Source organism: Gekko japonicus, unplaced genomic scaffold (genome assembly GCF_001447785.1).
Source record: "Gekko japonicus isolate JY-2015 unplaced genomic scaffold, Gekko_japonicus_V1.1 scaffold631, whole genome shotgun sequence".
Taxonomy (NCBI): domain Eukaryota; kingdom Metazoa; phylum Chordata; class Lepidosauria; order Squamata; family Gekkonidae; genus Gekko; species Gekko japonicus.
In genome coordinates, this window is record NW_015168670.1 from 236,059 (window position 1) to 308,147 (window position 72,089).

General features: G+C 45.9%; 2 protein-coding genes across 3 annotated transcripts in view; one reads left to right on the forward strand and one right to left on the reverse strand.

Annotated features, from left to right (window-relative positions):
• Positions 1-19,507: 19,507 nt before the first annotated feature.
• On the reverse strand, positions 19,508-29,061 carry VPS18 (VPS18 CORVET/HOPS core subunit). Its single transcript, XM_015415331.1, has 5 exons — positions 28,852-29,061; positions 28,065-28,206; positions 25,492-25,583; positions 22,980-24,850; positions 19,508-20,951 (listed from the first exon to the last, which is right to left on the reverse strand). Exons 1-5 carry the CDS (start codon positions 28,940-28,942, stop codon positions 20,223-20,225), a joined length of 2,925 nt encoding a protein of 974 aa, XP_015270817.1. The 5' UTR covers positions 28,943-29,061; the 3' UTR covers positions 19,508-20,222.
• Positions 29,062-49,751: 20,690 nt separating this feature from the next.
• RHOV (ras homolog family member V) overlaps positions 49,752-72,089 on the forward strand; it is a 23,671-nt gene continuing 1,333 nt past the window's right edge. Inside the window, exons 1-2 of one of the 2 annotated variants that reach the window (XM_015415329.1) lie at positions 49,752-50,119; positions 70,136-70,194. In XM_015415329.1, coding sequence (XP_015270815.1) covers positions 49,918-50,119; positions 70,136-70,194 — 261 coding nt within the window. In that variant the 5' untranslated portion in view covers positions 49,752-49,917. Of the gene's footprint in view, positions 50,120-55,099; positions 55,172-70,135; positions 70,195-72,089 lie in introns of those variants that run through there. The other variant, XM_015415330.1, reaches the window with a different exon arrangement.

Below are 72,089 nucleotides of genomic sequence, written 5' to 3' on the forward strand. Positions count from 1 at the left end.
AGCATTCCTTATTTTAGATACTTCTAGAACTGAGGAATTTTTCTTAGTAAAAATGAGGGGGATTTTTTGGAGACCATCTTCTGGGGTCTCTAAAGAGAATGCAGCCTGTGGAGGATGATTTTTTTTGTTTTGTTATAAAAATGCCATAAAATACCTACCAGAATCTACCATGGCTAGTAAATGTTCTACTTCCATCAGGCCTGATCCTGTGAGGTCCGAGGTAAGCAGCAAACAGCAAACTATTCAAGGGGAGCGGTGGCACAGGGGATTTATCCTCTGGTTAAACATCTGAGCTGAACAGGACTGCTGTCAGTTCGAGCCCCGCACTTGGTGTGAGCTACCAAGTCTTGTCCCCAGCTCGCCGTCCACCCAGCGGTTCGAAAGCTTCGGCGAGTAGATAAAATGGGTACCGCTCCTTAGAGAGGGCGGGCACACTAAATCCCCCTCATGGGTGAGGTGTTAGCCGATAACGGAAGGTCCGTGCGGAACATCATAAGCCGAGAAAAGATCTACGCAGCCGCAATGGGACATTCCGGCCATTCCGGCCAGACGGTGGCAGTGGTGTGCTGCAACCAAGAAAAATGCTGACGACATCAAAAAGCGACACCGATAGAGAAGAAGAGAGAAAGAGAGAGAGAGGCTGCCTGGACCATGCCTGATGTTCACCGCAGATCACCGCAGATCATAAATTCCTTGTCGGCTGTGGAATGTGTGTAATTTAAATGATATATGTTGTCCTCCCTTACCCCCCTCATTGTTAGTCCCGCGTCAAGAGTAACTGTAAATCGCTCAGAGCCGGCAGCTGCAAGGATTGAGCGATCAATAAATTGAAAGATTATTATTATTATTATTTGTGGTAGAAATCCCAAAGAGGAGAAGTCCAGGAGAAATGTGTGGCCTGTAATCAATCATTAAGTGTCAAGAGCTAGGAGCTTTATTAGTTTTTCCTACCCCACACATAGAATTTTCATTTACCATGGATCCATTTGCTGAATTTCCCCACCACCAAATCTAAAGTTTGCTTTGCCAAAATCTGCTTGGGGGAGAGTGACTGGTTCTCACACAGAAATGTAGTAACAACTTGAAACATGTTCACAAGCTGATTATTATGCAGAGCCGTCCATGTTATCCTTTCACTCATTACCTCAAATGCTTTCTGCCATCTGTTGGTAACAAACCTGCATCTGTCAGATTATCCATTGATCATGGCTCCCCTGCTAACTGGGATAGAAGCTTGTGGAGACAATCCTGGCAATATGTGGGAGAAAACTACAGGTATGAAAGAAATGGTCATTTCTTACAGCTGAACCCTGTAGAGGCAAGGGGTGAGCAGTATTAAAATACTGGTGGTGGAAAGTGCCATAAAATCACAGCTCACTTATGGTGATCCAATAGGGTTTTCAAGGCAAGAGGTGGCTTGCCATTGCCTGCCTTCACGTCACAGCCCTGGTATGCCTTGGAGGTCTCCCATCCAAATAGTAGCCAGGACCAACCCTGCTTAGTTTCTGAGTTCTGATGAGATCAGGCTAGCCTGGGGCTATCTAGGTCGGGGTAGCACCTGCAATTCCTTGCTGTGACTCCTGGTTGGAGAATTCAAGACCGAAACAACAGATATTCATTTTCCAAAAACAATATTACATCTTAAGGGTCTCCTGTTAATATATTCTTCACAAGAAACCATGTTTTTATAAACCCTGGGTCAATCAAGCCCCAATTAGCTGTCACACCTGAATATAGACTGTCCAGAAAAACGGGATTTGTTGGTCAGCACCAAAACAAGATTTCACACTAGGGCTGGAGCTGATTTGTCAAGCATAGTTTGTCCTAATTATAGTTGGTTGTGATCCCTGCATTCACAAAGTTTGGTGAGTAGCACTGAATGTCACAGCCACTGGACCACAGAGACGGCAATACAGGGAGACTTCTTGCCTACTGAAGCATGGAGAAAAGACAAGAAGAAAACCAAGTGGGATTTGTGTACAAACTGGCATTTATTACTTGCATCTGGTAAACGAACAGTTTGTTGCACAAATCATGGTTTAAACAAGCCACAGTTTATTGTGGTATCTGAAAGCAGCCAGAGTGTGTCTGTATTTACGATAATACACCAGACCAACACCCATTCAGATGACCAGAGAACTTTAGAGTGCAAATGTAACATTGCTAGTATGAATGTTCATCCAGCTCAAAAATTTCCATCCTGTTGAAGATGGCCAAGTCAGAGGCAACTATTCTACTCTAGCCTTTTTAAAAATATCCCAGCTTGTTATTTATAAGGACACTTTCTAAAATATCAGAATATTCAAAGCTGTGACCTCTCACTGAAATTTTGAAGGGGCATGATCCTAGGGGTAGTAAAGATTACCTCACTCTTTTTAAAAAGAAAGGGCAAAACTTTCAATTAAGAGGTCTATCTTTTAACACTCTTTTATAATATGCTTTTAGTCTGGACACTTATTTTCAGCTGCTCAATTTTTGTTTGGTCTGGCTGGATTATTTAATGCTGGATTTTAATTTGTAAATTTTAATTGGTATGTTTGATCTCTCGGTTCAGTGAAGAGTAAATCAAATCTCAATCCAGATCAAACAAAAGTTATTGAAAGCTGGTGATCTCAGGGAGGTGGCTGGCTGATGTAGTACGGGGTCACACTTGCCCAGAAGAACTGGGAGTTACAGCTTGAGGCAATGTATCTTCTGGATTCAGCTTTGCCACTTGGTTCTCAAGTAAACATCTGTGTCCAGGTTCTCTGGGTGACATTTTTTCCAGCTTCTTTGGGTGACTAAATCCCTAAACTGGCAAGGGATTCAGTTCTTGTGATATATGCCCCAGTAACACTAATTGAATTCAGGTGGGTAGCCATGTAGTTTTATTCTGGACACAAGGTTTTGTGTGCACACACACTTCTTCAGATATATTGAAACAGAAGTCACCAACTATTACATACAGGGAGAGGGTGAGGAGGATGTTGCCAGAAAGGGCCAATTAGAGTTAAGATGCAAGAGTAACTGAGCAGTAAATATAGCGAAGACTGAAGGTGATTGGTAAGACCTCTGAATAGCATCAAATTAGCATACAGCATAATAAAGTTTACAACAGATGTGAGAACTGAATGACATTAGCATGTGTAGTAAAATAAGAAACTAATATCTCTGTTAAGCCCTGGGGATTCCATTGTCCTGAGTGTTGTAATAACTTAACTAAGCAATCTCCCATTCTAGTCCACTTCTGAAGTTCCTTTGCAATAAAACAGCTATTCTGAGATCCCCCATTGAATGTCCTGGAAGGTTGAAGTGTTCCCCTACAAGTTTCTCAGTTTTGTGATTCTTGATGTCAGATTTGTGCCCATTTATTATTTGGTGTTTGCCCTATGTAGAAAACTGAAGGGCATTGTTGGCATTTAATGACATATATATAATGTTAGAAGATAAGCAAGTGAATAAGCCAGAAATGGTGTTGTTGATATTGTTAGGTCCAGTGATTGTGTTGTCTGGGTGTATGTGACAGCAAAGATGGCATTTGGGTTTATTGCAAGCCAGTCTCCATGTTCAAATTACATGTTGTATTATTGGGGTGAGTTGTTTTGGGGGGCCGTCTGTGAGCAAGAAAAGATTTGCCCACCAGTACTTGTGAAAAGGAACTGTCATTATCTAGTAGATGTTGTAAGTCCCTGCTGATGCATTGGACGGTTTTGAGTTCAGAGCTGTATGTGACCTGATCACTAGTGGTGGTCTGTTTATTGTCTCTTTTGGGCCTGTCTTGCAACAGGTTTTCTCTGCGTACCATTCTGGCTTTGTTAATCTGTTTCTTGACTTCATCAGGTGGATATTTTAGTTCCAACAATTATTGTGAAGGGTTGTTTGTGAGACTGTCCCTGAATAGGGTTCAGAAAGGGCAGCTGGTCAAGAATGCAGTGATGGTGTCCTCACAATGGAACTCCCTCTCTAAAGGAGATCTGGTTGGCTGGCTTCTTTTAATACTTCCTAAGGTCATTTCTCTCAGCCTATCATACTTCACAGGGTTGTTGTGAAGATCAAGTTTGTAGGGAAGAACCACATAAACCACCCAGAGATTATTATAGGAAGGAAGCTGAAACCTCACCTTGGCCTCCTTTACACTATCTGTCTGCCTGTCTCTGTTTTATATCCCCCCTCCCAATAACTGCAAAAAACAAGATACTACTACTACTACTGATCTCACAGATGGTTGTTATTTAGATAATCATACATGAAGGACTTTAGCAAAATTGCTTATTAGATGGGAACTTATGAAGCAAGCATTAGGGATGGCAAGGGAAATTTTTGAAAAATGTGGAGCAAGTGGGCACTGATAATAAATTAATATAGTATGTGTCAGCTAGGCCTTTCTTGAGCCCTGGCTGCCATGGGAGTGGGGGTGACTCTGAAATGTTTGGTTTCATTTCTGCTGTGTCTTCTGTGTTTCGATTATCTCTGTATGACCTTCAGTGCCTGGTTTATTTATTTATTTATTGTTTATATTTGTATCCCGCCTTGCCGAGCACGCTGGCTCAAGGCGGCTAACAAAGTTAAAATTACATAAACAATACAGGGATTAAAACAATGAAAAATACAGTACCAAGTTAAAAACAGCAACAATTCACAAATAAAACTGACAGATGATGGCGATAATCCAAATCACATCCAATGGTAGGAGTAGCATCCAGCGAAGTCTCAGGCCAGAAGATGTTCCAGGGCACATTCTTCAGTGGCAGCCCGTAATTGAAAGCCTGGCGGAAGAGCTCTGTTTTACAGGCCCTGCAGAATTGTAAAAGGTCCCGCAGGGCCCTGATGTTCTCCGGGAGCTCATTCCACCAGTATGGGGCTGCCATTGAAAAAGCCCTGGTTCTGGTGATGTTCAGCCTGACTTCTTTCGGACCAGGGAGGGTCAAATGATGTTGTGACCCTGACCTCAGTGCTCTCTGGGGCACATGTGGGGAAAGGCAGTCCTTCAAGTAGGCAGGCCCCTGACCATATAGGGCTTTAAAGGTTAAAAACAGCACCTTGAACCGAATCCAGTACGCTATAGGCAGCCAGTGCAGTGTCCTCAGCACAGGCTGGATGTGGTCCTGTATCGAGAGACCCATCAACAGCCTGGCTGCGGCATTCTGCACTAGCTGCAGCCTCCGGATCTGGGACAAGGGCAGCCCCATGTAGAGAGCGTTGCAGTAGTCTAATCTCAAGGTGACCATTACGTGGATCACTGTTGCTAGGAAATTGAGTCCGAGGAAGGGAACCAGCTGCCTAATCAGCCGTAGGTGGTAGAAGGCCACCTTGGCAGTGGCTGCTACCTGGGCCTCCATTGTTGAGAAGGAGAAGGAGGAGGAGAAGTAGGAGAAGAAGAAGAAGAAGAAGAAGAAGAAGAAGAAGAAGAAGAAGAAGAAGAAGAAGAAGAAGAAGAAGAAGAAGAAGAAGAAGAAGAAGAAGAAGAAGAAGAGATTTATACCCCGCCCTTCAGTACCCAAGGGAGTCTCAGAGCGGCTTACAAACTCCTTTCCCTTCCCTTCCCCACAACAGACAGCCTGTGAGGAGGCATCGAGGAGCACTCCCAGACTTCTAACCCTTGGCGCTGGCACCAGTGGCGCCCCACCAAAGGTTGGTAATGGGATCCCTACCCCCGACCCGCTCTGACTTGAGCACAGGACCTCTGTCTTCGTTGGATTCAATTTCAATCGACTCAATCTAAGCCAGCCTGCCACATCCTGAAGCGCCCACTCCAGGTCATCTGGGCTGGAGTCGGACTGGCCGTCCAACAACAGATACAGCTGGGTGTCATCAGCGTACTGATGACACCCCAGCCCGTGCCTCCGGGCAATATGGGCAAGGGGGCACATGTAGATGTTAACAACATCGGGGATAGCACCATCCCATGACCCGGCTGGAAGCCAGACTGGAATGGGTCCAGCATGGAAGTGTCATCCATGAAGCTCTGCAACTGAATCACCGCCGCTCTCTCCAATACTTTGCCCAAATAGGGCAAACTGGAAATCGGCCGATAGTTGGCCAATTCAGCCGGATGCAGTGATGGTTTTTTCAGGAGAGGGCAGACCATCACTTCCTTGAGTGCCCCCGGGAACAGCCCCTCATTGAAGGACTTGTTGATAACGTCCCTGAGGACACCTCGTAACCCTTCATGACCAGCTTTTATAAGCCATGAAGGGCACGGATCAAGGCTGCACATGGTTGGGCATACTATTGAGAGGAATCTGTTGACTTCCTCAAGACTGAGTAGACTGAAATAATCCAGAATGGAACTAGAAGACGTGCATGGAGCCTCAAGTTCGCTCACTGTCTCAACTGTGGCTGGGAGATTGCGGCGGAGCAGCAGGACTTTATCTGCGAAATAGCTTGCAAAAGCCTCACAGCCTATATCCAATTCCCTATTGGTTGGCCTGCCCTGTGGTAGCTCTGCTAATGACTGAATAGTCCTAAATAATTGTGCCGGGCATGAGCTAGCAGATGCAACCGCAGCCTCATAGAATTGTCCCTTCGTGGCTTTGATTGCCATCTCATAGGATCTCATAAACGTCCTATATGATGCTGTAACGATTTCATGTTTATTTGTGTGTGTGTCTTTAAAAGTTTGGTTGGTATGGCTGTGATGATACTCTAGAGTGCTGGAAACAGGCAAGTGATATGATTGGTGAGTGACAGAGAGGGGGAGGGGTTTTGGAATGGATGCTGTGTGGATGATTTGAATGTCTATCAGGAGTGTGTGCCATGACAGTGTGAGAGAGAAAGGAGCTTATATCTGTAAAGTGAATCTACAGTTCTTAAAAAGAGTCAAAGTTACAAAGAGTGTGATACAGTTGACCTAAAGTACTTACAAATACCTATTTCCAAAACAGTTACAGTTTAAACAACTTCTTACTCTGTTCTTCAAATAAATCCTTTTTATTTAAGTTTATCCCAGAAGCCTGATCCATTTTTCCTCAGGAAACACATAGTTCCTCGAAAGCCCAGACCCTGGGTCACAATACCAAAACCAGAAGAAGAAAGTATAAAGGTTTGGAAAGCCTAAAATTTCCTGGTGGCAGCCAGATTACCCAGTAGAGCAAAATATAAAGAACGGTTTTAAAGTAAAACCAGACCTCCCCAGAGAAGAGGTCACCACAGATGCCCTTGATGCTTCATCGTGGGCGCGCCGCCACCGTCTTTCTGGTTGTCTAAGCCCTCATTACATTTGCCACAGCTCCTCAGTGAACCAAGGAGCTCGCTTAGAGCGGGGGCACAGAGGGTGTCGGGGGCGATCTCATTGATGGCTGCCGAAAGCCGGCCATGCGAGTCCTCGACAAGCTCATCTAACAAGCTGCCGGGGGACATGGGATCCTGCAGAGCCATCTGGAATCGCTGAGAGTCCATTTGGCTCTGCGGGTGAGCCAAAATGTGCTCGCCGCCCAAACGGGGTCGGAGGGACACATTCACACAGGCCTTCAGGGCATGGTGGTCCAACCATGGCACCGCCGAGGCAGTAATCTGGTCCACTGTAACCCCTGTCACGAAGATCGTCGAGCGTATGCCCGGCCTGGTATGTGGGGGCCGTTACATATTGGGTAAGTCCTAGTGCTGCCATGGATGACACCAAGTCCATCACCGCTACAGAGGCTGCATCATCGACATGGACACTGAAGTCACCCAAGACTATCAGCCTAGGGAACTCCAATGCCCAGCCCGACCCGGCCTCAACCAGAGATGGCAGGCTATCGGCTGGTGCGTTAGTACACCAACCAGATAGCCAAACTCTCCCCGGCTTCCCACACCAAGCCCGAGCACTCAATGCCCGCAAGCAACAGTGGGAGTGCCCTGTAGGAGTAAGCCTCCCGAATGAACAGCGCCACTCCCCCCCCCGCCCCTCAGTCTGGGATTGGTGAAGGACCGCAAACCCGGGTGGAACCAATTGGGAGAGAGCTACTGTCTCCCCGTCTCGCACACAGGTTTCAGTCACATCACAAAGAGCTGAGGAGTATGGGATGTTTTGCAGGGAAGAGATTGAAGTAGGATTACCATATTTTGAAAAGACAAAAAAGAGGACATATTTCCCAACTGACTACTTCAAACAAGTGATCACTATGACAAATCTCATTTTAAATACCCCTACTATTTAAGCTGTGATAATTGCTACTAACTAGGAATATTTCTAACCTTCCAACCCAAAAGAGCATATTTTCATCAGTTTTTTTAAAAGAGCCCAAAGGAGGATGGACACAAAAAAAGAGAGGACATCTGGTAACCCTGGTGTAATTTTTCTCTTGGGAAAAGGAGCCCGTTACTTTGGCGGGCTTCTACCTGATCCCTGATTGGCCCTGGGCCATCAGGGGGCCTGCTTGAATAATGTAAATCTATTTGCTGCGTGCACTTTTCTTCAGTTCTAATACAAAATGGTTAAGATATCTGCATACTCTCAATGTCTCAATAAACTTTACTTCTTTGAATGAACGCTGTTGGGAACTTATTGCTGCAGGAGTCTGACAAAGTGTTAGAACTCCCCATAGTTCCCGGACTTGTACCCTACCATGGTTGACAACGATACCGGGGAAGTACCAGTAGACCACCGTAGTGACGAGTGGAGAGGGGAGATCCCTTGGGAGATCCTGGCAGTCATGGGCGAATCTCCCATCGTGGCCAGAGGAGAGCTGGGTGCTTACTCCCAACCCGAGACTGATCACCTACAGCCGGCGATATGGCAGTACCTATGCCAAGGATGTCACTTGAGCAGGGGTGACCAATGAAGTGCAACTGGAACATGTATGGTGCAAGCTCCAGGGCCAGACAAAGGAGCTGAGGTGCGAGATGCACGAAATGATGCTGGACTTCCCTTGACTCATCGCAACCGCGGTGCAGCACGAAATGTGGGGATACTGGACAGATGGAGGGGCCCAGGGATGTGACCAAGTGCAGGTGCCTGCACAAGACCAGGCAGGTCAGGTCCCTACAGAACCTCCTGCGATGCTGGGAAGGGTTCCAGGAGAGCAACCACCTGCTGTTCCCCCAAGACCACTGGTGCCCACCGCACCCGTGCCAGATCATCACCAAGAGCTGCTGGACGCCACCTTTGATGGCAAACTGGACAAGCTGGCCTTCTTTTTGCTGCAAGTGTGCAAATTCTTACATGACTGGGGACCAACATTCCCGACAGATGAGCACCGTGTGGATTATATTGGGGCACGGCTGAGAGACCGGGCTGCTGGTTTGTCAAGCTCCACAATATCAGAGGTCCTGAGCTGCGGGATGTGACGGCCTTCATGTGGGCACTGTGTTGTCAGTACAAGGACCCCATGGAGCTGGAGAAGGCCAGAACAAAGTTAAGGGCCCTGAAGCAAGGGAACAAGACAGTGCAGGAGTTCTCTGACGAGTTCAAGATGTATGCCACCAAGGTGCATGGGTGGCCAAAGGAGGTACTGATAGAGCAATACTAGTCAGGCCTCAATCATCAACTGCCTCAACATGATCAAGATGTATATGCCGAAATTGACCCCAAAGACGCTGGGGAGTGAGGTGAGAAGCCAGCGACCCAAACTAAAAGACACCATGAGAGAATGGTGGATGAAGCAAGGGGTGTGCCTATGCTGCAGGGAGCCGGGCCCCTACGCCGCCTTCTGCCCAGCTACTCTGCCTCCCACAGGGGGAAAAGCACCTGAGAGATGTGGTTCCGAGACACCAGCAAAGTCTGGCGGAGTGCGGCCCAAGCAGCCAAGGGCCCTCCAGCTGAACACAGTCCCAGACAGGGCTTCCTCCAGTAGTGATGATGCGGTCCAGCTGGCGGGAAAAGGATGGGACCTGCTGTAAGGGGATGTGACCAAGTGGGGAAAAGGATGGGACCTGCTGTAAGGGGCACCACCCAGCAGGTCCAAAAGCAGTTGGCGTCGTGTTCGGTGAGCAGTACCCCCCTTTGTTTTTCGTGACTGTGTCAGTAATTAACCCCGAAATGGGCACCCAAGTGAGGGTGAGGGCCTTAATAGACTCCGGGTGTGCTAGAGACTTAATAAGCCCGGCCATTGTGACGGGGTTGGGGGTTGCTGTACAAGCTCTACCAGAGCCACTTGTCTTTACCCAAATGGATGGCTCCCCTATGAAGGAGGCGTGTAAATACCAGACTGTGCCAGTGACTGTGGGAACGGGGCCTCACTGGGAACAATGGCCCTTTATTATTAACTAGGAGTAATGCTCGTTGTGGGAAGAAATACAACGAGATCTAGAAGGAAGCTCCAGATGACTGTCCCGACTGTGGCTGGTGGTGCGTGTTGGGGCGGCAGAAGGAAGCGAAAAATGGAGGGAGGCAAGCCATGTTTCTTTCCTTCTGCTTAGCTATAAGGCAGGGCTGTCTCAAGTCATTTTGCTGCCCCAAGGGGGTAGAATGGGAAGGCAGCCTCATGGTTACAGGAATGGTTCTCTCCACCTTTGACATATTTTTGAGGGGGAGGGGGGTGTTATGCAGTGGCAGCTAAGGTAGAAAAGCATATCCTCCAGTGCCATGTTTTCTGGGTTCAAAGGGTCTGGAAAGTGGTACCATAGCCGATTACATGGTTGACAACTCTGGGTTGGAACATACCTGTAGATTTGAGGGGTAGAGCCAGGGGAGGGGAGGGTTTGGGGTGGGGAGGAATCTCAGCAGGGTATAATGCCATAGAGTCCACTGCCCAAAGCCGCAATTGTCTCCAGGAGAACTGATCTGGGTCATCTGGACATCAGTTTTAATAGCTGAAGCCCTGACTGCTACGTCACATTGGCTGTCATACAGGGGCCATCTCAGCAGGATATAAGGACACAGAGTCCACCATTTTCTCCAGGGGAACTGATCTCTGCCATCTGGAAAGCAGTTGTAATTCTGAGTGATCTTTAGCCCTCACCTGGAGATTAGCAACAATGGTTTCCCTCAACAGGCACTAAGGGGAAATGTATTTTACCTCAGAACACATTTTATCTCAGAACAGCAACAGCAAACTGTTTAGAATGTTAGAGGGAAAGACCAATGAGGCCGCATATGCAAACGACCTCTGTGTTCCGAGGCAAAGGTGAATCAGGCCACATATGCAAATGACCTCTGTGTTCTGACTGGCTGTGGGGGGGAGAGGAACAGCAAACTGTTTAGAATGTTGGAGGCAGGACTCAGGCAAAGCAGCCAGTGGATAGGGAGACCCTCTGAATGACAGATCAGAGAGCAATCTGATTTTAAAGCATGTTGGAATGTTCAGGGGAGTCCATGACCCAAATAGAATTATATATATCGGAGGATCCCATGGCCAGGTTTTCAATGATGCTGGGAAGCCCCTGGTTGTGGGACCACGACCCCTACATACAGTGGAGTGTGGGTGCCCTTCATTTCCTGGATTCCAAATGCGAGGGACATGAATGGAAAAAGGAGTGGGGGAATCTGTCTGCTGCCCTCCCCGAACAGGCGTGCCTGGCCCAGGAGGAGCTTGATCTAATCCCAGAAGAGTATCAGGATTTAACCCGGGTGTCCGAGGAAAATGAGGCCAATGAACTTCCCCACCACCACACCGCTGATTGTGCTATAGAGATCTTAACGGGGCATAAAATGCCAAAAGGGAAACTGTATGCTATGAGCCCAGCCGAGAAAGAGGAGCGGAGGAAGTTCATTGATAAAAACCTGGCTCAGGGTTTCATCCGGCCAGCCTCTTCACCATATGTGGCTCCCGTTCTCTTCCGGAAAAAGAAGGATGGGGGACTGAGACTGTGTACAGATTACAGGCGCTCAAATGCAGTATCCACCATGAATGCATACCCCCTCCTATTAATCAAAGACCTCATGGCTGAGGCCTCAAGGGGCAAAGTGTTCACCAAACTGGATTTAAACATAAGAACATAAGAGATGCCAATGTTGGATCAGGCCAAAGGCCCATCCAGTCCAACACTCTGTATCCCACAGTGGCCAGAAATACCAGTGCCATCAGGAGGTCCACCAGTGGGGCCAGGACATTAGAAGCCCTCCCACTGTTGACCCCCCCCTATTAATCAAATTATAGACGGAGCTCTTCCACCAGGCTTTTATGTAGGGGCCGCCGCTTCCATCACCACCAATGAGGGAAAGACCATCAAGTTGGAGTGCCCTTGATAGCCCGGCGCTATCTATATGACAGCAAGATCAGCCATTTAGCTTGGACTACTATTACCAGGATGATTTATCATGCAGACCATCTTGGAATCTAAAGCACCTTATTATTACTATTAGTATGTTGGTTGTGATTTGTGATTTTATTGGATTTTATAAATTTTATGTATGTGCTTATGCCTTTGTAAGCCGCCCTGAGCCCGCTTGCGGGGTAGGGCGGGGTAGAAATACCTGAATAAATAAATAAATAAATAAATAAATAAATCATGGCTGAGGCCTCAAGGGGCAAAGTGTTCACCAAACTGGATTTGAGAGATGCTTATTTCCGTATGCGCACGAAACGGCATTCAACACACCATTGAGACAGTTTGAATACTTGGCCATGCCGTTTGGATTGGCGGGAGCCCCAGGGGTCTTTATGAACTTGATTAATGAAGTGTTGCACAAGCATCTGTTCCAAGGGGTCCTAGTTTATCTTGATGATACCCTAATTTATTCACCTGATAAGGCTTCTCACGTGACTTTGGTGCAGGAGGTATTAGAGACCCTATATGAACACCGGTTGTTCACCAAACTTTCAAACCGTGAGTTCCACAAAAGTGAGGTGGATTTTCTGGGCTACCGCATATCTGGAGAGGGTTTGGTGATAGACCTACACCAGGTTGCAGATGCGTTGGGCTGGGAGGCTCCTCACACCCGGAGACAACTCCCATCCTTCTTAGGATTTGCAGATTTTTACTGCCCCTTCATCCCCAATTTTGCTTAAGTGAGTCTACCCCTCACAGACTTGCTAAAGACTAAGGGGAAGGGGCAGGACAGCGCTGAGTCAGGGGCTAAGTTGAATTGGGCCCCGGAATGCTAACAAGCGTTTGATAAATTGTTTACCTCTGAGCCCATTTTACATCACCCCAATAAAAATAAAATGTTTGTGCTTCAAGTCAATGCCTCTGACATCGCCATGGGGGGCAATCTTGCAGAAGGGAGATGATGGTAAACTCCATCCCCTGGCGTATGTGTCAAAGAAATTTAATTATACTGAATGCAATTGGGTGGTTTGGGATAAAGAGGCGGCTGCAATCAAGCTTGGTGGCATTGGTTAGAGGGGGCCAGGGAGCCTTTTGAGGTATGGACAGATCATAAAAACTTGGAAGCATTGCACACACCCCGAAAGCTCAACACCAAGCAACTCCAGTGGGCGGAGTTTTTCTCCAAGTTTCATTTCACCCTCCAGCACCTCCCTGGAAAGTTGAACTTCATCACTGACGCCTTGTCACGCCTCCCCCAGCATGCCAGTCAAAGGGAGGAGGTGGTAGACTCTATGCTCACGCCCTCCCAGCTAGGTGGAGCAGTGGTGATGCAGAGTTGCGCTGCAGCTGAGAAGCGGGGGGGAGGAGGGTGCCATGGGTTGCTAACTTTAAAGAAGCACTTACAGAGGCAGACAGGGCAGAAATTGCTAAAGTCTCTTCCCTCCGGCAAAATCCAGATTGGGGGGGGGCAGACTCTGTACCACATGCTCTGCGGGATGAGGTGTTGTATTTTGGGCATGAATCCAAACTGGCTGGATATTATGGATATTTAAAGATGCCACACCTCCTTCAATGCCAGTTTTGGTGGCCACATATGCATGCTGATATTTCACAATACGTGGGCTCATGCCAGACTTGTTTGATGGGGGAAAGATGGCCTGGAAAGCCCCTGGGTACTTTGTGACCTTTGGAAACCCCTAGTCGCTCCTGGGAAGTCATTTCCATAGACTTTATTACTGATCTGCCACCCAGTAAACGGAATACTGTGATCTGGGTTGTGGTGGATTTTCTAAGCTGGCTCATTTCATCCCATGTAAACAACTGCCAAATGCCAACCACCAAAACCCTGGCTAAATTGTTCATGCACCATGTTGTGAGATTGCATTCAGTGCCTAGCAAAATAATATGCGACAGAGGAGCCCAGTTCGCTGCCAAATTTTGGAAGGAACTCGTACAGGTTTTGGATATTATGAGAGGGCAGAACAGTGCCCATCACCCAGAGACTGATGGATAAACTGAACGTATCAATCAGATAGTTGAGCAATTCTTGCACTGCTTTACCAACTACCAGCAGGATAATTGGACTGAATTGTTACCTTATGCGGAATACGGTTACAATAATTCAGTGCATAGCTCCACTGGACTGTCCCCTTTCAAAGCTATGCATGGATATGAGGGCGCCCCTTTGCCCACTATAGACACACCGGATCCCAGCCCTGGTGATCTCCAGACTTGGTGGCTAGGCTTAAAGGACCAATGGGCTGTCATCCAAAAGACTCTTGACAAAGCCAAAGTAGATTACAAAGCCCATGCCGATAAAGGGCGGGCCCGAGTGGGATTCGCAACCTGGGGACTCTGTGTATTTGTCTACTAAACACTTGAAAGGGTTCCAAGCCCAAACAGAAGTTGGGTTAGAAATATGTTGGTCCTTTTACAGTAATATGCAAAATGGGGGAGGTTGCTGTTGAACTTAAACTGCCTAAATCTCATAAAGATGTGCATCCTGTAGTTCATTTCAGTCTGCTGAAACGGGACCCAGGTCTGAACAAGTGGAGACCTCGACCTCCAGCCCCTCCACCTCTGATGATGAATGGTGAACCACACCAAGAGATGGAAGAAATTCTGGACTCGAAACTTAAGCATGGCCACCTTTACTATCTAATAAAGCGGAAATACTTTGACCCTTCTCATAATGAATGGGGGCGTGCTTTTCACAAAATGTATCCAACTAAACGTGGTGGGTGAAGTCTTGGGGGGGGGCAGAATGTCAGCTAGGCCTTTCTTGAGCCCTGGTTGCCATGGGAGTGGGGGTGACTATGGAATGTTTGGTTTCATTTCTGCTGTGTCTTCTGTGTTTCTATTATCTCTGTATGACCTTCAGTGTCTGGTGTAATCTTTCTCTTGAGAAAAGTAGCTGTTACTCTGGCGGGCTTCTACCTGATCCTTGGTTGGCCCTGGACCATCAGGGGGCCTACTTGAATAATGTATATCTGTTTGCTGCGTGGCCTTTTCTTCAGTTCTAACATGAAATGGTTAAGATATCTGCATACGCTCAATGTCTCAATAAACTTTACTTCTTTGAATGAAAGCTGTTGGGAACCGATTGCTGCAGGAGTCTGACAGTATGCATGGGTACATATTGATCTGTGATCTGTTTAAAGCCTAAAAATGACCAGAGACATTGCTTGTCAAACTAATAGGGATTTTGTTTCCTGTGCTCAGCATTTCTGACTACAGTAGAGGAAAGGAACACATAGAAACATGACTTTACAAAAGCAGTAGCAAATACAGAGAGCAAGATACAATTGTTACTCCAGATTTATTCATTCAGAATAAAATACGGTGAATGTACGTATCCAAGCATCTATGACCTACTAACTTCAAGTAAACCCTGGTCAGAAAAAAACAAACAGAACCTGTCAATGATGTGTAGAAAAAGATACCTAAATGAGAACTGAGGCAAGCTAGGGAGGGGTAAAACTACCTTCCTACTGAGCTCAAATTTTCCTCAAAATCAAGGGCACCTGCAGGCCGGGATTCACAACTCTCATTACCTCAGCACATAAAGCCCTCAATTCACCTCTATATTACTGAAAAAAATACATCCACAAGGAAACCAGCAGGCCTCCCCTATCAGTCACACCCCTTTCAGAATAATTTCCTTCTTTTCTGCTTCCCAAGTTCAATTTCAGAGTTTCACCCTCTACCCCCACCTGCTCTTCCCATATTAAACATTAATGCCAGAGTGGAACTCGATAGGGGTGGTGTTCTCTACCAAGGCAGCGGAGCGAAGGAGGAAAGGGAAGGATTGACACTGGGGGTGGGGAAGAGGTGGAAATGGTCGGCTGGTTAGCCTGCTTCTGATGGAGTAACAGAGAGGGAGCGGGGAAGAACATCTGGCAGGCAGAAGCAGGGCTGAGAGTGGGGTCAAAAGCAGGCCCCTGCCTTGTGCTGTGGCAGGTCATTCCGAATGTGCATGGAGCTCCTATGACGTGGGTTTGAGGAGGGTGTTACATTACACACTTTCACTTAAAGCCTGCTGAGGAGATAGGCTTGCCAGGTATTCACAGTACACTCAGGTAGCTCGTTTTTAGATTTAGCACAAGCTGCATCAGCAGATACAAAGTTTAATACCATCAAGGCTTTGGGCAGGATCAAAAGGCCAAACAGCCTTGGCTTACAACTTTTCTGAAAGGCAAGTGATGATGACCTGAAGACCCTGCACAAAACTAGGTTGGCACTTTTATTGTGGAATCACAGGATCCAAGGAGGGTTCACAATCCCAAGCTGCACTGGATACTGATGCAACAGGATAAACACTAACAAAACACCCAGCTAAATGTTAATTAACCTCAGTGCAAAATTAGCAGATGTTTAAAAAAACACCACAGAGAACAGTTTGCTTTCATGCATCATTTCCTTCCATTATGGCCTATCCCAGCAGCCAACTTATCACTCGAAAAATCGTCACGCATGTCAATGCCTTTCGTCTGTATTACGTTTATGTTCCACCAGAGCTGCAGCAGAAGCTTAAAGCAAGCTGTGATGCTCTCTTGGCCAAGTCTCCATTTGTGAGTTTCAGAGATCCGATTTTGTGATACTACCGGGGGGGGGGTACACTGACCAATAATGTGTGAATGCACTTATGAAACCAGTAATTTGCATAGACCAGAAAACCCTGGAACAGAATGCTTTTATAATCTGAATCCCAAAAGAACTGTACCATTTTAGAACAAACTCTGACATCTAGTGGTTCAACTCAGTATTTTTACATTTTAACAAAAAAGAGTAAACTGAGGGAGGCATTCCGAACAAATGTGTAAGAAGACAAATGTGTATTTATGAGTAATTGAACAGGAAATAGTACCCCCCATACAACAGTTACATTGGTTTGGAATTACCCGGAACTTTTTAATATATACACATTTCTGGTTTTGCTTAGTAATGCTTAACAAGAACGCACCATCCCTCCCCCACCTCAAACCCGTTTAAATTGTGTAACTGCAAAGTTTCCTTCTGCTTTGGGGAGTAGGAGTCATAACTGACTTTCTCCCTCCTGATACAAACACAGAAAAAAAACCCTACAGCTCAGCGCCTATCAGTGGTCAGAATAGAACACTGCTAGTACAGGGCAGAGCCGAAACAAGGCAGTCCTGCTCAGTCACTGGAATACAGGCTGCCTTTACAGCACAGCAAAGACGCAAAGCAAACGGTCGGTCTTGGCTGGTCAGCAAAGGATGTCGCTGAGTTCTACCTTGACTGTTAATACCCAGAATTAAACTTTGTTAGTGTTAAAGGTGCCGCTGGACTCAGACGTTGTTCTGTTGCTTCAGACCAACACAGCTACCCACCTGAAGCTGTTATCTTTTTAGATACTGGTGGATCCAGACAGCTTTTTCACTCAGTCTCACCCAGTCCTCTTCCTTACTACAGCTTCCATTTTATATGGCATTTATCCATGCAGATTCCATGAACCTCGACACAGCTTTTTTGGAGATGGTCATGGGAGGTAGAAGGTGGTAGAAAGTGCTGCCAAGTTGCAGCTCACTTATAGTCACCCCACAGGGTTTTTCAGGGCGAGAGATGGCAAGAGGTGGTTTGCCACTGCCTGCCTCTGTGTAGCAACTCTGGACTTCCTTGGTGGTCTCCCATCCAAGCACTAACCAGACCCAACCCTCTTTAGTTTCCAAAATCTGACGAGATGGGGCCAGCTTGGGACACTGGCAGGGATAAATGGTGATACTTAGGGCAGAGATAACCAAAGAAGCCCAGGATTGCGACACAGAGGCAAACAACGGCAAACCCCCTCTGAACATCTCTTGCCTTGGAAACTCTGAGGGGTCACCCTAAATTAACTGTGACTTGACGGCATTTTACATGCGCACAATTCATCCGTGAAAGAGACAGAAGGATAGAGGTCTAAGGGAAATGCAGGAGAAGGCACAGTTGGAGGCAGGAGGAGGAGGAGCTAAGCCAGCATGGTGTGGTGGTTATGTCTGACTAGGATCTGAGGGACCCAAGTTCACATCCCCGCTCTGCCACAGAAGCTTGCTGGGTTACCGGGTCAGACTCTTTCAGCTTAAAACTACCTCACAGGTTGTTGTTGATAAAATGAAGGGACAGAATATTCTCCCCACAGGGGAGAAGTGGCATATCAATATATCTACTTCTCAACATGGCCCCATCTGTGGATACTTAAATCTGAAGACGGGGGCCACAGACAGACAAGACATATCTTTCTACAGACCCAAGAAAAGTCCCAGGCTTGCAGAAAAATCTGGGGAGGAAATAAGAGTTAAAACCCTCTAAAACTATGGAGGCAGCACCTGTAGCAGCTTTAAGTAACAAATTCCCTCAGTGGCTTTTGCTAAACAACCAACTGAGTAGAGCCAGGTTTCAATCCTTCCTTTCTATCAGTAAAAGGCAGACGGAGGGACAAGCCCCTTTCCAGGGCCGTTTGGGCTTGTCCCTCCCAGATCCCTCCCTTTTCCTATGCTATTGGGCCTTTAAGGGAGGACTTATTGGGGCCAGGACTGGCAGCAGCCACTGGCAACTTGATACCACACAATCTGCTTGACTCACCCAGGAATAGCTGCTTGCTACTGTTGAATAGCACCCACCCACAAAAGCCAGTGTGGTATAGCGATTAGACCAGAATCTGGGAGACGCAGGTTCGAATCCTCACACCGCTGTGGAAGTTCACTGGATGACCTGGGCCAGTCACACATTCTCAGCCTAACCCAAAGCTGCTTTGGGTTCCCATTGTGAAGAAAGATGGGGTATCAATGAAGAAAATAAATATTTGTCAAAGATGGGAGGAAGATAAAAAGTAGGCTGCTTGATGCATGGGAAGGAGAAAAGGAAGGAGGAGGAAAAAAGGTGAGAATACAGGAGTTGCCAGGAGGTGGAAATAGTGTGGGGAGGGTGTTATGTGGAAAAGCAAGGACTTCCCCACAAATACTTGCAGCTTCCTAGATGGCCAGCACTGTGCAATCAGCCATAGTTTCCCTGGACAGAGGCTGCCAAGGAGGGAAAGGAGGGAAAGCTGAATACGGTAGGACAGATAAAGTTAGGTTGGCTGGTGAGTGGGAAGGAGAGTAAGAATTAGGAAAGGGCTACAGGGGTTTCAGGGAAGAGGAGGAGGAAATAGTGAGGAGAGGACTAGTTCTAACCCAAATGGGGGATTATGGTTAACAGCACTCCAGTTTCCAATTCTGTTTTAAGGATCGCTACACCAAAGAAATGTGCAGATAACAACACAGCAGGAATTCTATTGTTAGACTATTAGTGGCCCAGTGCTTTTCAACCAGGAAAATGCAAACATCCAAGTGAGGGATGATACTAAACACAACAAAATTAGTTGAGAGGACGGCCAAAACAAATACTTATAGTGCCATAATTTATTCTATTTACTCTGAACAAAATGAAGAAATCCTATGGGAAATTCAGTAATACGCAGCTGCTCAAAATAACTCTCCCAGAAACTTGGAATAAAGGACAATACAATCCCAAAAGACCAGCATAAAAATGTAGCATTTACATGGAATTGCTCTGCTGGAGAACAACATTTCATGCCACATTAATGCAAAAAGATGTGCCTTCAGGAACAGGATCTGGTGCACAATTTCCCCATGTAATGTCTCAGAAACAGAAAATGGACTCCATCTCATTACAAAAGGATAACAAAAGAAGTTTCACATTTGAAATCAATAACGGGTTACGCAACTAGGCCTCCCCACCATTGCCAAATTATTTACAGAAATATGGGAAATGGTTCACAAGCCAGTTTCCATTTCTCTCTCAGTTAAGTAAAATCCCATTCAACATTTGCATTGGGGAGCTCTCTAAACAAATCCCACATACAAAGCAAGTAAAGTGTCTTTCAGAGCTGCAGTATATTTGCTGGAAACCAACGTAATTTAGGAACCAGGACCATCACTGACTCCCCGCTCTGCAGAGCAAACGTAATGCTTTACAGATATTGAGAAATCATGTAATACTTTTTCAAACCTCTAGAGAAGTCAATTGCTCTGAGATGCCTGGAGTTCAGCCACCAATAGCCATGCTTTACAGGCAGAGCTTCATGCTCAAAAGCAGGGGACACATTCACCCTACAGCCAACTCTGCATCTCCGATTCATATCTCTGTGGATCAATGAAAGGCTTATCAATTGATCGGATCATTAGCTCTCCACAGTACACGCATTCAGCTGCCACAATGTCATCAATGTCAGCTTTCATCTGCTCCCGACTGGGCTGGCCCTTTTCTTGGCCAGACACATCCGTGTCCTTAGGGCGATGGTGGGACTTAGAAGGTTGGCCTGTGGCTGAAAGCTTCTTCTGAAGATCCTCCAGTTTAGCCTGCTTATAGGCAGGCAAATTTGGATAAACCTCCTGGAGAAGACAATCATAGTGGAACATGTGGCCACAGAGAAAAAGATAAAAGGGGCGGTTTAAAAGTGGAAAGTCACAAGCTGCACATTTTTCCTGAGACTCCACAGACCCATATTTATTTCTCATCTCCTGAATGTCTTCCCGAATCCTCTTGGCACTCTGCGTTGCCTCCTCCATCTCTGTCTTCAGCTCTTCTATGTGCTTGTTGTAGGCTTCGAGAGAGTTGCAAATGGCTTCCTTGAAGTGGTCAATAGTGACAAAGTCTGGGAAGAACGGCAGGACATCTTCTATCTTCAACAGGTTGCAGCTGGAAAGGCAGGCCATGGCCTTCTTGACGTCCTTCTCCTCCTGGACCACGTGCCGAGCAATTTTCAGCCACAGCTTCTTCCGCAGCTCCTCATCTTCTTCCGGGAGATCCGCACAGGACTTTGCCATATCTACGTCCACCTAAAAAAACAGACGGTTACTGGTTTCTCCTATTTATGCTGCAAAATACACAGCTGGAGAAGCACTGCTACGAGCTATCAGATACGACAGCATCAGAATATTGATACAAGACCAGAAGCCGTTCATTAAACCCAATACTGGGTGTCACTTGGGAGTATTTATGGATCATTTTGAAAAGTCAACAATCAAGAAACGAGTCAAGATACAGCTATTCAACCAGGGTTGCATTTCTACATAGCTTTCACATACCCCTTCCTTTTATACTTGTTATGTTTTCTTTTTTTCCCTCCTGTACCCTAGGAAAGGCCAGCGTCATATACTCCTTGCAGGACATTGGGAAAGGTAAGCTTCGTAAAAGCTACAGGATCCTTTCATTCATTCAACAGCAACTCTTAGCCTGCAGACATTTGCCCTTCGAGGCCCAATAATCACCCCCCTGTTCTTTACCAGATAAGAGCAGAAATGACATGCCTGGCACAGGAACAGCAGCTGCACAGTGGGGTTGACTTGATCAGAGGCATTATCCAACTTGAGACAAAACAAGCTAGAAGCAATTGTATTCTAAAAAAACAATCATACTTCATCATCCTTATGTTCACTGCCAGAACTTTGGTACCAACAGATTTTTTTTAAAAAAACATATCCCTCTTTTCTCCTTACAAGGGATTCATTCTTCCCTCCTCCATTTTATCCTTACAGTCTGCACCCTTGTGAAGTAGGTTCAGCTGCGAGAGTGTGACAGGCCCCAGGACACCCAGCAAGCTTCCCTGGCAGAACAGGGATCGAAGCCCAGTTCCTAGTCTGACACCCTAACTACTCCACCCTGGTCAGTTCCCAGCCCCTGCACTCTTCCATTAGTCCCATGTCACTCATGTCACACAAGGCAAACACCAGTGAAGCTCTTTCCACTTCACCATACAAGGGTCTAACAGCTCAATATACTGGCAGTCGATGGCAGACAGACAAAAGGAACTGACCTTCACATGGTGCCTAATGATCTCGTGGAATTCACTTCCACAATGGCTGCCAATTCAAACAGCTTCCAAAACTATTAGACAAATCCACGGAAGAGGGAGTCCACTGATGGCAATTAGTCAAGACCAGTAAACCAAACCTCCACGAACAAAGGTGGTTTACTTCTGGATGCTGCGATGGCCAGTAGAGACGAACCACTGCCTTCAAGCTGTGCTTGTGAAGTTCTCACAGGCCACTTGCAGTCGATGTTCAAATGAATACTAGACTGACTAAATGGACTGCGACATGATTCAGTAAGGAAATTCTTACATTAACATTCCTTTGCTTTCCAGACTAGTAGTAAGGCAACATACTTTCCCAGATTATCCTCTGCATTCCATAAACGTCATCACCTCTTCAGTCCCTCCTTAAGAAAGCTTTTAAGCAGGAGCAGATGAGCCCTTTAGCATAATGGAAAAGTTCCTGGTGGGCCACTGCCCTGGAGAGCTGCTGGCAGTAAGGAGCAAGCGGAATCCTGCTGAGGCTGGCAGAGTCTTGCACCCAGTCAGTGGCAATGAGGGGCATAAGCTCACCCACTGCCTCCCCTTTTCTGCCACTGGCCAGGTGAAGGAGACGAGGAGATTGGATTTATATGCCACCCTTCACTTGGAGACTCAGAGTGGTTTACAATCTCCTTTCCCTTCCTCTCCCCACAACAGACACCCTGTGAGGTAGGTGGGACTGAGAGAGCTCTTTCGAGGACTGCTCTTGAGAGAACAGCTCTGAGAAAACTTGCGACTGACCCAAGGTCACTCCAGCAACTGCATGTGGAGGAGTGGGGAATCAAACCTGGTTCCCTCAGATTAGAGTCCGTGCTCCTAACCACTACACCAAGCTGGTTCTCATGCAAGCTGAGAAGCATTGGAAGAGCCGGCACCCACTGTTGCTGCTGCTGCTCAGGCTGGCTCATTCCTGGGCCAATTTAATGCCCCCGCCCACCTCTGCTCATAGCCCCTGAACTTTCAAGATTGCAACTTCATGACGCTCACAGTTCTCATAACAGCACACACCTACCTGCAAGGCTAGATCCACAGCCTCCTCATACATCTCCATAACTTTGTACACATGGACACAAGCTTGGTGGTGGCCATGTTCTGCACACAGCCGGAGCGCATACTTCAGGTCACAGTGGATCTTGTCTGAGTTGGATCCTGCATTTTCCAGATAGACCAACAGGGATTTCGGGTCACAGACAGCATAGAGTGACAGCAGGTAGTTATGAATGGCTTGATGAGTTTCCTTCAGCTCGTACACACAGAACTCCAGGTAGCGAATGGCTTCACTGATCTGCACAGTGCTGCCGCATTGACTGTAGTTGACAAGGGCCGGGATGAGGTTCCTCGCATCCAACTGCTTGCCCATTTCAATCCAGGCCTCAACCACCATCTTGGGGATGTGCTGGATCAAGATAGGAGAGAACTTGTAAAAAAGGGCCTCGTCCTTGATTTTGGACAAGACTTTTAGCGCTGCACTGTAGTTGTCATGCTGGCAGTGATGGGCGATCACCCGCTCGTAGTCATGCATGAGGACAGCAAAGTGCACCATGTTTTCTGTGTCCCCGTGGCTGGCTAGCAGCTCATGAATGGTTGCCCGGTTGTTGAACAGGCAGTCTTTATTTCTGGGGCTACCCAAAAAGCTGCGGAAATTGTCCCGAGCCTTCACGTGGAGGCCTTGTTTCGATGGATCCCCTTCCAGCATTCCCAGGCGATTCAAATAGAGTTCTGTTAGCCAGATGGTCAGCAGAGTGGTCTGAGTCTTTTCAGAAGGCTTCAAGCCAGCCAGCTTCTTAAGGAGGAACTCCATCAACGCTTCCTCCTGTTTGGCTTCGATAAATTTAAGGGCAATCTCCTCAAAATAATTTTGGGTCAAAGCGTAACACTTAGCACTGTCAAGGTACCTCTTGTTCTGGAAGCAGTGTTCTGCCTCCTTTGCCAGGACAATATCCAGACATTCGGGACGGTCCTTGCAATACTCTTTGGCCAAATCGAACTTGTTGATGTTCATGTACATCTTCCACACATCTCGGGACTCTCGCTGCACATTGTACCGAAACACCACCTTTTCTGTGTGAATCCAGATTTGTCCATACGAGGGATCTTTGATCATTCGTGTTAATGAGCCAAACTTGTCCAGGAACACATCCTGGAAGACAACTTGCCCGTTCAGAGTGCAGACAGCCTTCACCTGGTCAGGAAACAGCAGCAGGAAATGGAACTGCGTGAGCACTATGGAGATGGGCTTGTTGACGGAAATGTCTACATCACAAGGATATTCCCAGACTTGCTCATCACTCAGAATAGAGTCGGGACGTCCATAGTCCAGTGATCCATACAGGACACCATTTCCCATCATCCAAGCAAATGCATTTGGAGAAGAGCGAAGCTTTGGCGTGTAGAATGCTATCTCACTGTAGCCAAAGCTGGCTGGAAACTCACGGAACCCAGGCAGATGATTCAAAGGCATGCTGAATATAGGTCCAAAGCCTTGTTGATCAGCCCCTTCTGGAACCTTACCGACAAACTGGAACAGTCTCTTACGAGTGGTGGCAATGATAAAACATTTCCCATCAACTCCTCGTTCTATCTCTAGACAGCACACTGGGGCTGGCCCCGCCTCCTCCTCCAAGTTATAAATGAAGCGGAAGTACTGGTCAGGGGTAGTGCCAAAGAGGCCGCCCTCGCTGATAGAAATCTCAGCCTCATATATGTGGCCTTGGGATGTCCCCACCAAAATTGGGCCTGTGTTGGTCTCCGAGCCCGAGAACTTGTTCCAGCCCACACTCTCAACCAAATGACCTTTCCAGCGAGACAGGGGTCGCACCTTCTGAGCGTTTCGGTTCAGATAGAGGCATTCACTGGTGTTCAGGGCAATGACAAGGTGAGAACCTGAAAGGGAAAAGGGATACAGTGACAGAAGTGGGAAATAATCAACAGAGGGCCACAAGGATCCCTTGCTAGGTGTAGCCTCTGAAATTGACAGGTGTTTTAGGTTTGCTCTGAAATTAAGATCTGACATACATACTGAAATATTTAAATCCACCCAGAGGATGACATTTGTCATATCATCTTGCGTACCACCATGTATTTGTTACCCCTAATTTTAGGCAGGAACAAAGCTGTTGCAAGGAAATGTGATTATTGCCAAGGAATCTCCAGTTTGCCTCATGTGTAAGTTTTACAATCTTTTTGTGTTTTTATTCAAAATATGATGCTCAAGGACAATGCATATCAATATCTAATACTATTTGGAGTTTGGATATATTTTGTCCTAGTCTCATATGTTAGATGCCATGTTAAATTAAGATAGCATAATAATGGCTTTAAAGTTCATCTGCAAATGTTACTCTACTGAAGTCTATAAACAACAGTGAAGAGTGTATTTTCGTAGCCTACAGCGATACCATTCTTGCTAATAAATCTGGTATTCTGGAAAAAAGTAGCAAAAATGCACGTCGCACACACAGAGAGACAAACCTGAGCACAATAACTCTGAGATATTTACTGAATATCCTCTACTCTCACCTCACCTGTGTGGTCCAGAAACAGCTTGTAAACTTTGGCGTCATCTTTTCGTCCAAGCTCCACTTGGTTAGGCTCATCTGCTTTGGCCAGGTCAAGCCTAATAAAAGGGGGAAGAATACAGATGACTTCACAGTAAGAGACACCAAGTGGATCTGTAGAAACTTTGCCACTTGAAAGCAGAGGATTCATTCATTTATTTACTTCATTTATGTCCTCACTTTCTTCCCAATGAGGCCCCAAAGCAGCTCACAACATTCTCACTATCTCTATTTTATCTTCACAACAAACCAATCAGGTAGGTTAGGCAGAGTTGGGGAGGGGACATGGTTCAAGTGGTAGAGCATCTGTTTTGCATACAGAAGGTCCCAGGTTCAATCCCTTGTATCTCCAGTTAAACAATCTGGCAGTAGGTGATGTGCAAGACCTCTGTGCCTGAGATCCTGGAGAGCTGCTGCCTGTCTGAGTAGACAGTACTGACTTTGACGGACCAAAGGTCTGACTCAGTATTAAGGCAGCTTCAAGTGTTCATGTGATTGATACAAGGGCACCTGCGCCTCCCAGATTCTAGCCCAAAAGTCTAACCCAAACACCACGCTGGCTTTTAAAATTTGTTATTGTGTATTCACTATGTCTTCATATGCCTCAAATACAGCAGTCATAGGCATTTGCAAATCCTGAAACTGAGAACAGCAAACTTGTAATGTGCAGTAACACACAAACGCGCACACACACGGAAAATTCAGCAACAGAACTGAGCTTTTGAAAATTTTATCTTGAACACAGGTTTGCATTCTACAGAAAAGCCACCCAAGTCAAATTCAGCAGTCAGTTTTGCAAGTATGCAGACATTAAAATAGTCTTGGATCACAGTGGGAACCCACAGATTGGTTGTGCCCTTTGGCAATCACATTGCTGTGTCCACTTGGGTTGCCATGACTGACCATGCCATCTCCATTGATTGGGAAAGAACACTTGGACAGCATTTGCTTGTCCCTATAAGCATAAGCGCCTTGGCAGGCAGCTTGCAAAGTATGGTGCTTTGATACCGTGGCTTTAAAGTCACTTTGGAGTAGAGCACTGTTTTTGTAAGCAATTCTGGTCTTGCTTTACCCATACCATCAAGGTCACATTTAAAGAACAGTTTAATATCCATACTGCAATTCCAACTCACCATGGAAAGCTTTGAAAACAACCTGTCTTCAGGTATTTTGGCACATCAATTTTTGTTTTGCTATTCCACTCTTAACAGGCATAGGATTAGAAGTATTTGAGAGAAATGAAGACATAATTTTGCTGTAAAAATCAGATGCACAGGGGCCTAATCTAGGGTCATATGCCTGCTCCAATGAACTAAATAATGGTTCCCCACGGCCATTCTAACTTCCAAAACTGGCACACGTGAAGGCTTAGACACCCCCTCCCCACATACACAGTGATCCTAATCAGAAGTGAATCCTCACTAGCCTGATTTTTTTTAATGGAAAAAACATATACAAACATACCAGAAGCTCTGCTTACAAAACTTCCAGCATCTCATATCGTTTGGCCTGTACTGACCAGACCTAAATATGTTTTCTTGGGTGATTTAAGACCTTGACCTATTTGACCAATCAAGCAATCTCTTAAGGTTTCCCTCAAAACACATACATTATACAGGAACTCAGTTCAGAATGAAATGCATTATTCATGATGATAATGGGAATCTCTCTGAGCTATTGATTTAAGTTCCCTACCAAACTACTCCAGGACTCCAACAACCAACTATCCAGCATCTCAGTTCTGCACTGTGACATCATGTTGTTTATGTGCTGGATCCAAACTCATTGCTGGGAAGAGGCAATACATTTTCTGAACAAGGAATTGACTGGATAGCAATAGCCTGAGGCGTGCACGTATGTGTCAGTGCTGCTTCCATCACACAGCCCTCTGTATGGACCACTGGCTTAATGGCATTTAGTATCCTCATAGGAGGGGGCTTGATGAAATGCCACTCCAGTGGTAACAGCCATTCTCGCCCAACCTGGAAACATCGGCTCCCAAAACCAATCTGGGAGCAGAGCAGATAATGAAGAAGGGGCCAGGGGCAACACTGTTCTTTGGGCACTATGATAAATGAGTTATTACAATAAGAGGGAGAGGTCAGCAATTGAAAAGCCATGAAATCCACACTAGAAACACATCATGGGCTGTGTCTGCCATGTGACATTGGTGCAATATGTATTGGATTGCCACGGCTCACTTCTGTAAGGTTTTTAATCTGAAGTGACAATTCTTAGGGTGTTCTAGACAAAGTCATCAATGATATTTGATTTCAAAGAAATGTTTGCTGTAATGCTGGACTGTGGGAGACGGAGGGAAGCTGTCAGCACACTCAAAGGTCACTTCCATCTCCACAAATTTAGAACAGGACACAAAAGATGAGACTCAACACTTCATCAAAGCATCACTGACCGCAACACATTTTCTGAGATGACCAGATATCCGCCCATCTTGAACACACCTCATTATGAATTTACATTACTAATTTGGAAGAGAAATAACAGGAATGGGATGATAATAAATGATTGGTACAAGTTACCTAAAAATGATGTCTTTCCCAAGACTCATACACAGCTGGTTAGAGGAGACCACCAGGCTGTTAATCTTCTCAGGAGGGGTGAAGTCAATCCTCTGTTTGTTAAAAATATGTGTCTCTTTTTCCAGCCGAGCATTCACATAACCTTAAAGAAGAAAACTGCAAGTTAAAGAAAAATTTAATAGCAATGGCATATAAAAAAATGTTTGGGGGGGGGGGGGAGACACTGGAGCCAGAAAGCAGAAGTTCCGTGCAAAACTAGGGTAAAGTGGCATGGAAAGGCTAATGCATTTATATCCTGCACATTAGCTCTCAAAATCATCTCACTAGCAGCAACTGGATTAGGCAACTATAATCACTTATCAAATTATTAGCAGCTCAAGGATTCATTTCAGAAATAGAGTGTGTTTTGGCAGGGAGTAGGTTTTCTCTCATAACACTTTAAATTCCAGATGGACTGGCAAATCTATTCTGTACCTGAATGAAGTCTGATTGGAATGAAAAAGAAAATGTGCCCAGAACGGCGGGGGTGGGGACCAAAATAAACACCCCCTAGATATTAAAACCTGGATTTTCCCCTATAAACACATCCGCTTCTGACGCCCCTGGCTCCGCAAGTCCCTGGCGACCGTTCCGCAAGTAACACAGAAAGCAAAGAACGAGACGTCATGCCCGAGGCCGCTCACAGGCCCCTCGGGATCTGGGCTGCAACAAGGGAGGGCCGGGTCAGTAAATGCAGCGGGCTGGGCAGTCCCCGCAGCGGTCCCTCTCCTCTCCTCTCCTCTCCTACCGGTGTGTGGGATGCCCAGGCTGCTGCGGATCTGCTGCGAAGAGGCCATGTTGGAGATGGAGTCTTGGTAGTCGTCCCGCATGGAAGCCATGGCCTCTCGTGGTGTCCGGCCGCACTTCTGCAGCGGCACTCGGCGAGTCCCTCCTGGTCCCCGGGCTCCTACGCCGGCACTCAGCTGACCCAGGGAAGGCCCGATCCCCGTAAACCGGGGCGAACTGTTCGGCGCTGCTTCCTGTTTCCGGTGGAATCCTCGACCATAGAGCTCCGCGGCTTGTTAGGAAGCTGCCTGGCGACGACCAGCCTTGTTCGAAAGGGTTTCCCGGGGCGCATCTTTAGGAAGGAGGTCCCAAAATTGTTTTATTAATAATAATAATAATACAATCACATCTGCTGTGGTTGCCATTACACAAACTACTCTGTGTCGGGGGGGGGGGCATGTGGGGAAGAGGAAGCGCTGCAATTTCCATCGTTCCTCAACAGCGGAGTTCTGGGCAGAGTCACGCCTTTCTAAACCCATTGACTATAACAGTGTCAAGGGGTGTGTATCTGTGTCTAGGATTACATTGTAACCCGTAACTCGGAGTTTCCCATCCTGGCGTTGATGTAAGAGAGCAGAAAATGTTTGGAGGGGGTCAGAAAAAACCTGGCTGGAAATGCACGTGCCGATTCTCTGTAAGGGTGCTGGAGTAGCAAAGTGCTAAATTAGAAGTTCAAATCAGAATAGCAACTTGTTCAGGAAATTCCTGTTTATAAAAGCAACAGGGTCAGTGTTAATTTTTGTAGTTTTCATTGCTTTGTACTGTCGCACTGTTTCTCTAATTTTGTAATCCAGTTTGATTTCATTGTTTCTTATAAGCAGTATACTGTTTTAGTGCTCTGGATAGATTATAAAATATGCATAATTTTTAAACATATTTACTTGTGATTTTAAAGAAAGAAGAATTGGCTTAGTGCTTGTTAGGTTTAAATGGTGTTTAGGAAAAAACTATACAAAGTTGCTATTAATAAAATTCGGGAGAGGTGAAAGAGGAATGGTTAGATGTCTAGGGCTGCAGTGATTCTTGATCACAGTGTCAGCTAGAAAGTTGACGATGGTGCTAAGAACAAAGTTTGAGTCCAGTGGCACCTTTAAGACCAACAAAGTTTTATTCAAGGTATGAGCTTTCGTGTGCAAACACATTTCTTCAGATACAGTGAAACACTATTTGTGCTAAGGAACCACTGAATTTGTTCTGGTCCTGTGCAGGGTTAAAAAGTTGCAAAAACCCCACACTAGAGTCACACGTTGATGGAAGTATGACAGTAGGAAATGCTTCATGTTCCCATGAAAGCATATGTCACATTCATCAAAAACATGATACTTAGCAGAATTTTCGGAAGAGGTTTAAAAGTGCTGGAAACAACTAGGATTCAGGTTGCTTTATGCATGTGGATAAATTTGATGACTATCAAATAAAAGAACATTTATTAGGCATTTGCTATCAATCTGTCTGTCAATGTTATAAGCTTTTCCAATAGAACAAATTCCAGATTTGCCCTGTTTGTAACAAAAATAAAAGCACTGCTACAACCTTAATTACTAACATGTTCATTGAGGCTTTCTATGCAAGAACCTAAATCATACCTGAAATATCCACAAAACCCCCATCTGATAAAGTATACTTTTACCACCAAAAATAAAAAAATCTAAACATTTACTTGGAAGTAAATTCCACCATGCTCAATAGGCTTACTTCTGCTCGTAGTACCCATGAGTGCAGACTATAGGAGCCATCCTTTCTACTTCTGCTCACTAGGTGGCAACATATCCCAACAAATATTAATACAGGCAGCTACAAAGTAACTAGCAGAGGCATTCAAATTCTGTTCATTAAAGTTTGTGTGTGGTATGCATTAGACATGGTGCCAAGATAAAAAGAGCCACTAGAATACACTGCGGCTGTATTTACTATTGGCATCCGAATCCATTGTAACTGTTTTCTTCATTTCTTCATTTTGCTTCAGACCAACAACACACTTAGCAGTAAATCATTAGCTATCAAAACCAGCAAAACGTTTGTGTTTGTGTGTTTTGTCATTCATATCTTAAGTAAACTGATAAAAATTGAAGTTTTGATTTAACAGCTTAGTATATAGACAGGAAGGAAGACTGCCACGGCAATACTAAACAAAGTTAAAGGTTCCCTTGCTCGAAAGCCAGTCGAATCCGACTCTAGGGTTGCGGTGCTCATCTCCGTTTCAAAGCCGAAGAGCCAGCGTTGTCCGAAGACATTTCCGTGGCCATGTGGCCGGCATGACTAAACACCAAGGCGCACGGAAGGCTGTTACCTTCCCACCGAAGTGGTACCTATTTCTCTACTTGCAATTTCTTGCTTTCGAACTGCTAGGTTGGCAGGAGCTGGAACTAGAGATGAGAGCTCACTCCATCATGCGGCACCCGGGTCTCGAACTGCTGAACTACTGACCTTCCACAGGCTGCAGTTCAGCGTCTTAACCACTTGAGCCCCCGCAGCTCCTAAACAAAGTTACAGCCTTCTAAACCCATTGACTTCAACAGACCTAGACCAGTGCTACTCTGCTTAAGACTACTGTAATTCTCTAGTTTAGGGAGTCATGGAAGTCCATCAAGCAGATTGGCTGACATCTGACATCTGCTTTGCAATGGTTATGAAAATCAAGATTATCCAGGGTTCATTGTATTGCAGACTCACAGCCCACAAAACTATGCAAAGCTAGATCTGCGTAATCTTATTCCAATCACTGTACTTAAGTACATCTCAGGCTGCACAGGATCAAGCTAGAAAACTGTCATCAGGGCCATTGACAGGGTGGGCCAGTGGAGGTGGTGCCCCACCAGGAAACAGTGACTCATCCTGCCTGACTTTTAAAAAATGACAAGAACAAAGACATATATTGATACATGGAATGACAGCTTATTTTAAATATTTTGAGAACATAGACTTTTTTTAAAAAATGGAGGCAACTAATGCTCCCCAAAACTGATAGAGCTGCAGGCTTTACCCATCTGGCCTACTCACCCTGGACCAGGATGGATTTTTCACAACCAACTGTATAATGAGTAATCTGCCGTGGGGAAAGTGCTTGATAAGGGCAAGGGATAATTTTTTTAAAAAAGAGAATTGTTCATTGTAAGTGCAGCAAAAGTATCTGAACACAAAATTAACTGATTTAAGTTATACTAATTATTAGTAGACATTAAGACATTGCAGCAATAAAACTATAAAGCAACTCCAAGTACCAAATTATTTAGGAGGTCTCTTTCTGAATACCAGGTCTGCATTCTAATAACATATATTAAGAAAATGGGAAAATGCAAACCATTTTTCTGACCTATAATAAATGGTGTTCTCTTTCTTGAGCATTGCTCACAAAGAGATACATGATGGTTGAATGAATGAATGAATTTATTATTACAGCGCATAGCCAGCAATACAAAACCATATCTGCAAATATTTATCATATAAATAAATTACAATGTCAAAAGTATCCAGTTAGTGAATCTATTAATATAAAACAAGGTTAAATAGAAATAAAATTGTACAAGTATTTTAAACTCTAAAGCCAAAAATACGGTATAATAATGGACAGAATTTAGTCTTAAAAAAGATAAAATAACAAGAATAAAAAGATCGATTAGGTTAAAAACAAACAGTCCTAACCCAAGTGGCTGCCTGGACACTGATGAGCTTTTACAACCAAAAGACAAAATTTCGCTATCTGATGTAGCGCTATATGGTCAGAATTTGAAAGCGATTTCTCTATCTTATCCTGATCTGAGGAGCCAACCAAGAGAGGGCCAATAAGTTTTGTGCGAGCTTCGTTATATAATGGGCATCTCAGGAACACATGTTCCTGGGATTTGATCTCCCCAGATGCACACATACATAGCCTCTCATTTCAGGGAGTTTTCTTGAATTTGCCCTCAAGAACTGCAGAAGGTAAGGCAGAGCATCTAGCCAGAGTATAGACCCTCCTAAGTTTATTTGACTCCAAAACAGATAAGTATGGGGTTTGAGCAACAATATATTTACTACTGTATGGCGCTAAAAAGGCCGGGGTCGCCTGTACGTCCAGTTGGCATTCGATGTCTTTAATCCTCTGCCTGACCACTAGCTTAGCTTGATCACCACCCCTTTCCAAAAGCTCTTGGGGGGAAAACCCTAATAGCGTAATTTTCCGAATAGTATGGGTCAGCCATTCAGATTGGTAATCGTCAATCAGGATTAAAGGCACAAGGGCACATGGATTTAGATTTATCTTTAACCAGAAAAAAATAGAGTGCAAGGTGATCTTGGCTTCAACTTTCATCATGCCAGTCTCTAGCCGTACCATTGTATTGGTGACACACCTTGGAACTTGGAGCACTGATCTCAAAAATTTCGATTGAACCAACTCTAATGGGACATAACAAGAAGATGACGCTCCAAGTAGCGTCCCATAGAGCATCTGGGCTAATGTTTTAGCCTTAAAGAGTTTCAGCGCTGCTGGCACGAAATAACCCCCTGTAGAACGAAAAAACTTGAGTATACCTTGGGGATACATGATGGTTGTTTTTCCAACTTTTAAAACAAAACAATTAAATGTTAATTTGTGACAAACTTTATACTTCCTAATGACCATGGACCTTTGAAATGGCAAACTACCTTGTACTATCCAACAGGCTGGCAAATGTCTCTTTTAACGTAGTTCAAGAGCACTATGGAGAGTCCCTTTTGTTACAATGAGAATTTGGTGACATACAATTTTACAGGGTTTCATATATGCACACAATGAATCATTACACAGCCTTGGAGTTTTCTCATCATCTTTTTGGGGATCATCTTCTAAGCAGTGGTGTTGATTTGCTTGTACTTAAGTGAGGGAGTTGGCTTTCTCCCCACACTGGACTGTGATGAACAGTCTGGGTGATGCATGATGAATCAGCCAGCTGGCTCTTTGACTAATTAGGTAGTATATTAAGAGGGTGCATGACAAGTGAGGTGTGTGTCTCATCTCCAGTAACCTCACTCTTGGTTTAACCTGGTGCCATTTGTGTGGTCCTCCTCCTCCATGCTGCTTCTCCCATAAGGATACACATGGACAGACATCATTTGAGCATTAAGTCCACTGTGAAAGCACACTTACCACATTTTGTACAGGATCAACCTCAGGGAGAAGGTGCTTCCTTCTTTTTGAAGCAGAAATCAGTTATGCACAGCACAGTGACTGGCAGCATCCCAAATGAAATCTTGATATCACTGCTTCCCCTCCCCAGAGTTGAGTACCATTGTTTTTTAAAAGAATAGCAAGTCAAGAAACAAACAGTCATTTGACTGAATGTGCACTCAGTGCTTTAAAAATATAAAAGGTGGATAGCCCACGATAGAAAAAGTGAAGATATGGATGCATATCAGTGTTTGGTTTTCTGAAATGTGTGGCTTCCATTTGCACTGCAAAGACAGAGGGAACCCATGACCACTCCCATTCTCAAGTATTCTGTATGTACCCTAAGTTGCACATACAGAGGCCCTCATTTTTTCCACATCTTATATAAGCATATCTCTGTTCACCTGAGGTTCAATTTATTTATGTACACAGTAATTGCAAAATTGTTACAAAGATAGGGTTGCCAACTTCAATTTGGAAAATTCCTGAAGATTTGGGATTGTTACCCGAGGAGGGAGTTTGGAGAGGGGCGGGAGCTTAGTAGGGATGTGATGCCACAGAGTCCACTCTCTGAAGTTGCTGTTTCCTGCAGAGGAACTGATCTCTGTAGTTTGGAGTTGTAAATCCAGGAGACCCCCCCACCCTGAGGTTGGTAAATTCATTTTGGGAAAACAAAGCTCAGTAATACTCAGTAATATGGACAAAATGAGTGGAAGAAGCCACATGAATGGGAGCTAGGGTTGTGTGGGTGGTGGGGGAATTGTGGAGTCCACAGTGCCAACTGTGGCATTACACCATTTCTGATAATAACATAGAAGTGACATAGGGTAGCTCTAAGAATCACCAGGAAATTTGTGGTTTTACCATAGAGTTTCCAGTGATTCCTAGAACAACCCTATGCACTTCCATTTTTCCCCTGGAAGTGATGCAGCTCTCCGCACAATGCTGCCTTTTTTCTTCTTCTTCTGCTACCTCTCAGAGAGGTAGCAGGCAGCAGAAGCTGGGAGTGGGGGAACCCTCCAAGGAGCCTGACAACCCTAATAGGAGCAGGACCAAAGTCAGTAAGAAATACGACAGTGTGAGGTCATGGGCTCAATGCAAAATAACAAGGGGTCAGGACCACCTAAACTTGGTAGTTACTCTGCACTGTACCTTTGCAGATGATTGGATAAAGGGTACAATCAACATATGCTGGCAAGGAGGAGAAAAAAGACCCAGCATCAGACCTTGACCTCACTATCGATAATGCCTTGTGCACTACAATCTACACCCATCCAAGCTGTGTGCATGCAGGCTCTGCTAGCTGGCAAAGTTCCAGTTTGACTACTCTGCTGTTACTTCTGTGGTGGAGCTGGGAAAGTAAGAATGCACATAAAGGTTATGTGGCAAATATGTCTCTTCTTAGGTTAGCAGCAGCAGCATGGTTTCCTGCAGAATGCTGCAGTTCAAGCTTTTTCCAGCACTGAATCAGCATTCTGTGAAAAGCTTGATCTACAGAATGTTTATTTGCTTTATTAAAGCACCCTATTTATTACCCCTGCCCCAGTAGCATAAGAATCTGTGTTACCTATTGGGATATTTGGTTAATACAGCAGATTTTTTGCCCAGTCATAGAAGTGTTATACTGAGTACAGTAAAAACTCCCAAGAAGTACATTGCAAAAAAGGTAAACTTAAATTTATTCAAGTAGATCCAGTTCATGCAGTCAAAAGGATATAGTGATATAGTGATGCCTAATCTAAAGAGTACTTTCCCTATTACAAATGGCCAGCTAATCCAGCATCAGGTGTGTGGGAGCATGAGGGCATTGTATCTACAGGAGAGACCTGCAGAGAATGTATCTCCATGGAAGGCCATGTAAAGAGAATGAGAGAGGGGGGGTCAAAGGGCAGCTCCTAGGTTAAGACAAAAACAGGCATCTAATTCAAGGAGATAACACCTATGCACCCTTAGAGTGATGTCACGCCCCCCCCCCATGTCCAGGCATGCTGAGTCACTCACTCCAACATTCCCCACCCTAGCTGCCTCTTTCAGGGATGTTGCAACCCAGAAGAGTGGGGGTTGGCCTCACAATTGTGTGGATTGCTCTGGATTTCATTACCATTGCCACCAGCAGTGTTCCCTCTAAACTGAGTTAGCGTGAGCTAGCTCACAGTTTTTTAGCCTCCGGCTCACACATTTTTGTCTCAGCTCAGGAAGGATGGCTCCAGAGCAAACTAATGTATGCGGTAGCCAAATTACTGGCTCACAACTTTAATGCCAGCAGCTCACAAAGTAGAATTTTTGCTCACAAGACTCCACAGCTTAGAGGGAACATTGGCCACCAATTGTAATTTTGTCTGTTTTCCTTACTAGGAGTTCATAAAGGGTCAATCTACAAGGCAGAGTGATGTTAGCATTCTGCTCAACAGGCTGTAAACCTTTATATCTTATCAATTTTTGTGTACATTGGCCAAGGGAGCAACAACAGACCTTTTTGCTTTCCTGGCCTCCCTTCCTTTTAGAGCTTGGAGCACAGCTCCAGACCAATGCTCCCTCTAAGCTGTGGAGTTTTGTGAGCAAAAATTGTACTTTATGAGCTACTGGCATTAAAGCTGTGAGCAAGTAATTTGGCTACTGCATAAATTAGTTTGCTCTGGAGCCATCCTTCCTGAGCTAGGACAAAAATGTGTGAGCCAGAGACTAAAAAACAGTGAGCTAGCTCACACTAACTCATCTTAGAAGGAACACTGCTGCAGACACACAGGCCTCTCCTTCCTCTGATCTCTCTGCATCAAGAATCAGGGTTGCTGTCTGCTGGCCCTTGGATATCATGACTTCCTCCTTGCTCAATTACACTTATTTTATTTCAAACTTGTGTGTGTGTGTGTGTGTTTGCCACTAGAAAATGACATTTCATAGAATCATAGAATCATAGAGTTGGAAGGGACCTCCAGGGTCATCTAGTCATGTCAGGGATGTTTTGGGGGATGCTCTGGTTTGAGGAAAAAACTCTATGGTAAGATTGCCCTCATGTATTTGGTAAAATCCACCCAGGGCTGCCAAGAGCCACTGCAGGCCCCAGACAACAATTCCACCTGGGCCTCCACCATATGACCCTGATGCAAACCAAATATTATAAAACAAATCACTTGGCTTGCTGTTGCCATGCATCTGTAATATAAAAGGATCTGTGTGTTCATCCATCTGTCCATTTCTGGCAGACATAACTCATCAGAAAAATAAAGCTAGGAATCTCAGAATTGGCCACCATCTTCAGGATGATTGTGAGAGTTCCAAGGCCAAAAATGAAAGGAATAAGAATATCCCGGCCCAAATTATCGCCAGGCACCCCGATGCTATTTGCAATAGAAGCTGAGTGTCTCTGTTTGTGGCAGGCAGAACTCATTTAAAAAATCATGCAATGTGTTTGAAAACTGGCCACCAACCCCAGAATGATGGTGGGAGTTACAGTGCCACAAATGAAGGGAATCGGAATATCCTGGACTAGGTTATCTTCACAACAGAGAACATGTAATAAGAGAGCTTTTAAGCAACCTGTCATGTGTCTAATACTCAAATCCCCCATCTGCCATGAACGGTTGCTGTGTGACCTTGGACCAATCACACACATTCAGCCAGACTTACTCCACAGGGTTGTTGTGATGATAAAATGAAGGACAGGTAGGGCTCCCAGGTGCTTACCTCTTCCCAGCGGGGGGAAAGAGGGAGCCTTCTGGGAGGGGGGAGGGGCTCTGCCTCTAACAGCAACATCACCATGCAATGTCTCCAATGTGATGACATCACGCAGAAGTGAAGTCATTACGTTGGGGACATTGTGGGGGGTGCTCTGGTTGAGGGCAAAACACTATGGTAAAATTGCCCTCAAACCAAAGCATCCCCATACAATATCCCCAGTGTGATGACATCACATCTGCATGGTGTCATTGTGTCAGCAATGCCGTGCAGGGATGTTGCTGTTTGGGGGTAGGGTTTTCCCTACCAGCCAGCTAGCCAGTGGCTGGGAGAAGCCCCCAAAAGCGGGGCATCCCCCACTCAGACCAGGGGACTGGCAACCCTAAGGACAGGAGAACAATGGAAAATACCTTGTGTCCCCACTGGGGAGAAAGGAAAACTCTGACATTGGTTATAAGTCTAATTTTGTCCACCGCTCACCAGAAAAGGATGATCACTCTTGCTGTTGCTTCATCAGGTCTTGCTGCAACTCTTTTGGCAGGAGGAAGAACTGCTCATTCAGTATCCCAACTACTGTTCAACATTGCAAGTGTGGCAATCGGGGCAGGCCTCTAGTATCTGTAGAAGCTTTCATGATTGTGTAAAAGAAGCAGGAGCAGCTTTCCTCCCTCTTTCCAGACAAGTTGTTCCTGCCAAGATTGCCCTCCACATCTACTCTGTTTGCACAGCCTGCGCATCTCAATATCTATATATCTAATGGCAAAGTCTGGCTCCCATCTGCACATACTTAAATCTGAAGATCGGGACCACGCCAACTCTAAAGAGATTTTTCTGCAAACTTGGAGGAACCCCTAGGTTTGCAGAAAAATCTGAAATCTTAGCAAAAATATATTGGGGGGTTAAAAAACATTGTCTGCGCATGTGCAGACTACACACTTACCATTGTGAGCTGCGATGGAGCCTGGAGGTGGCAGCTGCATTGGAGCCCAATGGCTGGGAGCCACACAGAGCTTGATGCTGCCATTGCTGATGATGGGGGGAGAAGCCTTGGCAGACCAGTGGGTGGGAGCTGTGCGGGGCTCACTGCTGTTGAGCAGGAGGGGAGGCTCGGTGGGCCTGGCAGCTGGGAGCCACGCATGGCTCACCATTGTTGATGGGGGGCTTCGCAGACTTGGTGGCTGGGACCTGTGGTGAAGGTGGGGTGGAGGAAGTAGCCTTGGTGGAGCAGTTGCTGAGAGCTGCACAGGGCTGAAAAGAAGAAGAAGAGATTGTATTTATAACCCGCCCTTCACTTGGAGTCTCAGAGTGGCTTACAGACTCCTTTCCCTTCCCCTTCCCACAACAGACACCCTGTGAGGTAGATGCAGCTGAGAGAGCTCTTTCAAGAACTGCTCTTTCAAGAACAGCTCTGACAGAACTATGGCTTGCCCAAGGTCATCCAGCAGCTGCAAGTGGAGGAGTGGGGAATCAAACCTGGTTCTCCCAGATTAGAGTCTGTGCACTTAACCACTACACCAAACTGGGGTGGGGGAGAAGCCTTAGCAGGCATATCAGTGAAGGGTGGGAGAGGTGGTGATGGGGAGGGAGACGTTTTGGTGGGCCAAAGCCATTGCTGGATGTAAGAGTTCCAAGTATAGCAGCAGCAATTGGGGGGGGGGGGTTAATTAAGATGAGGAGAGGGATTACCCCCATGAGTATCATAGGTTCCCACTTATGTTTCTAATCTTGTACTTTTATATTTGGACACACATATATGTGGGTACCAATACAGATACACGCTCCAGTTCACAAAAACTTCACATCACCGTAAATCTTCAATAAGTAAATCAGTAAGAAATCTCTTTATTCTTATACCTTTACCTTACCTAAGCACAGAAGCAGTGCTGCTAGATGAGAGGTACTGGGCTCATTGGGATTGATTCTGATGACAAATTTTCTAAAAATGTTATGTCATTTGTTATATAACATGAAGCCTAATGCCTACAGTCGTAAAGTAGCATATACAAAGGGATTACCAATACAACAATAATAACAAGGTGCTTAGACAAAGAACATGACATTGTTGCTGCTGCTTTTACCTCTCTAATGGTACCTACAACTTCACTATAATTATTTCCAGAGTACTAAAGAAAGCTATTCTCAAGGGTTCATTTCAAGGCCAATTCTTGTGCCGAGTGTTATTAATGAAAAGCTGATATTTGAAAAAGCTGTTTACCAAAAATAATTTTGCTGGCTTTGTGATACAATGTTCTCACATTTGGTAGAGCCAATATGATGTGATGATTAATGTATGACACTACTTTATCTTGTGTCTAGTTAGTCATCCACTTAGCTCAATATTGTGTGCTCTGATGGGCAGTCACTCTCCAGTGTCTCATGCAGTTCACACACACACACACACACACACACACACACACAGGATCTTTTGGAGACTCCAGACCAGGGTCACTGCCAGATTTTGTCAACCCCTCCTCCTGATCAGAGAGTTCCTGGAAGCCCCCTTCCTGAAAACACACAAATGTGCCCACCTAACTGCCTGTGAATCCTGTGCATCATGTACCTGTGTATCCCATGCTCCCAGCTGCCTGCACTGCCCACAGCCCTTCCTCTGATGGCACTAGGCAGTGTGTGCAGCTGGGAGCTCAGGCGCTAGAGCACTCACAAGTGAGCAGGTAAGAGAAAGGCATGGGGAGGATCAGCAGCACTGGGCATTGCTAGAAGTCCAGGGCCCCACCTGAGGATTTGCAGACACTGGCTGATGAATAGAGCTGTACTATTGACCCACCTCTTCTCCCCCAAGTCTGAGTTGGGGAGGACTGGGGAGCCAGCATGGTTTAGCGCTTGTAGGATCTGAAAGACCCAGATATGAATCCCACTCTGACACAGAAGTTTGAGCCACCCTCAGTGTAATCTACTTTCACATGGCTGTTGTTATGAAAATAAAACAAACAAAGGGAGTACGATGTTGTAAGCCATTCTGGGTCCTCACTGAGGAGAAAACCAGAATATAAATAAAAATACTACTACAGATTTTGCCCCCCCCCCAACCAATCTGTTTCTAAGCCTAATTCAAGGTGTTGGTTTTGTCCCTTAAAGCCCTACATGGCTTGAAACTAGGGGTGCCAGACCCCCCCCCTTGTGGGTCCCCCCCATTTCAGATGCTCTTTTCCTTCCCAAATTATCCCATCAAAAAAAAGAAGAAGAAGAATGCCAAAAATAAATGTGACGTGCCTACGTGACACAGAAGTGATGTTGGCATGTCAGGGATGTCGGGGGGGGGGGGCGCTCTGGTTTTTGGGCAAAACTCTATGGTAGAAGCTAATTCTATGACAGAAGCTAATTCTACCATAGAGTTTTACCCCAAAACCGAAGCGTCATTCCCTGACCTCCCCAATGTGCCTATGTCACTTCCGTGTCATGTAGGCACGTCACGTTTATTTTTGGCGATCCTCTGTACTCCCGGTAAGTTCCCCCTCATTTGTGGCTGGCAGGTCCAAGGGACCTGGCAACCCTACTTGGGACTAGGATATCTGAAGGATCCTCTTCTTCCATACATTCCTACCCAGGAAATAAAATTGTGGGAAAATACCCTATTGATTGTCCTGCCAATTAAAGATGTTCATTTGGTGGGTACATGAGAGAGGGCCTTTTTGGTGGCAGCCCCACAATTATGGAACAACCTCTCTAGGGATGTGCACCCCTGGCCCCCTGATTGTTGATCTTTAGGAGGCAGTTGAAGAAAGTTTTCTTTAGGACGGCATTTTGATTGATTGAGCTTTAGTTATCAGCATTCCTAATTGGAATTTTTAATCTGTGACTTCTATAGGTTTTATAATTGTTTTTTTGTATTGTGTTTTTATAATGTAAGCCACCTTGAGTTCTGCTAGGGAGAAAGGCTGCTAACAAATGTAAACAAATAAATAACAATTAAAAAGATCTTGTTGGAAATGTGTGATACAAACGTGATGCATAAATCATTGCATTATGTGTGTGTGTGTGTGTGTGTATGTGTATATATATCAGAATATATATATCAGAATACAATTATTTATGCATCAAGATTGCAGTCAAGTTGCAGCCAACTTATGGTAATCTTGTAGGGCAGACATGTCAAACATATGCCCCAGGGGGTGGAACTGGGCCATCCAGGGCTCTTATCTGGCCCACAACTGGGGAGAAATCATTCCAAATTAGGGTTGCCAAGCGGGTGAGGGATGGGGGGTGCACTTACGGGGAGGAAAGGAAGAAAAAGCAGGAACGTAGTGTGCCTATGTCACTTCCAGGTAATGTAGGCACATCAGGGACATGAGGGATGATACTCTAGTTTGTGGGCAAAACTCTATGGTAGAATTAGCTTCAAACTATAGAGTTTTGCCAAAAAACAGAGTGTCACCCCCCAACATCACTGAGGTGACTATGTCTCTTCTGGGTGACATAGGCACGTCACATTTACTTTTGGTTTCTTGCCTGTTTGGGGGGGGGTAATTTTCCTTGGCTTCTGATAGCCCTGAATCGGGGAGAGAGGCTCCAAACCAGGGGATCCCCCGCCCCCAAGTGGAGACAGGCGATCCTAGACCAAATGTGGACTAGAGGGCCTATATTAGGGATATTATACCCCCTGCTGAGGCCGGAAGTGAGGTGATGACGCCAGGCATGCTGGGGGCGGGGCCACGACCATCCGAGGGAAAACCATAGAGTTTTCCCTCGGATGACAGTGGCCCCGCCCCCAGCGTGCCCGGCGTGGTCGGGTCACTTCCGGGTGACACGCACGTTGGGGTGGGATTCCCCCCGGGGCCCGATCCGGCGGTGGCAGGGAACGGGCCTCAGGGGCGGGGGTTTCCCTGCCCCCCAGGGGGACTTGGCAAGCCTAGTCACGGTCAGTGGTAAAATATCTCCGGTACCTGGAATTACATTTTATGGTACTCATGGCCCGGCCCAACAAAGTGAAATTTATGTCAGATCTGGCCCTCATAACAAATGAGTTTGACACCTCTGTGTAGGGTTGTCAAGGCAGGAGACATTCAGAAGTGGTTTTCCATCGCTTGCCTCTGATAGTAACCCTGATATTCCAGAGTGGTCTCCCATCAAAATGTTAACCAGGGCCAATCCTGCTTAGCTTCTAAGCTCTGAAGAGATCAGGCTACTCGGGGCTATCCAGGTCAGAGTTAAAGAAAAAGGTAAAGGTTTCCCTTGCTTGAAAGCCAGTCAAATCCAACTCTAGAGGGTGGTGCTCATCTCTGTTTCCAAGCCGAAGAGCCAGCGCTGTCTGAAGACATCTCCGTGGTCATGTGGCTGGCATGACAAAACACTGAGGCACATGGAAGCGGTACCTATTTATCTACTTGCAATTTCTTGCTTTGAGACTGCTAGGTTGGCAGGAGCTGGGGCCAGAGATGGGAGCTCACTCGATCACACGTCACTAGGGTCTTGAACTGCTGAGCTACAGACCTTCCGATCTGTAACTCAGCATCTTAACCTCTGAGCCACCACGGCTCCAAGGTGAGAGTTACATTAGCATATATCCTCATTATTCTGTGATGCAAAATTCAACTTCCAATAAGCTACTTCCTTGTAATGTGTTTAGACTGTATGTGAGTATTTCACTCTGCCTGGAAACTCCATTTACCTCCATGCAGCTAGGGAATAGTGCCTCTCCCATATTCATGGATATTTAGATGACCATCAAGGAAAAAGTACCAACAAAACAGTACCATTATTATTCAGAGCCAAAATTCTGGGTGTGGGGTCAGACCGACCTTGCTCAGCCCTAAAGATCCCACTGTAAGATCCTAAGCCAATTCCTCTGTTTCAGCCTATTATATGTCTCAGGGTTGTTGTGAAGATAAAATGGGACAAAATACTTTGCCTGAACTCTTTTAGAGAATGTATGATAAAAACAAATGCAACTACCCTGGGGCTAGAAAGCTGACGTAAAAATACATCAAATAAATAATAAATATAGTGGTGGGTGAATGGGGCGGCATTTTGGATTTCTCAGAGTGAGAGAGGCTACCCTGACAGTGCTGCAGCTGTGAACTGTCACACCAAGATTCTCAAAAACCTTAAGGCTGCCTTTACCAGACTGCTTGAGTTTATGTGAGTTCCCATAGCTGTCAAAGATTGTGTGAGTCTCCATAGCTGTCAGCTGTGCACCTTTCCTAAGCCAGGGTGTTCTTCCCTTGCAAAAACAAAAACTCTCAACTGAGTTTAACTTCTCCCTTTATAGGAAAAGCCCTTTATGTTGAAGTGAAACTGCAGCAGCATGTTTTAGATGCTAGGAGCCAGATAAGACATGAAAAAAAAGAAACCTGTGGGAGCTGTGTTGTTAGCTTCTAATAAATTAATTGCATAGATTAAAGATAGCTATACAGAGGAGAATTCCCACAGAGGTGAAGAAGTCATTTCAGTCAGAAATACATACATTAGATTGAGAGCAGGAGCTAAAGGCCAGTATTTCAAGAGACAAATGAATAAGTGGGGGGAAAAAGATTTTCTTGAAAGATGGTGGGACAGAAGGCATAAATTCACGGCTGGCTCTACAATGAAGCCAGCTGAGGCACTGGAGGGGGGGGCAGCATCTATCCTATCCTCCCCTGCCTCACTCCCCCCCCCCCATGGCAATCAAAACTTGTTGCAAAAGGAGTCAAGGAACCACTATAGGGCATGCCTGCCTTGCCACATGTTTAAGGAAGCCTGGGGAAGCAAGGAGGGAGGAAGAACCATCTGATCCCAGCAGTGGTGGTGAGGGGGTCGGATGGAGGCATTTTTAGGTGGCCCTACTTGTTGAGTTAGGCTGGAAGGGATCCTGAGGTTGAGGCTCTGGAATAGCGGCCGTAAGTACTCAGTGCAGCAAAAGGGCTCAGATGAATGGCTTCCACAGCTCATTTGCGTGGGAAACTGTCATACTGCCAGTTTCATGCCAGATTAGGAATATGTGAGTAATGATATGAGCAAGAAAACATGTGGCTACATACACCACTTTTGCTGGGCACACAGATTATGTCTCTTTGCTAGCCACATTTGTAGATAGCTGTGTTGGCCTCCAAACAATTCCAAAACCACCCAAAATATTACAAAACAGTGAACATGCTTTTGAGCGCCCCACTTTGGATGTTTGGTACCACAGCAAATGAGCGAGTGAGCGAGTGGGGTGGGGGAAGAGGGAGAGAGAGAAGATAAGCCACCAGCCATCAGAAGAGTCCGTAGTTTGTACAGCACAGGGTTCAAGCATGGGAGAGAAAAGGGGTCCCCTTCACCAGAGTCTGAAGGCAAAGGCAGACGTAGGCTCTGCCCATTGCTATGATTGGATACATTTATACAGACAAAGAAAGAAAAACTAAGAAGTTTCTCAAGGCTGGCAATGTAACTTATGTGCTCTAGTGTATAAACATATAGGAGACCCTAAGTTTGACTGAGATCAGGTTCCTTTCCTCTGTTTCTGTCTCATGCAAATAAACCCTGAGATTGGTGGAGGTGGAAGTACTGAAGGCAGCATGCAAATACAAAGGAAATGCTGTTGGCACGTCCCTTGTTCAAATGGCAATAACCGTTGTTCTGATGCAAAGAAAGTTCATCTTCCCATAGGAGCTGTAGGTGATGGGTGTGTACATATGTCATTCTCCTAATCCTTGTCTGCTAAATTTCCTGCTGTTGCAGCATCAGCTCCAGCTGTGATTGTAACATGGGGAGTGCTAATACCAACACGTTATACTTTTAAAAACCATCTTTCAATAGCATTCTGCCTTTTCTGTTGAGAACGAGGAGAGTCTTTTGTGAATGCAACTGGCCACAAATCTCATTCATGAATGCCAGAGAAGGAGACAACTTTAGAGCCTCACATGCACAGGGCCCAAACATGGGGGACAGAATGAGTCCCATTCACCGGAGTCTGAGGGCAAAGGCACACCTAGTTTCAGCCGGAAGCCTATTACTATGATAGAATATATGTATTATGTCATTATGGAAATAAAATAGAACATTTTCTTTCCTGGCTCAAGAGACTGTATGGATGAGGGGGAACCAGGAAGGGGGAGGGGAAAGAAGACAAGTCTGTAGTGAGCCCAAAGAAATGATGCTGGGGCCCTGAACGTGCATGAAATGTGGAAACTTTGTGATCTGTTCCAAACTAAATCCTGAGGGGTAGTGGTGTTAGCAAGATAAAATACAAGACCAGCAGCAGTGCCTTAAAGACTAACAACATTTACACATTTATTCCAAGATGAGTTTTGGTGGGTCAGAGGGCACTACTTCAGATTTCCTTTTTATAGCACCTGAAAAAGTCAGTTCTAACTCACAAAATCTCATGCTAGAATAAATATTGTTATGTTTAAAGGTGCCACTGGATTTCTTTTTTCTCTCTTCCAACAGCTAGAGTTGTTTGCTCATCATACATGGTTAGCAAAGTACAAGAAACATGATCTGCTCACCACCCTTTACTTTTGTTTTATGTTGCTATGTTCAGTTTGCTGACCAAAGTTATTGCTCCTTTTCCCTGTGGAAGTTTCTATCAGAAATCAGAAAGTTTCTCAGCTTTGGTAGACAAGGGTAGGGTTCTGAAGTGCAACATTTTAAGTTTTTAATAGGGTAAAGGCTTTTTGAACAACAGGACAGCTTTGATTGCAGCTACGGTCGCCACCCTCCAGGCGATGGCTAGAGACCTCCTGAGATGAGAACTGATCGCCAGGCAACAGAGATCAGTTCAACAGGAGAAAATGACCACTTTGGAGGGTGGACCCGATGACATCATACCCCACTGAAGTCCCTCCCCTCCCCCAAACCCCTCCCCTTCTCAAGCTCCACCCACCAAATCTCCACGTATTTCCTAACCTGAAGATGGCAACCCTAATTGCAGCAGCAGATTAGGAAAGTGGCCCTGCAAAAGGGCCCCTTCACCACCTGCGCCCCACCCCAACCTGCCTGCTGAGCCAGCCACACAAGGCCTGCACAGTGGAGGCTCCTAGGCTACTATGGGGCTCAGGTGGGCTAGAAATATCCATTATGTGGGCCTCGGTTGGGCTAGGCACTGCCTCCCCTGAACAGTGCAGGCCTCAGGGATGCTGGGTGCTTGACTTCCCGAGGCTGCACAGGCTAGCTAGCTATTTATTTATTTATTTATTTATTAGATTTGTTATTCGCCCTGTCCCAGGTTATGCTGGGCTCTGAGTGATGTACGGGGTGTGTGTATGTGTAATGCCATAAAAACATATAAAACAATAAAATTCTACAGGCAATTAAATAAAGTCCCAAATAAAAAGTCCATGATGATGGTATCCTCAGGCAGGCCAGGCACCTCCTCCCCCAGGCCACACAGGTTTCAGACAGGCTGGGTGCTGTGTTCCCTCTAAGCTGAGTTAGTGTGAGCTAGCTCACAGTTCTTTAGCCTCCGGCTTACACATTTTTGTCTTAGCTCAAGAAGGATGGCTCCAGAGCAAACTAATTTATGCAGTAGCCAAATCGCTTGCTCACGACTTTAATGCCAGTAGCTCACAAAGTAGAATTTTAGCTCAGAGGGAGCATTGGCTAGGTGTGTCCTCCTCCAGGCCGTGTGGGCTTCAGGGAGGCAGAGCACCATCTCCCCCAGCCAAGCAGGCCTCAGGCAAGCTGGGTGCCTCCTTGCATGGTCAATTAGAAGAGGAGAAGAGGAGATTGGATTTATACCCCGCCCTTCACTACCCGAAGGAGTCTCAGAGCGGTTTACAAACTCCTTTCCCTTCCCCTCCCCACAACAGACACCCTGTGAGCTGGGTGGGGCTGAGAGAACTCTGATACAAACTGCTCTTTTTCAAGGACAGCTGTGCCAGAGCTTGTGACTGACCCAAGGTCACATCAGCAGGTGCAAGTGGAGGAGTGGGGAATCAAACCCGGTTCTCCCAGATTAGAGTCCGCACACTTAACCACTACACCAAACTGGATTGCTGGACCCCCTGGTGGAGGCAGGGATCCCCCACCACCAGGCCTTTTTCCGCAGCTGCTGATCAGCTGGCCGGCAGGGGGACTTACCTGGAGAAAGAGAGGCCCAGGCCACATCCCCAGTGTTGCACCGGAAGTGACTTCATCAAACCAGTGCCATCCAAGGGATGTTCTGGCATTTGAGCAAAAACTCTGTGGTAGAAGCCAGTTTTACCGTAGATGTTTTGCCCCAATACCAGAGCATCACCTGGATGTCACTGGTGTGATGGTATCACTTCCCATGCGATGCCGGTGACAAGGCCTGGGCCTTTCTCTTTTTCCAGGTAAGTCCCCCTCATCCCCCGCTGGGAAGTACAGATGCTGCCTCCCCTACTGAGCTAGCCCAGCCTATTGCCCAGGTGGGAGGAAAGGCCTTGGGAGAAGTCCCTGGTGGTCATAACAGCCAATCCACCCTTTTTGATTGTTATAAATAGGCTTATGGAATATTCACCAAACGGCCCAAAAATGTATGCAAATAGACTGGACTGGCACCATCCCTGGCTTTGTGTCATCTTGAGCACATGAAATTGCCTTATACTTTAGCCTGTATGCATGAATCCTCTGCATGTTGACTGAATGTGCAGATAGCCCCCTCCTATAAATGATCGTTGGCTTTTGTGCACAGCATACAGGCAATCCACGGGGAAGGATTACGTTCACGCTCAGGCACCATGCCCGTGAGAGAGCCAGTGTACACACAGAGGCAGTGACTGGGACCAGGGTGCTCATGCCCACTCTCCCTCTCCAGGTGTTTAATCAATGTGCAGAAGAGTTATGTGGACAAGGCTACTGAGACAGACCATTGATCTTCCAAGGTCATTATTGTCTTCTGTGCCTGGCAGCAGATGTCCAGACTCTCATGTGAAGATGTTTCATATCACCAGCTACCTGATCCTTTTAATTGGAGATGCTGAGATGATCTGGGAACTTCTGCTGAACCATGGCCCTTCTCACCTTCTTTCTCATGGCACCCTACGTCTTCACCCTTTCCATCTCACCTCTGTCTGCTGCTCTGTCTGCATCTTACCTTCGTTCCTTTTCTCTTTCCCCTTATCTTTTCTCCATTTGTAGGCATGTCCCACAAAGATACATATTACATGCAAGTGGGGGGCCTGCAAGGACTTGCCAGCTCCAGGTTGGGAAATACCTGGAAATTTTGGGGGTGGAGCCTGAGGAGGGTGGGGTTTGGGGAAGGGTATAATGCCACAGAGTCCAACTGCCAAATCTCCAGCCACCACCTGGAGGTTGGTGACCCTATGTGGGGCACCTCATTTCCCCCTGTATTCCCTTCTGTGCACTATTTTCTCTTTCCCTTCGCTCACAACTTTAATGCCAGTAGCTCACAAAGTAGAGTTTTTGCTCACAAGACTCCACAGCTTAGAGGGAACATTGCTCACAACCCCTATATTCCCACTTTTCCTTACTGCCTTCTGTCATTACCAACCCACCCACCCACAACCAACCGTTTATCTGCTCCAATCTCCAATTATTATTTATTTACCTAATTTACACCCCACCTTTCTCTACAATGGGGACCAAAACCAGCTTACATCATTCTCTTCACCTCCTTTTTTATCCTCACAACAACCCTGTGAGGTAAATTAGCCTGAGAATTTGTTACTGGCCAAAGGTCACTCAGGGGGCTTCCATGGCAGAGTGGTGATTTGGACCTGATTCCTGCTTAATTTCACTGTGACTGGTCAGTAGCTTCTCCTCCAAAGTGGTCCCCTTCAGTTCGCAAGGCATTGCACAAAAACTTGCATGGTTTGTGTTTGTTGAGCTGTTGTACAAGTCAGAGGGCAAGGCACTTCAGCCCAGCCCCCGCCTTCTCTGTGTCAGTCCTGCAGTATCTTCCCATAAGGCCAAGAAACTTTTAAGAGGACTAGGAGTTTGAGTTTGCTCAAGCACACATAAAAGAGAATCATGTTACAAAGAAAAGAGGTGGAACCATGCAAGTCAGGGTTCCCCCCTCCCCTTCCTTTTAAAGCATTACTGGTCTGGGAAGTTAAATGCAAAGTTAAGTGGGTGGAACTCACGCCCAGGATACAAACCTCCCTGTTGCAGTTCTCGCTCCCTCCTGCTCCAGGATATCTGAAGAGATGCAAGGAAAGAGAAACTGCATCTGGATTGGAGGAACATAGTGGCTGACCCACATTTTGCTCTCCTTTCTTCTTAGTAGCATCCTGAAGGTTGTTGTTTTTTAAAAAGTTTTTGTTTAAATTGACACTTCTTAAAAAGAAGGGCACAAAGTGTGTTCCCTCTCCTGCTCTACAAGCCATGCCTCCACAGGAGCTATTGGATTACTCACCCACTTTGCGAAGAAGAAGATGCAGCACCCCCAGAGGCAGTGGCTCAGAGCTGGGCATCAAATGTGTCCTCATAGGGGATGGGGCTGTGGGCAAAACCAGCCTGATCGTAAGCTACACAACAAATGGATACCCAGACCAGTACCAGCCAACTGCGCTGGACACCTTCTCAGGTAAGTGGAAAAATCTCTTTCTGATGGGTGTGAGGTATTGGGGGGGATACAATCCCCACCACACTTATTATCTGGTATGGGCACAAACTATATGCTCACCACTAATGAAAACAGAGAGGTTTGCCAGGTTTCTCTGCTTTGTTTTATGGTACTTCCCTCATTTTAAAAGTTAAACCCTTATTCCAAAAGATCTCAGTCCTATGGAACAAAGTGTATAACAGGACCCCTGATCCTACACACGTTAACTTAGATATGAGTTCCAGTGATTTTGGTGGGACATTCCAAATTAAGTGTACAAACCTGGGGTTGCTAATATGCTTTTTTCTGTCAAGGCTCCTCTGTTTTTCACTAGTTGCACAGCCCATCGGTGACAGGAAAAGTTTACTTTCTTCCTTTCCAGCAACTGTTAAACGCACAGGAGCACTGCCAGGAAAAAAAGATGGGAAGCCTATATATGACATCTGTTTCAGACAAACACAGTTCTAGAGCTTACTTGGAATTTCAAGCTTCTAGCTGAAACAGAGGGATTGCTCGGACAGACAACCAGCTTTCTGATGCCTGTATCCTGTAACCAACTGGTGGGTGGGTCACCGAGGCTTTGGTGGAAGGGAGATAACACAAGGAAATGGAATAAGAGAAGTCATAACTAGTGAAGCAGAAAGGGCTTTTGGATATCAAAAGCAACATTCATCTTGTGGACTCCTTTGTTTTGTTTTTGTTTTTTAAGGGAAGCCATTTAATCTCTTGTGTGAGTTTATTAAACACAGCATTAAAAGCACTAGCCACTGTGTATGCCTATTTAGTTTCAGTATTGAATAACTGTGATACTGAAGCAGTGCTCACAGGTATGAGAAGTTGTGAAAACAGAGCTCTGTAAAGTACACCATCTAGAAGCTTGATAAGGAGGCTGCAATGAGAAACAGGTGTAGCCTTTTAATTGAAACCTGGATGACAACACTCTCTCTTAGCTAACTGTGCAACACATCTAGTACAGTCCAACTGGTTTTTTAGCTGTTGTTTTTAGCTGTCAGTAAAACTCAAGATCATACTACATTTTAACCACATTTCCAACTAAAGTTCCATAGGAGATAGCTGTGTGATATTGTTAGTCTGAAACTCCAAAAGGAGGTGGGGCCTGATTTATCTGGGGTCTCTCTGGCTAAACACATTGCTGCTGCATGACAGGATTTTAAAGCAGAAATTCAGGAAGGAGTACTTACCCCCCACAAAGGTACACACTTGTTAGGGTTGCCAGCTCTGGGCTGGGAAATTCCTGGAGATTTTTTTTTGGGGGGTGGGATCCTGGGGAAGGTGGTGTTTGGGTAGGTGAAGGACCACAGTGGGGTATAATGCCATAGAGCCTACCTTCCAAAGCAGCCATTTTCTCTAGGGGAACTGATCTCTGTAACCTGGAGACCAGTTGTAATTTTGGGAGAGATCCAGCAACTGACTGGAGACCTTAGGAAGGACTGATCAACAGTCTTGACTAGTTCTTTAATGTGGATGGTGTTAACTCTTTCAACTCTGCTGATTTCCAACTATATTGCTGGACTGCTGCGGATCAATATGATGGTCATTGTGCTATTGTAGTTACATTGGGAAGACCTGGGTTCAAATTCCCACTTGGTCATAAAGGTTGTGTGATGGTGAGCTAATTTTTAACTTTACCCTAAACTACCTCACAGGTTTGTTGTGAGGATAAAATGGAAGAAGAAAAAAAATTCTATGCTGGTTTGAGCTCCATGCAGGAAAGACAGGGGGAATATGGTAGAGGGATTCAGTCTCTGTACTTGTGTGACTGTCTGGGACACATGAATAGGGTTGCTTGGTCATAACCTACCTCTAAGTCCTGCACTGCAAGAATAGTAAGGCTATTAAATAAACAGAATTTTGTCTGGGTTGCTTCCTGGCAAGCCTAAGCTGAATCAGTGCATCAGATAAACTCAAAACATTTGTCTACCTTGACCAGAGACTGATCACCTTTCAGAAATGGTACAGAGCTCATTTTTAAAGACAGTTTGTGTTGACAGATCTCTGTTGTTGTATTGCTGTTAATATTTTAATTAATGTTTCAATCTTGAGGATTATATTAAGTCTCCAAATGAGTTAGAATTCTCTCCTTTTCTTGGTTGGTCACACAATGGATATTGACCCTCCGTACAATCTCCTCCTGCTTTCCAAAGCCTTTCAGTCAAAAGTTCCCACCTCAGAAAGTTTCTGTTAGTCTGGCTGTATGCCTTGCCTTGTAAGGGGAAAAAGGCACAGTTGAGGGACAGGTGTGATATTGCCTGTGAATTGCTCAAGGCAAAGAGATGCACGAGGGGGGGGGGATTTATTGTCCTGCAGTTGCCTATTAGAGGGTGCATTCAGATGGGCAGCCAATCCTGTCATTATGCCATCTTGAATTTTATCCCGATCTTTTTAATCCATCGTAGCACGACCAGACATCCCCCTGGTGAATCGCCTTACCGTGCGCTGCCTCTGTTGTGGATTGTCTAGACAGCGTCCACTGAAGGAGGTTTCTTTAAAAAAACACTTTTTGCGCATGCACATAGGCATCACAGCGCACCCTTGTTGAAGGAAGGGTGCAGTGGGTGTTTTTTTAAAAAACTTTTTGCGCATGCGCATGGGCGTCACAGCGCATCCCTGTTGATCCGCGCATGTGTAGAGATTTTTTAAATGGCGCCCACTCGGGATGGTCTGATGTCAGACCACCCCAATGGGAGGATTGTGTGCTGGTGGAATGATCAGACGGGTGAAAGTCTGCAGTTGTCTTGTAGGTAACTGAAAACCCTAGATTTAAAGTGTTATCTTTTAAGTATGGCTCCAAAGCATGGCAAAACGGGATGCCCACAAAAGAGGGACATTTCCCAGATGTTTGTGTCTGGATATTACCTTTAGATCTGTGAGGCAATCGTGCCTTGAACAGATCGAACGAGCCATCTGATCGGACTCAGAGGTGATACTGAAGGCTTGGGGGAAGTGTGGAGATCTTTGGAATTTATATCGCTCATACTGAAACTTTTGTTCCAAAACCCCACTGTTGTTAGTCTTAAGGTGCTACTGGACTCCTGCTGTCTTCTGCTATTTCAATATGATTACCGTTTTTGAAAAGTTGCAGGCTTATGCCCATTAATTTGGGAGTGAGACCTGCTCAATTTCATGTTGTTCCATCTGATGCAGAACAGGCCAGTCATGAAAATAATCAAGAAACCTATCAACATTGCTTCGGGTGGGCTTTGCCAGCACCTTTTAGATATTCTTTTTAAAAGCCTGTTTTTCTATATTTTGGAAGTACTAGTATGCCATCCTGCAACTCCCATAATTGAATTCTAATTAAGATATTTTGGATGGGGGACAGTTGTGGTGCAGAGTGTGTAACGGTGAAGTATAGTAGCTAAGAGAAAAACCTATGCATCAAGAAAGGGAATGTGAGCTATAAATCAGGAAGTCCTCCTCAGCCTGATTCTCCCCCTTGCTGTGAAGAGGCCTTAGGCAAGCCACTCTTTAGCCTAAGCCTGCTTCCCATAGAGGTCACACTGAGCCTTGTTGGGTTGTTTATTTATTGGACACACTTCAAAATCTGCCTTAGTGCCACGCAGTGGGACCCAAGGATGATAACTAGGTAATCCATGTGAAGCTTCTGGAACACTCTAAAGTGCTATATAAATGCTAATAGCTGTTATTGTTGGAACAGTAAAGAATCAAAAGGAGTTGTCATTAGAGTGTTTCTCCGAAATGGAGAGGAGGGGATGCGGAGAAATTCACATCAGCATGCAAATAACTATTGGCTTCTTTGAATTTTGAGGGAGATGGAAGGTTGGGCTGGTGCCTGCCTGGTGCTAGCCGTGCTGGTGCCAGAAACCCCAGAGGGGGGTAGCTGTGTTATTCTGCTGCAGCAAAAATAAACAGTATCCTTGTGGCACCTTACAGTCTAACAATAAATAAAATCATTTTAGGTGTAATGTGCCACAAGGCTCCTGTTTGTTGTAGTGCCAGCAGTCTAGGTTTTCTTTGAACCTAAAGCTTTGACTTCAGGTGCAGATAGACATGGCATATAGATATAGGATTGCCAACACTGGGTTGGGAAATTCCTGGATATTTGGGGGTGGAGCCTGGAGAGGGCAGAGTCTGGGGTGGGAACTCAACATGGATGCAGTACTGTAGAGTCCACCCTACAAAGCTGCCATTTTCCCTTTGGAAATTGATAACCTGTAGTGTGGAGAACTGTTGTAATTCTAGGGGCTCTCCATGCCCCACCTTATATATGTGGGATATGTGAACAAACTCCCACTTTTTAAAAAGAAATGGTAAGTATCAGGTCTGGGGCAGGGGCTGATCAAGGGTTGCCAACACCAGCTTGGGAAATCCTGGAGATTTGTGGGAGGTGCCGGGGAGGGCAGAGTTTGGGGAGGGGAAGATCTCAGTAAGGCTGTGATGCCACAGAGTCTACCCTCCGAAGCGGCCATTTTCTCCAGGGGAACTGATGTCTATAGCCTGGAGATAGAACATGATTCCAGGAGAACACCAGGCCCCACCTGGAGGTTGGCAACCCTATCATGGTCAGGCTAAGGTGTGCAAGGAGGAGGAGTTATCCCTTCCCCCCATACCAGATGCCCCCCTCCCCATGCTATTACTTGTACTGTAAGAGAAATACACAGGCATTATAAAACTGCTTTATGTTTTCCCCAAGGGGGAAGTGGGATAGAGGTCATGGAAAAGGCACTGGGGGGTGTTAACTAGCACTCACTCCAATGACCTCATCCTCAGCCTGGACCACCAACATCCTCTCACCGTGATCACTATTCACCTGTTTTGAAAAAAAGATCTGTCTGTAGTTCTTGTGTTTTCGCATCTCATTTGGCATTGGTATTAATTTATGTTTGCATATAGGCACAACTAATTGGAAATAATATGAACGGGGGGGGCCCTGACTTTTAAATAAATGTGTTTCAGACCATGCTGACAACCCCCGTTTGTCTTCTATGGGAAAATGAATGGCATTTTCACTAGTGTGAATCTTCATGCAAACTGGCTGAGGCATGGTTAAAGGTGAGGTGATCAACATGTTTTCCAAAAATTTGCACCATGTGATGCTTTGATTATAGTCTAACCGTTTGTCACGACAGGGCCAGTGGGGCAAGGCAGAGAGGGAGAGTTTACAGTCCAGTCCAAGAGTCAAGCCAGAGAGATCAAAAGAGTCCAAGCAAAAGTCCCAATCACACAAAGCCAAACCGTAGTGATAGTCAGAGTCCAAAGAAGCCAGTATCGTAACCAGAAAGCGTAGCCAAGGATCAGGGATCATTTCGTAGAAAAAGAGCTAGGGGAACTCATTAGCATAACTCATTAGCATATGCCACACCCCCTGACATCACCGGAAGTGTGTCATAAGGCCACACCCACTGACATCACCGGAAGTGTGTCATAAGGCCACACACCCCGCCCCCAACTGTCCCGGCCGCCGCTGCCGGCCTTGCAGCTCCACTGCCGGGCCCCATGAGGGGCCCGGCAGTGGACCTGCAAGGCCGGCGGGAGTGCAAGGAAGCCCCACGTAGGCCCTCCCTGGCCCCAGGCAGGCTGGGGTGGGGAGAGGCAGGGAGGAAGCAACTTACCCTCCCTCTTGTCCTGCCTCCTCCTGGCTGAATGAGGGCCGGAAGCGGGGCGGCCGGAAGCAGGGGGCGGGGCTTCGTCATGTGCCCGCCCCGTACCTCACCCGGGGGAACTGCGTTCCCCCGTGTTCCCCCCCGAAATGACCTCTGCCGAGGATCAAGAGCCAGAGGGGTCGTCAAAACGCAGACTGGAGTCAGGAACCGGGAAATCAGTCAGGAGCCAAACAGAGTTAGAGGTGCAGAGCTTCTGGTCCAACGGACAAGTTTGCCAGCACAGTTTGCTAGCAGCCAGCGGTCTGTTCAAATAGCATGCTGGATAGTTATCTCATTATCACGGCTTCGCAAAGTCCTTGATTCTATTAGTAATCTGGGGTTAATGATAGCCAACCACGCAAGCGTGCCTCCTTGCGCCTGGTTGCCAAATCCCAGCGTCTCTGATTCCTCAGCCGCTCAACAGGTGGCGGAGAATCGGGTAGTGTGTTGCTGGGGCCAGGCATTGCCCGATCGGCTTCAGGTGCAAACTGTCCTGGGGTTTGGCGTTCATCCTCCCCGTCACTTAGTAGGTTTGGTGAGGACTCTCGTGCTTCTGATGATGTTAAAAGCACGGAGTCCTCAGTTTCAGAGCTCCCAGGCGCCGGGTCAGGTACAGGCATGACACAGTACCTTCTGATCTTGGATGCTGTGAACAGTGCATTTTTTAAATGCAGTGTGGATTCATTGGGGGGGGGAGTCAAAAGTAACTGTGAGTAAATCTATTCAGAAACAACTTAAAAATTATGAAAGTTATAGGAACGTTTTCAAGTTCCACAGCTCCCAAGATTCCTTGCTAGTAGAGCCAGTGCAGGGTAGTATAGAGTTGTCAGGTGCCCCCTGGCCACCAGCGGGGGATGGAGAGGTAGGATTGCCAGATCTAGGTTGGGAAACTCCCGGAGGTATGGGAATGCAGCCTGGGGAGGACAGAGACCTCAGTGGGGTACAATGCCATACAGCCCACCCTCCAAAGCATCCATTTGCTCCAGGGAAACTGAACTCTGTAGTCTGGAGAGGAGCTGTAATTCCAAGGGATCCTCCCGAGGCCCTGCCTGGAGGCTGGCATCCCTTGGACTAGGATCTTGGAGACTCTGCCCCAGCAGTTTGCTGAGTGACCTTGGGCCAGTCACACACTCTCAGCCCAACCTACCACACATCACTGTTATGAAGAGAGGCGAATGATGTAAACTATTTTGGGTCCCCTTTAGGGAGAAAGGAGGAATATAAATGAAGTAAATAAACAGTAAATAACACTTTGTGATATTTTAGCTGGCTCTAATAAAGGTATTGTCTCACTGTGATGTTTAAGCATTTTCTTACCTCAGAAACAGGCGCAGGATATTTATCATCTTGCAGGGTGTGGTTATTTTGCTACTGGCCAACAGGGGATGGCTAACCTTTGGGAGATCAGGCAAAACCTTACCCTGGTTAGGAACCATTATGAATCTACAGATTGGTTTCCAAGATAGGGCAGCCCTGGCTGAATGAGTCCTTCTGCTCTACACAGGGTGTGTTCAGATGGCCAGCAAATCCCACCATTATGCCAGCTCAAATTTGATCCTGATCTTTTTAATCCATCCTCGCACGACTAGACGTCCCTCAGGGGAGTCGCCTTCCCGCGCGCTGCTTCTGCTGTGGATTGTCTAGACGGCATCCACTGAAGGAGGCACGTGTGGTGGAGTTCTTTTTTTAAAAAAACTTTTTGCTCATGCTCATAGGCGTGATATTGCAGCCTTGTTTATCCGTGCAATCACAGAATCAAGATTTTTTTTAAATGGCGCCCGTTTGGAATGGTCTGATATCAGAACATCCCAAATGGGCGCCATTTTTAATTGCACACTGGAACGATCAGACAGGGAAAAGTCCACGAGTGGCCCATCGGAAACGAAAACTCCAGATTGAAAGTAGTATCTTTTTAGTATGGCTCTGAAGTGCGGCAAAACGGGATGCTCACAGAAGACGGACGTGGCTGTGTCTTAAGGCTGTGTTGATGTCTGGACATTACATTTAAATCCATGAGGCACCCGTGCCTTGCGTGGATCTAAAGAGCCGTCTGAATGGACCAGCAGTCTACTAATGCCTGTTGTTACAGTCATTGCAAGCTCTTTTCTAAAAGGGGTTTGTCTATTTTTAATACCACTCCAAGGACTTGGGCCTCGAAACAAGATATCCTTATCTTTTTCTTCCCTCTCACAACAGCAGCTTGGAAAGTAAGTGACATATTTAAGGCCACCCTTTAAGTTACCATAGCTAAGCAGTGACTATTGAACCTTGATTCCATATCCACACACAGCACTATTAACTGCTCCACAATGGCTCCCCCAAACAGCACACCTTTTAAATAAGTCATAAAAGGCATACCATTAGTTCTGTCTGCCAGGCTCTATAGTAAGAACTTTGTTTCTCTTGAGCAGGGCAAAACCTAACCAGCAAACCAAAATGTGGTAACCTTTAAACTCTAATAGATGATCTCATTCTTAAGGCTGCTTTTTATGATAGCTACACTGTGGTTCAAGAAAGGGTCTTTAAATGGACAGTTGTCTTTGTCTTCTAGATTTTTTGTCTGTGCACATTTTGCACAATTAAATTTTTGTTTCTCTTTTGTTATTCCCTGTCTGCAGAATTTTCCTCAGGGTTGTGCTTTTGTTGAAGAGATATGACATTTTCCCAACACACTTTTAGTGCTGGGAACACACAACAGCCTTTCCACAGACAGTGCCTTTTGTTAGTCTTGGGAATTGCTTGGTATACTGTGTTGGAAAGCACAAATAGCCAGATTTTTGGGGTGGTTGTTGTTGGGGAAGTATCAAAGAATGGGATTTTTCTTCATTGGTGAGTAGGGAATAAAAACTTATATGATCTGGTACAGATACACTAATTCATGCTCTCTGGATCTCATGACTGCCAGGTCACTAACAGGTCACAAGTGACTACTGTGATGGGCTGCACTTTTTAAAAGATTAGAAGTGCTGTACAGACAGCTGAAGGACTGTGAAGGGCTAATTCTTCACAGAAACAGAGAACCTTGAGTGACCGGCTGCTTCAAGCAATATGATTAGTTAGCATAAGCTGAGCAGAGAAAGTCTTGTGAGAGCTGCATGCTGAGGAGAAAGTCAGTTAGATTTCTGCCTTTACTGAGTTGAGTCTGATTTCGGCCTTACCTGAAAGCAATTTAACACAGACGGAGAACTGGGGGAAAGTTGGCAAGGAAATTTGGGATGTAGGTGAAGACTCCCATTCGGGCCAAAGAAAGGGGATAGATCTTCTAGAGAGAGAAGGAAATTCCCTACCCAGTCAAACAGGGAGTTATCTCTGAAGAGGGCAGAGATCCCTGGTCTATTGTTGTTAGAAACTGCCTGTAAAAACCTTAAGAGTCAGTTAAAAACTCAAGACGAGTACTGGTGTGATTGGAGAAGGGGTTTGGGTACTGGAAAGAGTATACTAGCCTTCTGGAAACTAAACGAGTCAGTGAATACTAAAAAAAAAGGCGTACTGGAATGTTTGGAAAACACTAGAACAAAAGCCTCTCAACATAAAGTTTTTAAGTAACTGTAATAGCTTAAGTAACTGTCATTAGCCTGAAATATAAGAACTAAAGTCTATGCATGTAATGGTTTTACCTCAGAGTTATCTATGGCCCCGGTCACACGGCAAAGTTGCTGCGGGAGAGGCACGGAAGGTGGGTGGATTATCCGGGCGATCGCACCCCAACATCTGGGAAGTGGAGCGCACCCGTGGCTTACCGCCGACAATGCGCATTTAAAAACTAGTACTTCCAAGGTACTAGTAAACGTTTGCCATGGGCTGCCTCCAGACGCCTGTGGTGTGATCCAGCTGGCGCGTGGCATTCCCCTCCGGTCCCTTGTTTGCCCGCTGGCGCCCAGGGAAGGACCTGTGCTGTGCCACCGGTGCATCTGATTGTGTAATTGTGGATCAAACTGCGCCGGGGCAATTAGCCACGCCTCTCCCCCCCCCCCGCGATATCCAGCCCGTGTGCCCGGGGCCTCAGAACTTTCAACCCTTGATTTCACCTGACCTTTCCCTCTATGTTGAATAAAATATTTTGTTAATTTTGAATTCCAAAATGTCTCAAGTGCCATTTTCAGTTATTTAAGTTAAAGGGCAATCCCAACCCTTCCCTCAGGATCCTGCGTGAGCCAGTAGTAAAATATCATACTGAGACAGGGTGGGGCAGCCAGAGTTCTTCAGGAAAGAAGAAAACAGACCACTAGGGCTGCTCAGTCAGAAAGGGAAAGAAAAATAGAGGGAAAACCTTGCCTCTGAGGGAGGAAAGTGGACTACGTAGAAGAATGTGAATATTATGGTATTCTGGACAGCAAAGCGATGTGGCTCCTATTGTATAAGCAGAGATCAGAGGTACTGATACATGTCACTGCAAGCTTACTTCTGCATTGGGGTCACTATTATGCGTAACTATTGACCTTCGCCCACCACATGATCCTGTTTAACCTGCTTTTCTGTTACACTGAAACTCTTTGCATCCCTTTGAGGGAGAGGCCAATTGAATGTTTAGATTAGAGAATCCTACAGAATAGTAGCTATGGGGGAGGAAAAAACAAATTCCCTCATACCAATGCACTGTGACTGAATCCTGACTGGGCTGGCCAAAGGCATGCAGATCCCTAAAAACAGGACACCTTGTTTATGCCATCACATCTCTCTCTCAACCCATAATTCATTATTTGACTTGAACCTTGCTCCTCTCTCAACTACTTTCCCTTTCCTCTTTTACTAAATGCCATCCAGGTGAGGAGAGGGAAATAAATGCATGAACCTATTGAGCAAAGAAAAGAATTCTTTCCACTGGATGGATGACAGTATCTATTGAGGCAGTATCAGAAGACACTCCCTGTAAGCAGGCAAATTTCTGCCAGAAGTATATTTATTTACATTTTTATCTCACCCTTCCTCCAAAGAGCTCAGATTGGTATACACCAGTTTTCCTTCCTTAATTTTACCCTCACAACTTCACCCAACTTCCAATGGACTTTAGTGATCATTCGCAAATTTCACCATTTCTCACAGTAAAATCCAGTTGCAAAATGCATTGAAGGTGCATTATTCAGCATGTGTGAAAGTGCCCTTATAAGTGACTGGTCCAAAATCACCCAGCAAGCTTCATGACTAAATGGGGATTTGAATTTATGTCTCTCAGGTTCAACACTGTAACCACTACATCACACTGGATCTCAAATGCCCTTTTTGGTCAACATACAGGCCAGTTGTGGTCATGACACAGGACATGACAACAGAATCTGAAAGGGTGTTATCACATCAGTGAGATCATCTCCTTAATGTGGGTTGACCCTCAGGTTGGCTTCAGGGTCTGTGGACTACTAGCAATCATTCATCAGCAGTAGTCCATCTGGGAAGAGGTCCAGGTGAACCTTAGTGCTGTCCTGCATCTTCAAGACTGAGAGAGGCATGGCTGTCCTGTCTTTTGGCCATGGCCATGGCAACCCAGAAGATATAGTTTATTTCCCAATAAAGCTATCACTTCTAGGTTGCTTAGCTTCCCAGCTGATGATCAGACAATGCTGAGAGGAATCTCCTCTTGCTCTGAGTATGACATCACTGCATGGCGGAGCAACACTTAGAAGCAGGCCTGGTGTTCAGCACAAATTGCACCAGCTGTAATTCACATGCTGGGATATTCTTATACGGAACATAAATTATGTTTCTCTCTGTGCCTGCCAACTATTTTCCATGTAGGGTTGTGAGGTACTTAGAAATAGGACACTAAGAGGGAAATGCCCAGTATCTTGAAGATCAAACCAGAATCTCAGCAACTCTTTTGAACAGGAACAGGTTTCTCTTCTTTCTCTGTGTTTAAGATGTGGTAACAGACTCAACCGTCTCCTAACCACAAAGAAGCCATAGCTTTCACATTTGTTACTGTGGTTGCTGAAGAGGCATTGTGTATGTTTTTTTCTTTTTTATTTCTCATTGCTTCCTTTCTTCCTTATACATTCACATGGATCAAGTGTACTGTACAGAAATAATTAATTCAACTCTTCCTCTAACATAGCGGTGGGCTAACTGTTCATGGCAGGTCCAAAATATTGCAAGATTATTATTTTTTGGCATAACTGGAATTGTACAACTTAACGTTTCTGATAATTGACATTGATAATCCATAAGGTTTCCACGGCCCAGACATTGGTAGTTCCTGGCAGCTGTTCACCTCTATGGAAAGTATCTCCAAGAAGCCCTTTTCATCCCATAATTTTCTCCTCTCCCATTCTGGTTATTTTAGCAGTCCACCCACCTCTGCTATACACCTTAACTACAAGGTTTGGGTTTTTTAAAGAGCGATCATCTTTGGTTCCACACTGAGTCACATTTTGCTATAGAGCCATAGGCTGTAGACTAGGAGTTTTTTTAAATATTTTTTAATTGTGTCCCAATATTGTTATTACATTACAGTTTAGTTCCAAATTTTTTGATACTTCTTTCCCCCTGTTTTATCCTTCCTCCCCTAAGGTGGCCAACATCATGTTATTCAAATTACATTTCAACCACGAGCACATTCTTTCCAACTTTTCCAATATACCCCTGTTGGCTTCCCCTTTATACACCCATTTAAAGTATACCGACCATTTCTTTTTTATCTCCTTCATTTTTGCAGTCCATATCTTATCTTGCTTTAAACATTCCAATATATCCAATTGTATATATTCATATAGATATTCATTCAATTTTTCTAAAGTTCATTTTGAGTTCTCCTTTCAACCATATGCAATCACTGCATGCGCTGCTAATAACATTACTTTGAAAATATCCTGATTTTGTTTCTCAATTCTTTGATTTCCCAATACACCCATAAATAATAAATCTACATCTATATCCGGGTTGACTTTACATAGCGCTGCTATTTTCCCCCGTATCTTTTCCCAGAATTACCAGCACAGTCATGAAAGTATACTCTTCTGCCTGGCTTGCTATGTCGAACTGTCCTGCCTTCCACAGGATAAAACACAAACTTATTTTTGGGAGCAACAGGATAACATACAAACCAACAAATTGTAAATGACTTTATTCTGATTTTTAAACCGCTGTTGCTCAAGAATCAAAATGTCTGGCCTTTTCTGTTGCCACCCTTCATCTCTAGTCAGTTTTGTGAGGAAGACTTTTCCTCACAACTCATAGCTTTGAGTCTGCCCTGGAGCCTCTCTGGCCACTCAAGTTGCAGTGGCAGCATATTGATCCTAATGGCATGCAATGATGACTGCCATTGAATTCTTCCGTTCCTAAAAGATAAATAATCAAGATCCCCTGACAGCGTGCTTAAATTACCATAGGATCTTACATGGTAGCTCAAAATCTATTTATTATAGTTGTTGTTGTTGTTGTTGTTATTATTGTTGTTGTTGTTATTATTTTGCCATCAAGCCGCAGCTGAATTATGGTGACCCAGCAGGGTTTTCAAGGCAAGATATTAACAGAGGTGGTTTGCCATTGCCTGCCTCTGTGTAGTGATCCTGGACTTCCTTGGTGGTCTCCCATCCAAATACTAGGCATGGCTGATCCTGCTTAGCTTCTAAGATCTGATGAGATTGGGCTAGCCTAAGCTATCCAGGTCAAGGCTGAAATTACTCTAAGGTGGGAGAAATAATTTTAAGTTCATTTCTCTTTCTTTCTGTATGCCCTTTTCCTAAAATGCCCTGGTTTTGGATCTTCCCTCAAGACTGTGCTCCTTTTGTTGAGTTTCTTAAAGCACAATATTTTCGACCTGTGAACATTTAATCCCCGCCCTCCAGCCGCCTATGGCACATTCTTGGGTGGAGGGATATGGCTGCACTGAGTCACTGGCACCTGTTGGGTATATTTTTATCATATGTTCAGTGACGAGGCAAATCATCTGCCTATGCCTGCAGAAGGTTATGCATATGTTTTATAGTCATTTTTATTACAGGCCATTCACTCACTGTACTATTCCAGTGCTGTTCTGCTAACTTTCAAGGCTGCCTCTTCTTCCTGCTCTCAGCAGCAATGCCCTGCATTTCAGTAGATCTTTTAAATAGTTTTTTTTTAATTTGCTGAATGATGTGTACTCTCTTTTCTAAATGGGATTGCATCTCTAGATGTATAGTGGGGGAAGGGGAATCACACCAAAACTGAAGGCTAAGCATTTCAACCGCACGCACCATCTATTATTTATTTATTTTTTCGGTTGTTGTTATATGTTGTTGGAAAGCTGGTTTGTTGTTACGAAAAGATATCAGAGATTTGCTGGTATATCACACAGATTGCTGTGAAAGAGTCTGAAGAAACAAGTTTGTTGTTGTTGGGGTAAATCACTGCAAATTCTGAAGCCAGTTGTTTTGGCCCCTTTCACTCATCTGCTAATGACATAAAGCCTGGGAACAGATTAACCCTGCCTCTGTAGAAAATAAAAGAACACATACATACCCTAGCCAAGTAAAGAGCACCGTGGGAATATCTCTGGCTGGTGTTAAGTACCGGCTGTTGTCACCTTTTAGCACAGGATGTCTGCTCTCCTCTATTACACACTCATGCTAATATTGCATTTTGTCAGGATTGATTTATCACCCAGCTTCTCTTCTTGTGCCCTCTATTAGTCGTTCTCTGGTTTCATCCATACTCTGGGAAACTTACTTGCATCTTCAAGCTGCAAGCCCAGACAGGGGGCTTGCCAACTTTCAGGTGGGGCCTGGAGATCTTCCAGAATTACAACTGATTTTCAGACTACAGAGATCAGTTCCCTCTGGAGCAAATAATGGGTGCTCTGGAGGATGCACTCTATGGCATTATACCCTGTTGAAGTCTTTCCCCTCCCCAAACCCTGCTCTCCTCAGGTTGTACCCCAAATCTCCAGGTATTTCCCAACCCAAAATTAGCAACCCAGCCCAGAGACATCCCAAAACAGAAGCCTTAATTTAAAAGTCACTTCAGGTGACTTTCACAACACTACATCCTAAACAGTACATTTGACCTCTTTGGTCAGTCATTTCTCATTTGTGTATTTATGCTTTTATCCTGTTTTTAGATCTTATCCATCCTCTGTCTCCATAGTTTTCAGACCTTCCACCCATTAGAAAACACTTTCCAGCCCACCGCACATGCCTCCTTCAGTGGACGCTATCTAGACAATCCACAATGGAGACAGCGCGCAGTAAGGCGATTCACTAGGGGGATGTCTGGTTGTGCTATGATGGATTAAAAATATCGGGATAAAATTCAAACTGGCATAATGGCGGGATTAGCTGCCCATCTGAACGCACCCACAGTGACTCAAACCAGCTGATACTGTTTGTGCTGCTTTTCAATCAGCTGTCAGTGATAGGAGAACAGCACCAGCTACAGTTGTAGGGTTGCCAAATCCTGAAACCTTACCGGCGGGGGAGGCTCCGTCCTGGTCGGGAGCCGGCTGTGTGCGTGTACGGAAGTGACGTCAGACGGTGCTGACGTTGGGGGCGTGGCCAAGCTCGTCAGGTGGGAAACATATGGTTTCCCTCCCCCCGACGAGCTCAGCCACGCCCCAAACGTCAGCAACGTGGGGTTCCCCCCGGGCCCTGATTCCGCTGGGGCGGAACTCGGGGCTCCGAAGTGGGGGATTCCCCGCCCCCCGGGGTCATTTGGCAACCCTATACAGTTGTAATGCTTCAGTCTGGATGGTAGGTCCGTTTCTGTTGCAGGGACATTGTTCCTTCTTTGTTGTTGGACTATATAAATCATAAATAAGAGAGAAAAAGAAGAGCTTGGATTTATACCCCATCCTTCACTACCCAAAGGAGCCTCAGAGTGGCTTACAATCCCTTTCCCTTCTCCACAACGGACACCTGTGAGGTAGGTGGGGCTGAGAGAGCTCTCTTGAGAGCTGCCCTTGAGAGAACAGCTCTGAAAGAACTTATGACTGACCCAAGGTCACACCAGCAGCTGCCTGTGGAGGAGTGGGGAATCAAACCCAGTTCTCCCAGATTAGAGTCCATGCTCTTAACCACTACACCAAGCTGGCTCTACACTAGGACCATGCTTAGCGGGAACAAACTGTAGGGCCATTTCTGTACAAGGAGGCATACAAACACACATGAGGGTGTAGCTTGGAGAGTCACTACTCCTTTCACACACAATTTACTTTGCTGTTCTCCAGGACGTGAGAAAAATGTTATAATTGTGCTGGGGAGGGGTAAGGCATGGGAAGGGGGCAGGGTTTAACTTCCCTTGTCCATGCGTTATATTTTTGTTCAAAAATAGACCCTATCCATTTTTGCCATGTAAAGGGTCAGACTCATGTATTGATGTGAGGTCCCTCCTGCTCAAAAAATTGGCCATAAATTAAAGTGTCATCAAAAGCCATAACAGACATACCAGAGATAGCAGCAGAGGTCATTTCGGGGGGGAACAGGGGGTACAGGGGGCGGGGCACATGACGAAGCCCCGCCCCCTGCTTCCGGCCGCCCCGCTTCCGGCCCTCATTCAGCCAGGAGGAGGCAGGAGAAGAGGGAGGGTAAGTTGCTTCCTCCCTGCCTCTGCCCACCCCTGCCTGCCTGGGGCCAGGGAGGGCCTTTGCGGGGCTTCCTTGCACTCCCGCCAGCCTTGCAGGTCCACAGCCGGGCCCCTAATGGGGCTTGGCAGTGGAGCTGCAAGGCTGGAGGTGGCGGCCGGGACCGTTGGGGGCGGGGTGTGTGGCCTTATGACACATTTCCGGTGATGTCAGTGGGTGTGGCCTTATGACACACTTCCGGTGATGTAAGGGGGTGTGGCATATGCTAATGAGTTATGCTAATGAGTTCCCCTAGCTCTTTTTCTACGAAATGACCCCTGGATAGCAGAATAACTCTAGCAAATGGAGCCACAGCCCTCCCCAAGCTGGTTATAGAGTACTTTGACTGGTAGTTTGTGCAGTGGTGGAAAGTGCCATCAAGTCGTAGATGACTTACAGTGACCCCATGGGGTTTTCAAGGCAAGAGACTAAGAAGTGGTTTGCCACTGCCTATCTCTGTGTAGTGACCCTGGACCTTCTTGGTGGTCTTCCATCCAACTGCTAAACAGGGTTGACCCTGCTTTCCACCACCACCATGACTGGCAGAAGTGCTGTGCACAGAAAGACATAACTGAAGAGTCCTGTTAAGTAGCACAATTGTGTGACCCTTTTGATTGGAACATACCACCACCAGTTATGCAGCTGTTGAATCTACCTCTGGTATCTCCTGCTGCTCTCAGCCCAGGGAACAGTGGAAAACAGATATCTGAATAACCATCAGTCCTGAAGATTTCAGAATATTACTGTCCTTTAAAAAAAAATTAGATTAAATTAACTATTCTAAAAATAGGGCATTTTCAATTTATTTTTATTACTTGATATTCAAATGCACATTCTTAATCTAGACAGGACTTGAGCAGAGAAGAAGAGAAAACACTGGTGGGGTTTAAGAGGATTTTAAATCATGAAATGCTCCTAACTATCAGTAACTCAAGTTTCTGTCCTTAGTGCCACTAGTGGAATAAAATGTCCTGATTTTAACTCCTGTAAGCAAACTAGCTAACAAAGGAGAGACAATTGCACTGCATATGAGGCTGCTGGGTTGGTTTTTGCCATGACAGATGTTCCTTGCAATTACGGAGCTGTGTTGTGGCAAACATTACACAAATAACTCACCACCAGTACAGTTTCACTGTTGACAGTAAACAACTAAATATTTAGGTCAGCGATTCTATCACTTCATTTGTGTAGTGGCAAGGGGAAGGGCAGGCCAGAGAGTAGCTGAACAAGCCTAAAAGGCCAGAAGGTCTGTGAAACAACTGCAGTTCTTTTTTCTATATCTATATAGAACAGGTAGTTCTACAGCAGAAACAGTATTAGGCATACACATTACAACCCATAATGGCTGCCACAGGAGATGCAGCGGAATGAAATGCCTTCCTCCTCACACCTCTTGAGAATCCTAGAATCCCAGAGTTGGAAGGGGCCATACAGGCCATCTAGTCCATCCCCCTGCTCAATGCAGGATCAGCCTAGAGCCTCCCTGACACGTGTTTGTCCAGCCACTGCTTAAAGACTGCCGGTGAGGGGGAGCTCTCCACCTCCCGAGGTGGCTGATTCCACTGTTGCACAACTCTTACTGTAAAAAAGGTTTTCCTAATATCCAGGGGGGACCTTCCTGCACTTAATTTAAACCCATTATTGGCCCCGGTCACACAGGCCGGATATCGTGGGGGGGAGGCGTGGCTAATTGCCCCGGCGCAGTTTGATGCGCAATTACGCAATCAGATGCACCGGCGGCACACCACAGGTCCTTCCATCGGCGCCGGCGGGTAAACGAGGGACCAGAGGGGAATGCCGCGCGCCAGCGCGATCACACCATGGGCGTCTGGAGGCAGCCCGTGGCAAACGTTTACTAGTACCTTGAAGGTACTAGTTTTTTAAGGCACATTGTCGGCAGTAAGCCACGGGTGCACTCCACTTCCCAGATGTTGGGGTGTGATCGCGCCCGGATAATCTGCCCACCATCCGTGCCTCTCCCACGGCAACTTTGCCGTGTGACCGGGGCCATTGTGAGTCCTATCCTCTTCTGCCAACAGGAACAGCTCCCTGCCCTCTTCTAAGTGATAGCCCTTTAAGTACTTATGTCCCCCCTCAACCTCCTTTTCTCCAGACTAAACATTCCCAAGTCCCTCAGCCTTTCCTCATAGGGCTTGGTCTCCAGGCCCCCGATCAACCTCGTTGTTCTTCTCTGCACCCGCTCCATTCTGTCCACATCCTTTTTGAAGTGAGGCCTCCAGAAATGCACACAATATTCCAGGTGCGGCCTGACCAATGCAGTCTACAATGGGACTGTGGCATCTTGTGATTTGGATGTTATGCCTCTGTTAATACACCCCCAAGATTGCATTAGCCTTTTTTGTCGCTGCATCACAGAAGAAGGAAAGGCTGAGGGGGAAAGTGAATGACAAACTGATTAAGGAAAGCCCAGGTGCTTACCAGTACTCCTGATCTCCAGTGGAAAAGCCTTTCATATGGATGAGGGAAGCCAATAATAAGCCCTGCCTTTCAATGGCCTCTCCCACTTTCTGAAAACCTTGACAGGTGCAAAGGGAAGTACTGGCAGGCACCACGAACCATGCTGGGGAACCCTCTAGATTTTTAAGCAAAGGAACTTCTTGTATGCAATTGTCTCACTTTCTTCCTCTTGCGCCTTTCTTCTTTCTCTTCACATGACTTACTATTTTAGATTAAAAGTTTGTGGGCAGAGCCTGATTCTGTGATTTTTGACCTTTGTACTGTCCCTAGGCAAGTTAGATGCCTTGTAAATAATAACTGTATGTGTGTACATGTGCAAACACAGTTAACCCGGACGTTATCACTCAAGTTAGGGACTATGTTTTCCTTCATTTATACTCTGCCTTTCTCCCTAATGGGGGCCCCAAGGCTCTTTTGTTCTCCTTTCCTATAGTTTATCCTTATAACAACCTTGTGAATAAGGTTGCCAACCCCCAGGTGAGGCCTGGAGATCTCCCAGTATTATAGTTGATCTCCAGACTACAGAAATCAGTTCCGCTGGAGAAAAATGGCTGCTTGGGAGTATGGATTCTGTGGCACTAAATCCTGCTGAGTACCCTCCCCTCCACAAACCCCATCCTTCCCAGGCTCAGCCTCCACCCCCCAAATCTCCTCGTATTTCCCAACCTATAGCTGGCTACCCTACCTGTGACGTAGGTTAGACTGAGTGTGTGACTGGTTCGAAGTCACGCAGTGAGCTTCTATGGCAGACTAGGGATTTGAGCCTCAGTCATACAGATCCTAGTGCATCAGACTTTCTCTACAAATCTAAATGTTTGGAGGATATAATATTTCTATTATGTTCTTGCTAGGGTACAGTTTAACCAAACCTGAGCTTCCTGTGCTGTCCATTCAGCAATTTAGCACAGCTGGGAAGTGGGTACAATGAAGGTGCAAGTGGATGTTTTCTGCGTAGTAGAGGGATATATATGACTGCATGGCCTGTAGTGGCCCCCAGTTGTTCGTGAAGTGGATGAGTGGACAGACAGGTTAAGGCTGAAGTCATTGGCACATGTGGACTGTGAGAGTCTGGCCCTGCTGGTGGACCTCCTGATGACACCTGGGCTTTGGCCACTGTGTGACACAGAGTGTTGCACTGGATGGGCCATTGGCCTAATCCAACATGGCTTCTCTTATGCACTTATGGATGTACTATCTATTCACAACAGATGTGCTATCTATTCACAATCTATTCCCTTCCCAGATGTGTTAATTTGTGTTCCTTAATGCATCTTCCAAAATTTCCAGTTCTGGCTAGGAAAGGAGACACTTATGAATGTAGATGGAGTGTATCAGTAAGCACTTATCGTCTTTCTCCCTCTCTGTTTGCAGTTCAGGTCCTGGTGGATGGTGCACCAGTTCGTATCCAGCTATGGGACACTGCAGGACAGGTGAGGCTCATATGCCAAAGCAGGTTTTATTGAGATGAGTTGCCAATAGTGATGTCAGAAAGAATGATGAGAATCTGGAAATAATATGAGTGAAATGGCAACAGTGATATTACTTATCCTCATAAAATCTCCCTTATATATAAAAGCCGAATGGTCGTGGCACTTCTCTAGAACATTCCACATGCTCCGGAATTGGTTGGCGCCCTGGTGTGTCACTCAGAATCTGTCCCTATCCACTGGCTGCATTGCTTGAGTCTCGCCTCCAACATTATAAACAGTTTGCTGTTCCTCTCCCCCCCATAGCCAGTCAGAACACAGAGGTTATTTGCATATGCAGCCTCATTGGCCTTTGCCTCGGAACACAGAGGTCATTTGCATATGCGACTTGATTGGCTTTTGCCTCTAACATTCTAAACAGTTTGCTGTTCTGAGGTAAAATGTGTCCAATCTCCAAGTGAGGGCTGGAGATCCCTCAGAATTACAACTGCTTTCCAGATGGCAGAGATCAGTTCCCCTGGAGAAAATGGTGGGCTCTGTATCCTTATATGCTGCTGAGGTGGCCCCCGTATGACAGCCAATGCGACGTAGCAGTCAGGGCTTCAGAGCACGGGAGAGGCTGCAGGTGTGTGGGGGGTGGAAAGCTGGAGAGTGAGGGTGAACTAAAGGTAGGTTGATGATTGGCTGGGAAGTAGATAGGGTTGCCAACTCCAGGTGGGAAATTCCTGGAGATGTGAGGGATAAAGCCTGGAGAGGGTGAGGTTTCAGGAGGCGTGGGACCTCGGACAGGTACAAAGCCATAGACTCCACCCTCCAAACCAAACATTCCCTTTTGGGGAACCATCGTTGCCAATCCCCAGGTAAGGGATGGAGATCACTCAAAATTATAACTGTTCTTTAGGTAGCAGAGATCAGTTCCCCTGGAGAAAATGGTGGACTCAGTGTCATTATACCCTGCTGAGGTCACCACAGCACATTGACACTGAGTGTCCAAGGCCGGGGCACCCATCCAGAGCCTCTTTCTAGAGGTCGTTGTATTTATTTACCCAACGGGCCTTTTTCCTAGTTAAATAATAAATAGCTTTTCAATAGCTTATTTCAAGCACCAAATGAGTTTCAAAAGCCTCATCTTGATAATTATTAAACAGGCCCAGGGCTTTTTTTGTCCAGGTGCCCCAAGGCTGCGGGGAGCACAGGCAAGCCGGCCCTTGGAGGGGAGGGGAAGCAGTTTAAACTGCCTTCCCTTGGCTTGCCCAGGCACCCCGCAGCCACAGGGAGCCCTGGCAAGCTAGTCCTTGGACAGGCCAGGGAAGGCACAGGGAGGCATTTAAATGCCTCCCTGATCCTTCCAGCCCCCCCCCCGGCCCACCCGTCCTCGGAGTTGCCGGGGGGTCACTCTCCAGGCCTTCCCTCTGTAGCCATGCACACAGAGGTTTTGGCTGTAGTGGGCATGGCCAACTCTGAAGCCAGCCGGAACTCTGTTCCGGTGTGTTCCTGCCCAAATATAGCCCTGAACAGGCCTATACAGTAGACTAATCAAATTATCCCCATATTGCGGGCAGGGAATGCTGAGCTTCAGTGGAGAGTGGCCTGTCTAAGGCCACCCTGGTGAGGTATTGTCTGAGGAAACATTTGACTGAAGCATACTTTAGAGGCAGGGTTCTCAAAATGTGAGGTGAGTTTGTTTGTACATATTAGCAAAGAGTTACATGAATTTAGGAAAGAGGTCCTTCAAACACTGGTGGGGAACAACCATTTTTGTGTTTTTACTGAGATCTCTCCTTTAGTGGACCTAAACGTCTGTCATTCTCTCTCCTTTTTTCTGTTGGCCTAACTGGTAACTGAGCCTGTAACTGGTATGAGAGTGTACTGGGGTGAGGTGTTTCCTCTAAGAACAG

Bases quoted from the DNA above. Each gene is read 5' to 3' on its own strand.
- VPS18 (XM_015415331.1), bottom strand. From the start codon at position 28,942: ATGGCTTCCATGCGGGACGACTACCAAGACTCCATCTCCAACATGGCC. The intron at 25,584-28,064 runs GTAACTTGTACC...CCCTTTTATTAG, and splicing joins GGGAAAGACATCATTTTTAG to GCTTGACCTGGCCAAAGCAG. The intron at 24,851-25,491 runs GTGAGGTGAGAG...TTTCCCTTTCAG, and splicing joins GCTGTTTCTGGACCACACAG to GTTCTCACCTTGTCATTGCC.